The 72,089-nt window shown below is 43.7% G+C and overlaps 2 protein-coding genes across 3 annotated transcripts; both read right to left on the reverse strand.

Moving 5' to 3' along the window:
- Positions 1-30,079: 30,079 nt before the first annotated feature.
- Positions 30,080-33,388, reverse strand: RPL22L1 (ribosomal protein L22 like 1). Its single transcript, XM_075547023.1, has 4 exons — positions 33,291-33,388; positions 31,760-31,846; positions 31,486-31,607; positions 30,080-30,322 (listed from the first exon to the last, which is right to left on the reverse strand). The coding sequence occupies exons 1-4, from the start codon at positions 33,297-33,299 to the stop codon at positions 30,178-30,180; spliced, it is 363 nt and encodes a 120-aa protein (XP_075403138.1). The 5' UTR covers positions 33,300-33,388; the 3' UTR covers positions 30,080-30,177.
- Positions 33,389-40,401: 7,013 nt separating this feature from the next.
- On the reverse strand, positions 40,402-53,531 carry EIF5A2 (eukaryotic translation initiation factor 5A2). 2 transcript variants are annotated; one of them, XM_075547024.1, is made up of 5 exons: positions 53,396-53,531; positions 52,530-52,730; positions 51,799-51,903; positions 41,399-41,530; positions 40,402-40,729 (listed from the first exon to the last, which is right to left on the reverse strand). In XM_075547024.1, the coding sequence occupies exons 2-5, from the start codon at positions 52,692-52,694 to the stop codon at positions 40,670-40,672; spliced, it is 462 nt and encodes a 153-aa protein (XP_075403139.1). In that variant the 5' UTR covers positions 52,695-52,730; positions 53,396-53,531; the 3' UTR covers positions 40,402-40,669. The 2 variants fall into 2 exon arrangements, with proteins under 2 accessions (XP_075403139.1, XP_075403140.1); XM_075547025.1 differs by having other exon boundaries at positions 52,530-52,700; positions 53,396-53,517.
- Between the last annotated feature and the right edge of the window lie 18,558 nt (positions 53,532-72,089).

Here is a 72,089-nt window from a genome sequence, read left to right on the forward strand (position 1 = left end):
GAATAAGCACACTAGCCTGTGTGGTCATCAGGTTTTGATGGGATCAAGTATCAGGCATCAAAGAACAAAAACTCATATGACTGTGAATGAGGGGGAGTACGAGGTGGGGACTCAAAGACAATCTGTAGGCAACTGGACACCCCCTTACTGAAGGGTCACAGGGAGGAGACAAGCCAGTCAGGGTGCAGTGTAGCAATGATGAAACATACAACTTTCCTATAGTTCTTTAATGTTTCCTCCTCCCCACTCTCATGATCCCAATTCTACCTTACAAATTTGGCTAGACTAGTACAGATAGGAACTAGAAACACAGGAAATCCAGGGCAGATGATCCCTTCAGGACCAGTGCTGAGAATGGCAATACCAGGAGGGGGAAGGGAGGATGGAATGGAAAGGGGGAACTGATTACAGGGATCTACATATAACCTCCTCTCTAGGGGACGGACAACAGAAAAGTGGGTGAAGGGAGACATCAGACAGTGTAAGATATGACAAAATAATAATAATTTACAAATTAGCAAGGGGTAGGGAGGGAGGCTGATAGATGGAGAGGAGAAAATGAGGAGCTGATACTAAGGGCTCAAGTAGAAAGAAAATGCTTTTAGAATGATGATGGCAACAAATATACAAATGTGCTTGACACAGTTGATGTATTTATGGATTGTGAAAAGAGTTGTATGAGCCCCTAATAAAATGATTGAAATAAATAAATAATAAAAAAGTAAAATAAAGTGCTCACCTTTACAAAATTGATAGAACTTATGACGCTTTTCATTACTTATTGTAACTCCTGTGGCAGCGTCTTGGTTGTTAATATTTGCCGATGAATCATACAGTGAGTTCCGATGTCTTCCGGTGACTCATTCAGTACCAAACTTTGAGATCCAGATCGACATCCTAGCATAGCTGGAGCACCATCTGTGCAAACACCACAAACCTTTTCCCCAGAGATCTTATGCTCTTTCAGAAATGAACCAACAGCGTCAAATACATCACGCGCAGTAGTTGTCATTTCAAGACGTCTGCAAAAAGAAACTCTTCTTTAAAGTTACATCATTAATATACCTCACGTAAACCAGTAACTGTGAACAGTTTGCAACGTCTGTAGACTCAAGCTGGTTGCTAAATATTGGAAGTGAAGCAGATTTAATTTCCTGGATTACCTGATCAAGAATATCAGCAGACTTTGCTATCTATTCTTCTGCAGACAGTGTCATTAGATAAGGAAATTGCACTCAATTTGAAAACAAATTCTTCTCTGATCATAACTTGAACAATGTCTTTGTCCGCTGGCAACAGCAAATCCTCAGCAATAGTGTGAGGTTTCATAGCTCTGGCGATTCTGAGTGCCACCAAATATGAAGCTTCAACGGCTGCTATGTTTTGTTTGTGGGACTTGTCACCAGTGTCAAGTCTGGCTTTCTTGAGTCCATCAGCTTTGCTTCTAAAATAGTTGGTTGGTATCCTTGGTGGCAAAGCTCAGATGCTTGCTATCAAAATGGCATTTTAGTTTGTTCAGCTTCATAGATTCGGCTGATAGAACTTCACAACAAATAACACATTGCAGTTTCTCAATTCCTGCTGTCATTATTGAGGCAAAATCATATTGTAAAAAATCCTCACTATATTTTCTTTTCTTAATGTTCTTTTGACACGATCCATTGTCATGGGATGGTTTGCTAATGAAAATGATACGTAACAATAGCTTTAATAATACAAAAGATGATGCATGGCATAGTTCAGTCAATACAGTTCATTAAAGTTTCCTATGATTTACCATTCTCTATTGTTGTTGTTATTTTTTTTACATACCCGTTACTATCACAACGGGGCCAGTATTCACATCAACCACAGCTGAATATAAAGAGACCGATCAGCATCCAGATTAAGTTCCCATGATATATATATATAGAGAGAGAGAGAGTAGCTGCTTTTAACAGAGTAGCTATTTCCTCTCTACACATGTGTGACTGATCCGCATAAGTACATTATGGTGCCAACCCTGTCACATACACCTGCAATTGTATGGGGTGTAAGTGATGGGGTTGGCGTGGTGATGTCATCACGCGAGGTACTTGTAGGTGGGCGTATCTGCAGGTAGGCGGACCTGCCTGGAGACAGAGGAGCGGTGTCTAGGTTCCTAAGACCATTGGCCATGTGTGTTTTCCGATGGTCTTAGGTGACCCCTGTGAAAGGGGTCGCGACCCATAGGTTGAGAACCACTGCTCTAAGGGAAGGTTTCTGCCTCTAACAGGTGTGAGAAAAGGTCCTTGTCTCCTCTCAACATGCGTGAGCCTTTTTTTCTGTGGAGATTGCCAGGTGTCTTGGTCTCAGTCTTGCCTTGGATATAGGAGGTTCTCAACACAGGAACCCCAGGCCCAGGGGTGGGATCTGAATAATTTAACAACCAGTTCGCTACCCTAATAACCATTTGAAGTATAAAAAAGATATCTCAAAAGGCAGTTTATTACTTCATGTAGTTAATCAATACATAAATAAGAACATTAGAAGAAGCACACAAAACTAGAATATATCATAAGAAAAAGTTTTTGACGGGAGGGAAAAGGAGGAGCTGATACCAAGGACTCCATAGAAAGTAAATGTCTAGAAAAGAATGATGGCAACATATGTACAATTATGCCTGATATAATTGATGCACGGATTGTTATAAAAGTCGTAAGAGTCCCCAGATAAAATGATCTTTGAATTAAAAGAAAGAAAGAAGACGTTTTATAACCTTAATGAAAAGTATTCAAAAACGTCTGACCAAAAAAGCTGTAAAACTATTATGTCAGGGGTCCAGGCCTGAGGGTGAGGAGTGCTTGGATGCAGGAAGTGAACTGGCTGCACTGGGTGCAGAACGGATACGTTTTTCAAGGTGTCTGGTAACCTGCTTTAAGGGGGAAGGGCTGTGTCCCTGGATGCGGAGGGACCCAGACCCTGGAGTTGCAGACGGAGGAAGAAATGGTAACTCCAGGGCAAAGGATCACAGGATATAAGGAATAAGGAAGCAGAAGAGCTCTGTAAACTGAGAAGAGTTGGAAGCCATTATTTGACGGTCATAGTCCAGCTGCTTGGTCATCTTGGGAGAGCTTGCTTTGAGCTAAAGAGGTGCAAGAAGTCTCGGGGAGGAGGCACCGCTGGGCGCGCCGACTACACACTGCTCAGGCCGTGACGCTTCTCTAGCACCATGCCCCGTACACAGCAAGTAGGATCCGCGTTATAACCCTCAATTCTGGCTAGGACCAGCTGTTGGGTTTTCATTGGATCATATTGACTGCTTCCCCTTCTAACTCACTTCTTTAGATTTTTCATGTGTTTTCCCCCTTTATTCTATTGATGTGGTATGTGCTTGTGGCAGTTACATAATCTTCTGTCAACTTGCGAAAGGGTGAAGTCTAGCCTGTCAATCAGGTTGCAACTTGATGACCTCATTTGGAGGCGTAAAGAAGATAAGTAGCTCACTGGAGGCCAGACACACACTTGCTGCTTCATATTCCTGTTGACAAGCCACAAGGAGTCATGCTGATGGCAGCCAGAGTCTTGGAGCTGGAGGAGCCATGTGGAGCCCCACACCAGCGCTAATGCTTCCACCACCACTTGATCCATAAGACTTTCTACCCACTGGCCTGTGATCTTCCTGCACTCAGTGTCCTTGCATGTGTTGCATGAGTCTGAGGAGAAATTTATAGACTGGTATTGGACAGATGAGCTCATATTGGATTTATAGACTTGATCTGAACTGGGCTAGGGAGTTTTCTCAACATACAATTGCTCTTTGGTATAAAGTTCTCTATTACACACATATGAGTCTCCCTGGACTTGTTTCTCTAGTCTACCCAGACGAACAATTTTCTTGTGGCATGTTTTTCTGTTTTGAGTATCAGGGTTATGTTTGCTTCATAGAAGGATTCCTCCCTTTTCTTTTGAAAAAGTTTGAGTAGTATTGGTGTCAATTCTTCTTTAAATTTTGAACAGAATTCCCCAGTAAACCCATCTGGCCCAGGGGGGAAAAAAAACTATTATGTAAAATATTTCCATATTGCTCCTTGGGCAATTGGCTCACTTGCAAATATTCTTCGCGTTAATCCGAGTGTCACCAGCTGTGGAACTTGTCCTTGGCATATTTTCACTGAAGGAGGAGGAGACCAATCAGACAATGGCCATTGCGTCTGATACATCAGAAACAGCTTCTCTTCTCTGAGCAGAGGGTGTTCATCTCTGAAAACCCTCGGCTCCGCCTGAACTTTCAGCGATTGCTCTGACAATATTTTTAGCTCTTTGAACACTTTCAGGAATTGCATAATTCACTTATATTTCATGGGAATTGTGGGAGAGTAACACAAAGCCGAGATGAATGACAGCGCTTCTCCTTCTGGTTTGGGGCACCTTTTCTCTTTGTATTACACATTTGTTTACTGTAGTAACAAACACAAGGGAATAAACATGTAGTAGTTCGTCAGAAGTAGAATGAGTTTTATGAAATGAATATGCAAGTATTACAAGCATCGTTCCCCCTAATTCTGTATACCTATGAAAAGACAGAACATTACTGTGGGTGTTTAGAATACGCTGTTGTGCAGATGAATGCTGAAAAAGTATAAGGAATGTTAGTGATTTCTACGTTGGGCATCTGCCCAGCCACCACCTTAGAAAGAACTCTGATCGCAAGTGCCATTTTAACAACTGGCCCACTAAACTCAACCAAAACTTCCATGTCAGTTTTGCTGAACCAGTGTGAACTGGCTGAATCCCACCCCTGCCCAGGGCTAAAGGATTCACTGTGCTTCTGGCTTTTCTTTCATCGCCTGCATCTCCCTCTTTTTATCTCTTCTTTTTAAAACAGTTTTATTGACGGGTAATGTGGCACATACACACAATGGAATAGTAGGCAGCGCTAAGAAACCATGATGAAACCACAAAGCACCTCAAGTTATGGACAGAGCGGGACACCACTATGCTGAGCAGTCAGTCAAGCACACAGAAGACAAATAGGGTATGAGACCACCGCTGCAAGGACAGATGCCAAGACAAAGACAGGCAGAGGCAGACATTCAATCTGGCCTCCTAGACGACAGAAGGGTAAGAGTGTCTAATGCCGTAACCCGTGGATCACTCCCTTGTTTGCACATCATAAGGACCACTTCCCTAGGGAAGACATCACCTCAGCAGGGGGAAATTTCTCATGTTGTTGTTGTGTGCGTGCGTGTGTGGAGGGGGGGGTGCTCATTGGGTGGACACTTCTACATTGTTGTTCAATACACTCTGGTGGAGCTGCATGGCCAAAGGGGGGCGGGGGGAATGTCTGTGTCCAAATAGATGACCTCACCTCTGCTGGTGAGTACAGGTAGGGAGAGAGCCGCTTGCCCTTGGGGGAAATCCTTGACATTGCTTCGATTGAGCCCCAAGGGGAATGTCTCCCCTGCATTCTATGGCTAACCATGAATGGGTAACCCAGTTGCTTTTCAGCCCCTGATGACCCAGGTCCCATATGATTAGCTACCTGGACTTTATCAATCTTTTCTTCTCAAGGTGTATAGCATACTACATGGGCCACATCAGAAAGCTCTGAGTTGGAAAACCCACTAAGTGAACCAGCCTTTACCTTAAACACACCTGCAGCTCATGAAAGGACCCGATAGCCTCCTTTGGATGGAAAGCTTCATGAGAGAAGAGGACTGCTGCTCCCAAATCATGGACTTGGAAGTCCTTGGACTTTGGGTCAAATCTCTTGCTGTGGAGGTTGCTCAGAAACAGGCCATGCAAGACTACCAGATGTTTGCCACTTTCAAGTTTTCTTAGCTTGTGAAGGCATGCTGCAGTCCTGCAGGTGCAGTTCTGTGATGGTGAGTGAGTGTCATTGAACTTTGTGCCCTGTGCCTAACTCTCTTTGTTTTCTTACACAGGATACAGTCTCCTTCAGTTCTTAAATATGTATAAGTGAATATCCCATTGATTTTCATCTCAAGAGCTTTCCTATCTATAAATATTTCTCTTATCTCAATAATATTTTAAATTCTGTATCACTGGTGAATTGAAGGATACTATTATTCGAATTACCAAAACCCCCAGGGAGGTTACTTATATTGTCTCTCAAAAAGCGGATAATGCTGACATTAGAGTAGAATGGGGGTATAAAAAACGAAGTTAGATGTATGAATGGATGTTGAGCTCACTCTTAACCATAAGCCTTAACCTAAGAACAATCCGTTCTTATGATCCAGCCCTGCTCCGTTCTTACCCTCAAGAAGAGATCACTGAAGATCTAGGTGCTATAGCAAAGTGTGATGAAGAAATCAGATGGTTCGACCCTATGAGAAAGAGTGGAGTGTGGGGTCCTTTTATCTCTTGTAAGATGTAGACCACATCTCAGGGAAACTTCCCTTACATTCGACCAGGCATGGGACCTGAGTAAGGAGTTACATCCTACCCTAATTACCATACAGTCAATTGGCTGATGACATCAGGTAGGGTTATTACATAATAATTACATTTCATGGCTGCGAAACTACTGAGGCTCATGGCTCGGCAAAGGTGACATCTAGATTGGGGGCACCCAGATCAGGACATCGTGCTTGGTAAAGTGGACGGCAGTGAACAGGAGGAAGGTCCTTCATGAGCTGGAAGGACACCATGGTTGGGACAATGGGCTCAGGCTCAGGAACGGGACCAGACCGTGCCTTGTCCCCTTGCCCATGGGGTTACTGGGAGTCTGAACGGACTCAGTGGCCCCCAACAACCACAGCCGAGGCGCCTCAGAAGAAAGGCCCGGGGGTCTCATCCCAATGGCAGCCACTGAGCCTGATGGGACACCGCGGCACTCTGAGACGCGTGGAGCTGCCTTGACTGGCACAGACTCCGTGGGAACTGCCCTCGGTCCCTTTCAGTCGCGCGCGAGATGACTTTCAAACGTGAGCTCTCTTTGAAGATGTGATCCGATCGCCCTCAATTACGCAAAAGGAGCGCATAGGCTGGAGCTCTGGGACAAGAACAAAAAGTGCCACAATCCCCATAGTCCGTTTCGAGAGTGAATAAGACACGGGCCACCTTTGGCAGCGGTCCTTGCAGTGCTTTGAAACCCGGTCTCATTGTTCCCTCCTCCGACCACAGCGCTTTTTCCATCAAAAAGCCTAAAGCATTTACCCACATCATTGGCCATCCTTGTCACCGAATGACATCTCTGCTTGCGGCTGGCCGGCCGCGCTCACAGAGGACAGCGCAGTGGGCTCTTTCAGCGCCGACTGCAGTTTCTCAGGACTCCAGGAGGGATTCTCATAACCTATGTGGGAATACCAACATGGTTGGAATATGGGCATTTTCCTAAGAAGGCTGCTGAGAAATTTCGACATCTTGTTTAAAAACGCAGTCAGTCATGTTGCCTTATGTAGCCTGGCACTGAAGCGGGTGGGCAGACTTTGCCTCATTGGACTTGCATTTACACACACACGCGTGTAGAATTTATTTCAAGGCGTGTGAGTGCAGAACTCCTTAAAGTACAGTAAACATGCCTTTCCCCTTTCGTTGCATAATGGCCCGGGGCCTGAGCACACAAAAATAAACAGCACTAATTTTTCAGTTGTCTGTTAAAGCCTTAAATCCACCACATAAATATTCCAAAGCCAGCTCAGGGCGGTGCCTGGGAGGAAGCTCAAGCAGAGGGATTGTGCACAGGCTCGGTGGGCTCTGGAAATGCGTGTCCTGACCTTCTGTGCTGGAAGCTTGCTTTTCATCTGGTTTCAATTCTCTTGTTTGTGCACCTTGCCATATTTATTATTGAATTCCTGGTTTCTTCTTGTTGTCTCATGTTCCAGTGATTTATGAGAAATCGCTGATCTGAATGTTATCTTTGGCATCCAGTGACGGCAAGGGCGTCCCTGGAGAACGCGGGGAGAACAGATGTGCGGGGGCTGCACCGTGCCCAGGCTGACCAGATGCCCATCCCTCGTGGAACATGCCAGCCAGAGGTGCCTGACTAAGACTCATTTCTCCTCTTAAAAACAGCGGTAGGAAGGAGTGCTCACAAAATACATATTCTTCTCTCCTTGACAGATGATTTTGTTAGAAATGGTAAGACTCCCTCCTGGTTAAAAATAGGTGTGTGTGGGGGGGGCGGGGGGGCGCACGCACGCAGGCACATGCATGGCCGCTTTGTGTCCATCATGGAGACTCAGCATGTTAGCTCATTTCTAGACATCTCCCTGAAGGTGACTTTGCTTCCAAGCAAGTGTGGGCAATAAAAGCCTTGGTAACTTTTTAATATTGATGGGCTACATTTCCTTAACATGTAAAAAGCGAACGGCCAGCTCACGTGTGCTTAGAAAAGAAACTCATCTAATTGGAAAAATGTTCGCAGGTTAATCAAATGTTGGGAGGACTTTTCCTTGGATTTGCAGTCACAAGAGGGTGAGCACATCCTCAGGACACCTTTCTGCATCATATCCGCCTAGGCAAGTTCCTCTGTAAGAAAATGTACCAAAATACCAGAGGCAGCACCCAGGCATAGACACATAGGCACGATTTCTTGTGGGCTCTGTGTTCCGTGACCTCTGCTCACATTCATTAGTCCTGAGAGCTGCAGTTCTGAACCTATGGGTCGCGACCCCTTTGGGGGTTGAATAACCCTTTCACCGGGGTCGCCCGATTCATAACAGTAGCAAAATTACAGTTACAAAGAAGAAACAAAAATAATTTTATGGTTGGGGTCACTGGAAGATGAGGAACTGTATGAAAGGGTGAGGGGATTGGGAGGTTGAGAACTGCCTTTGAGTAAATCAGGGAAACAAGACACAGGATGGAGAGGACGTGGAAAAGAGGTTAAGGAGTGCGATAGTAAGCCTTGGAAACCACATGGGGCAGTTTCCACTCTGTCCTATAGTGTCGCTCGGACTCGGGAAATGGGTTATAATAAGCCAGGTACTCACAAAAAGAACAGAACCGAAAAGAAAAAGAAAAGAAAACATAAGAAGAAAGGAGAACAGAAGTTCCCTTTAGCTTATGATATTAAAGCAGAGATGGAATATTTTTACTCTTATTTCACATAAATGTGTCAGCTGTCAGAACACCTGCAGCCATAAGTACATTTCTACTTTGCTAGTTAAACAAATTAAACAAGGAAGTTATTAGAGGTTGTGATAAGAAGTCATGTGTTCATTTCTGCAGTTCCAGATACCTAAATCCCAGGGTACTTAAGGAATCATTGAAAAACTGAAGAGTCCTCCTGTGAATTTCAAGAAATAAGAAATCTCTCGATCTTAGCTAGAGCAATTGCTTATTACCGGATTGTCTTTATCAAACTCACCAATATCAGGTCAAAGCTTCAAGGTAAAAAAGAGAACCACCTGGCTAGTCACATAGTGGGCCTTGCAGCCCCACGTTAGAATAATCCCCGTGGGTGATCAAAAGGACAAAGTTCAGAGGTTAGGCAGGAAGGAGGACTGAGAACAGGGAACAGGGGAAGGAGGAAAAGCAATGATAGATTGAGGGCACTGCAATGGATGAGGGGAATACAATGTCTGAGCTGAACATAAAATTAACGATGTGCTCTGTAAACCTTCCCCTAGTAAACCATAAAAGTGGTTTTTTTAAATCAATGTTAAAGCTTCTAGGCTACAAAAATGACATTTAATTAAGGAGCCCTGGTGGCAAAGCCTTATGGTTATGCATTGGGCTACAATCCACATGGTTGGCAGTTCGAAACCACCATCAGCTCCTCCGGAGAAAGACTGGGCTTTCTCCTCGTATGAGCAGTGCAGTCTCAGAAACCCACAGGGGGTGCTATGAGTCAGCATTGACTCTGTGGCATCGAATTTTGGTGGCATCATTGATTAGCCATTCATTGGGCTCCTAACTGCATGGTCAATAGTTCAAACTCAACAGTCATTCCTTAGGAGAAAGATGAGGCTACCTACCTGCTCCCATAAAAATGTGCAGCCTCAGAACACCTACACGGGCCCCAACGAGTCAGTATCAACTCAGTGGTATTGAGCTTAGAGCTTGGGGGTTGGGTTTGGGGTGGGTTTTCTGGGGGTCAAATACAATATAGTGCACCTAGTATATGTGAGCCTGTACCAGTAACATCAATACAGATTCACATATACTAAGTGCACGATATTGTAGTTAAAATGCTGAAAACCCATGGCTGTGAAATCACCAGAGGCAGCAGAAACAATACTATAGGTGTGTAGACACAGACTACCATGACAACACATGTGAGGGTAGCACAAGATCAGGACGTGTTTTGTTCCATTGCAAACAGTGTGGCTGTGAGTCAGGGCAGACTCGTGACATCAAACAACAAAGAACAGTGCATGGAAATGCCACCACACAATTCAAAGCATCATTGGCATTGAGTCATAAGGACAGGCTGACCTGACCAAAGCACATTTACAGGCTTCAAAAACTAAATCAGCATTGACATTGATACAAGTAAGTTGGCGTATGAGAAAATGTCTTTGTCGTTATAACTAACTTACAGGGCCATTGGTATGAAAAATAATTTCCCGCTGAAACACTGCACAGAAATGTTACGGACACCAGCACCCCACCCCTCAAATCCATAAGGTCTGCCTGGGGCTCTTTGTCCCTGTGGAGTCACCTGTGCTGTAAGTATATCCATGACTGCGGTAGCGCACACCGGAGGCAACGTTATGAAAACATAAGTGCTACCAAACACCTTGTGTTAGGTCAGGTGGACCAGAGAAACAAATCCAGGGACACTCGCATGTGTATGAGAAAGAGCTTTAGATCCAAGAGCAATTGTATATTGAGAAAACATCCCAGCCCAGTCCAGATCAAGTCCATACGTCTGATACTAGTCCGTAAATTCCTTTTCAGACTCACACAGCACATTCAATGATACCAAATGCATGAAGATCCCAGGTCAGTGGGTGGAAAATCTTGTGGATCCAATGCCAGTAGAAGCATCTCAGCATGGGCTCCTCCAGCTCTCTGAGTGTGTCTCCTCAACAGGAAGGTGAGGCAAAAGAAAGTGTGGCTGCCTCCAGGGAAAAAGAAAGGAAGCTCCCAGCATCCTCACGCAAAGGCCATGTCCACAAGGAGGCATTATCAGGCTGTGGCCCAATTGACAGGCTGGACTCCACCCCTTCACTCTTAATATTCTCGAGTTGACACAGATTATGTAATTACTACACACCTTGAGGGAATTAGTCACTTGTCCTGGGGACATAAGGCCATCATCTCAGGGGACACTGAGGTCAACTGGCCTAAGAGCCCACAAAGACAATATTCTTCATCCTACATTGGTGAGTGGGGACTGGTGGTATAAAAGCTTTGAGTGGACATCTGAGGTACAGCTACTGGTTTCCATCAATTGGAGGAGAGAAAGGCAATGGAAATCAAGGATGCATGGGACAATTATTCCACTGAACACGAGTCTCCATGACCTTGAGCCCAGAAGAACTTGATGGTGCCCAGCTACCACGACCAACTGCTCTGAAAGAGACCATAGTTGAAGATCCTGGCTATAGAGGGGCAGAAAAATGTGGACCAAACTCAAAATCATAAAAGAGAGCAGGATTATAGGTCAGCTAGAGACTGAGACTGTTAGGTAACTAGCTTAGGGACAGGGGGTTGTCCCTCTCATGCCTGCAAAGACCCCCATAGAGGAGGTTGGAAAGAAATCGGCAACTAGTAGATACCTATAAAGACCCCAAACTGAGCATGCTCATACTAAAGCCCCGAGTCAAGTGGGAAGTATACCTGGGTGGGCCAAACTAGGCCCAGGCTCATGACATAACCCAGATGGACCTAACTCAGCCAATGGGGTCAACCAATACCAACAACTACGCCTTCTCCCAGCCAGGAGTGGGGTAGGGGGCTAGAATAAAGGCAGGGAGCACACTCTGGGACGCTCTCTTACCCTGCTCCTGGTCAGAGGCAGGTAGAGGGGGATCTCCCTTCCCCTCATGAGTGCACATGCACCCACTCCGGGCCTACTCTGGGCCCACAGCCTCTGGGCCCACAGGCTCTCAGCCTCTAGGGTTCTTGGGCTTCTGGCCTCCCAGGATTCCCCCCACCAAGATCCACACGTGTGGGTACGCTTTACCACCACGTGGTTGTTCAGGCCCAGTTGTGAACCCCTTGGAAACTGTAAACTCTGAAACTTGTCCTGTCCTTCATAAAAACCCACTTGGATTACAACACAGCGTGAATTCTTTCTCGTGCAAAGTCAAGAACTGAGGTACTACCCACTCCTGCAACCTAACAAGGTGATGACCCACAGCCACCCTGAAAATGGGTAAATTCTCCCCAAATATCTACAGCAGATATATAAGGGAAGCCATAACACTAGTAAGGTACTACTCAGACCTTGGAATAATCAAACCACCGAGACTGAGTGCATCATTGCCAAAGAGAAAAGTTCAGAGTGGTTTGCAGAGAAGATGGAATGAAAACAGGAAACCGAGGGGGAAGAGGGAAACTGCTGTCACGTTGAGGGGACGGCAGTGAATGAGAGAAACAAACTGTGTGTGTGTGGGGGGGGTTGTTGAATTAAAACTGGTGACCTGTCCTGTAAGCCTTCACCCAATTCAAAATAGTCTTTTACTAAAGTTAATAAACTTTTTCCATTAACTTTTACAAATCCCCTCACATAGGGATTAGAATCCCAGTACATATTTTGGCCGGAAGAGGATATGATTAAATTAATAACCCCCCGCCTAGGCTGGGAGTACACACGTATCCCCCAACTAGACAAAAAAACTCCACCTGGTCAAAGCTGACTCTTTCCTCCCTCTGCCCCCCTTTTGTCTGCCTGATTGTTGAAACTGCTCGCATGAGTTTGGTCTTGAGAACCGAAGGTGGGCTCACGAACCACAAAACAGCAAGCAAACAGCAGGTTGTTTTGGGAAACAGAAAAGCAGCTGAAGCAGCAGGTGGGGCATCGAGTGAGTTGCCGCCAAGTGAACTGAGTCTAGGGGATTTTATCAGGTGTCAGTTATTCGGCCTGTCTGCATCTCCGGGTTATGTACCGACCAATCCCGGGCCTGGTCCTGTTTCTCAGGTCCAATCATAAACCCCATCAGGCTCTCCCCTCAGCTGGGTCTTGCCTGAGATGGACAAGGAAGCACACATGCAAAGGTCCTTGGGTTGGGTGACCTTGAAGATTAGAATCAGCCTAGAGGTCTGATGCCTGTGGGCTTAAGGTAAATTGTCCCCAGGTGTGGAGACCGCCCTTCCAGAGAGCCTGGTCTCCACATGCACAGCCTGGAACTCTGGGCTCCAGGGAGCCTCGTGTGCTTGCTCAGCCTGCAGGCACTCGAGTTCCTCTCTCTCAGAATTATGAATTTTCTAAAATAACAACACCTTCAGAGTGGGGAGCTTGAGCGCTTGGCACTAGGAAACCAGCTTGGATGATGTCATTCCCCTGGGAAGCCAAAGGAGTGAGCTGACAGAACTTTGTAAAGATCACATCACCACCAAATGAGTAGTCTTCGTGCCATGCTTGCCAGCCACACTGAGTTCAAAGGGCACATTTTCGGGGCATAAAGTACTATAGGTTGCTCCTGAAGGATGGTCAGACAGGGATCCAAATTTTTTTTTTTTGTAGACCATCATTTTAGTGTCACCCCCTCTTACATTGTCACCTGGTGTGGTCTGAGTTAGTTGACATTCCTCCTCTGTGTTTACCGATCTTATTAGATTCTTTTACATCATTTAATTTTAGTCTGTGTATTACTTCCATAATTACAAGAAAAGATATTTTAAGAACCCACATGGGCTGTCAAACACAGACCCAGACACCTGGCTAGCACAATGAGGAAGCACAAGGCTTTGGAGATAGATTTTCATAAGGCTGATCCTGAGTGGATCACTGTGGGGTCTCCAGAGAAGCAGGACCAATAGGAAGAGCTGTATACCACGGTGCTTCAACAAGTTCATGGGAAAATTTCATTATCTTTTATTTCCATTTTTCCATGAACTTTTTTGAAACAACCTCTAATGTGTGAACACATGTATCAGTCACAAAGTATTGTCATAAAATTATGGAAACCTGGATTAAACAAAAAAAACCAAAATGTGGGCCACTAGTTCTCACCATTCCATCCCTCTAGGTGGGTATGCTTCTTAAAGCAGTGATTCCCTTTCTCTCACCCCACTCTGGCGAATTCCGTGCTCTTCCATGGCACCATGTCAGACATCTTCCTCTTCAATGCGCTTCGAGTTGGGGGAACAAAAAGAAGTCAAACGCCAAGGTTGGAGTTGACTAGGGGAAGGTTGCCCAAGGAAATGCTCACAGGGGCCACCCTCGAGAAGTCTCCGTCATCTTTCAAGTTTGCTCCTATGGAATCCAAGAGTCACCGTAATCTGCTGAGCTGATATTTCTGCCTTGTCTGGAACAGACCCAGTCAATCTCCTTGGAAACCACTTTTTGGATCTTTTTTTTTATATCTATACTTAGGTGGTATAGAGTACAGGCTAAATCTAAAGACGGGGTTCTTTCTTGTAAGAGAAAAGAAAGCTGTTTTTAGTCTTTAGGTCTTCAACTGGTCGTGTAAAGCCGACCCACATTATGTAGAGGAATTGCCTTTAAATTCAACCAACTGTAGAAATTAACCGCATCTACAAAACACTTCACCGTAACACCTGGATTCCTATTTGATTACATTTCAAAACTACTCTCTGTCCAGTCAATTACAACTCATGCCATGTTTTCAGTGGTTGATTTGTCAGAAGTTTCTCCAGGCCTTCCTTCAGAGGCACCTCGCAGTGACTCACACCTCCAACCTTTCGGTTAGGAGGCAGTGCATTTAACGGTGCGCACCACCAAGGGAACCGTGTGGATTCCATAACTGAATACAACAACTGAGCCATGGGGGCGGAGGTAAGCACTCAGCGGCTACACACAAGGTCAGTGGTTCGAACCCCCCAGCCACATGTGGCAGTGGGCTTCCATAAAGAACCCCATGGCACAGTTCTACACTCCGAGAGGGTCACTGTGAGTCAGAATTTCCTGGATGGCAATGTGGTTTTTGGTGCTAGCTGAGCCAAGTTTATGCCTGAAGACTAACCATCACACAGATGGTTTATTGTCTAATCTACATTCTGAGCCTCAAAATTTTACCCAAAGTGTCGTCTTGCGTACATCTAGGGTTAGGTCCCTAAGTGCTTCTTCCTAAGAACGTTATAAAAAGGTTGAATTGAGAACGACCCATCCCACAATATGAAATCATTGACGATAGAGTCAATACACAGTTAAAACAGAAACAACAGAAAAACAGCTGTTACAGATAAATAATACTCAGGTAAAATGGTACGAACCCCAAACTTGAGTTCTCCCTGGATACAGGAGAAGCCAGGATCTTGGGGCTCACCGGGGAAATCCCAAGAGATGTCTTTGTTCTGCCTTTACTAGTCTAGTCTCTCACAGTGAAGTTCATTATCCTCTCCCGCTGTGACTTCTCAGTGCCGCCCGGGACCATGTCACATGCCAGCCTGTCCGTCCTCTCAAGAGCGTTGTATTTCTTTAGGTTGGGCCTGAATCTTTGGTCTTTCTGTCACCAATTGTTCAAATCTCAGGCTTTAAGAAACAAAACCTCCTTTAACGAAGCTGCAAACCACCAGCTACGCCGGTCTCTGTGGCTGTATCACAACGTTGCGCAGATAGACACTATTCAAATGTCATAAATGTCCACTGTTGTTCTCTCTTACAAGACACCTTCTCCCCCAGCCAACGGGGTTGGGGGGGCGGGGGCTCTGGACGCCCTTGACTTGCCAGGCAGTGCATCCACGTTTTCATTCACAGTGAATGTCTAGGCTGGTCTGCCTTGTGGGCTGACGGTGTTTACCCAGCATCAGTAAGGGCCGACCCCTGTGCTGTTTCGCACAGCAAACACCTCGTTCTCGGCATTTTCAGATTTTAAAGGATAGACTTTACTAAAACTTTCAATGGACCAGAGATGGTTTGGGCTTGAGTGCAGACTGAAAGGAGAACAGGAAGCCCCTGCCAGAGGTGCTGGAGGACAGAGGCTGGGGAGTTGCTTCTGCAGCGATGACAGCCAAGAACAGCCGGCGGAGCGATTTTGCTGGGTCACACACCGGGCCGCCATGAGCTGGAATCAACTAGAAGGCAATTAACCACAGGTGATAGGCTTCAAAGGAGAACCCGAGACTGGAACTGGGGCCCACTCTCCTCCCCAGGCCCCTGGTGGTGCTGTCAGCTGGGGTTCTCTTGGTTACCCTTCGTGTCCCCCAGAGCTTGCATCCTGACTGCCTCTGTTTCCTTCTCCCCATCACTCCCTCCTTACCGACAGGCTTTGCAGCGCCTAGTGGTCAGCTGATTCAATGCCTCCTTGACAAAATAAAGCAAGATTATAATCACGATTTTCTTTTCCTTTAAAAAAATTGTTTAGACATTTTATTAGAGACTCATACAACTCTTATCACAATCCATACATACATCAATTGTGTAAAGCACATCTGTACATTTTTGCCCTCATCATTCTCAAAGCATTTGCTCTCCACTTACACCCTGTGCCTCAGGTCCTCTTTCCCAGCCCCCCCTTCCTCCCAGCTTTCCCCTCCCTCTTCTTTTCCTTTATTTCTGTGACAGTCACAACAACCCTTGTGAGGAGCGCCATCCCTTTGTGGCACATTCCCTGCCTCCCGGTTTGCTACTGCTGGGAGGAGGTGCCCGGGGACACAGCTCAGAGCAACTGTGACATCCGCCTCGGTGTCAGGCCGTCTCATCGAAGGCCTTCCTCCTTTTCGCGGCCCCTCCACTTTATTCCCAATTCATACCGGGGAAAGGCTGGGGTCCAAACCAGGCTCTCTTCTTCTGGAGTTTCATTCTGGACGTTTACATCCCAAACACAAACCAAACCATTACCTCCGCCACTCTGTGGAGCACAGAGAAGGGTCCCCAATAGACTGCCGCATTTTCCCCCAGAGCGGCTGGTAGGCCTGAACCCCCGGGCTTTCTGTTAGCAGCTGAGCGCTTCACCGCTGCATCTTAAGATCTCTTCTAGTTATTAGATTCATATCACGTATATTCTTATGTCAACCCTCACACAAATGGGTGTGCTGTGTCCAGCTACCAAAATCCAGGCAGCTACAAAGAGAAGGATGGTTTTTCTTTATAAGGCAAGGCTAGAAGAGACTATACAATTGTGATTTTTGTTTATCTATTTTAGATGATGAAAAAGAACAACAGTGGTCAAGGCCAATTTTAGAAGTTATCTCCCTTTAAAAAAAAACAACCCCCCCCCACACACACACAGAGGAAAAACACTAAGGACTTGCAACAGAACAGCAAGGGGAGCAGAGCAAGGAAGTCCCCAGGGAATACCAAAAATAGACTTTGGGGCCAGGGTGTGGCACCCCATCAGACACTACTGGAAAACACTCCTAAAGGTCAACAAGCAGACCTTGAATTATTTACAGACTTTCTTTTGGGGGGGCATTGGTTTTTGTTGTTGTGTTGTTGTCTTGTTTTCTTTTGTTGCTTTGTTTTGCTCTGTCTTGTTTTGTGCATATTATTATCTCTGCAACGTTTAGATAAGATAGGCTGGATGAACAATCTGGAGAAAATAAGAGGACCAATGTTTCCGGGGGGACATGGGAGAGGGGGAGGTGGAGGGAAAGGAAGTGGTGTTAACAAACTCAGGGACAAGGGAATAACAAGTGATCCAAATCGGTGGTGAGGAGGGTATAAGAGGCCTGGTAAGGATTGATCAAGGGAAATGTAATCGAGAGGAATTACTGAAACCCAAAAGAAGGCTAAAAATGATAGTGAGACAAGAGGAAAGTAAAAGGAAATAGAAGAAAGAGGTAGGAGGCAAAGGGCATTTATAGGAGTCTAAGTACAGGCATGTGCACATGTAAATACATGTATATATGATGATGGGGAAATAGATCTATATACATATATTTATAGGGTTAGTATTAAGGTAGCAGATGGACATTGGGCCTCCACTCAAGTACTTTCTCAACGCAAGAACACTTTGTTCTATTAAACTGGCTTTCTATGATGCTCACCTTCCCGACACAACTGCTGAAGACAAAGCGGGTGCAAAATCAAATGTGGTGAAGAAAGCTGATGGTGCCCAGCTATCAAAAGATATAGCATCTGGGGTATTAAAGGCTTGAGATTAACAAGTGACCATCTAGCTCAGAAGCACCAAAACCCACGTGGAATAAGCACATCCACCTGTGATCATGAGGTGTCAATGAGATCAGGCATCCAGCATCAAAGAACAACAACAAATCATATCATTGTGAATGAGGGAGCATGCAGATTGGGGACCCAAAGCCCATCTGTAGGCAACTGGACATCCCCTTTCAGAAGGGTCTTGGGGGGAAGGTGAGTAAGTCAGGGTTCAGTGCAGCAATGATTAAACATACAACTTTCCTCTAGTTTTTTAATGCTTCCTTCCCCCTACTATCATGACCCCAATTCTACCTTACAAATTCAGCTAGACCAGAGGATGTACACTGGTACAGATAGGAACTGGAATCCAGGACAGATGAACCCCTCAGGACCAGTGGTGAGAGTGGCGATACCAGGAGGGTAGAGGGAAGATGGGTAGCAAGGGGGAACCAATTACAAGGATCTACATATAACGCCCTCCCTAGGTGATGGACAACAGAAAATGGGTGAAGGGAGACATCAGACAGTGTAAGATAGGACAAAATAATAATTTATAAATTATCAAGAGTCCACAAGGGAGAGGGGGTGGGGAGGGAGGGGAATAAATGAGGAGCTGATGCCAAAGGCTCAAGGAGAAAGCAAATATTTTGAGAATGATGAGGGCAACAACTGAACACATGTGCTTGACACAATGGATGGATGTATGGATTGTTATAAGAGTTGTATGCATCCTCAATAAAATGAGTAAAAAAGAAAAGCTAGATTTTGAAAGGGATGAAGGCAACATATGTAGAAAGGTGCTTGACACAATGGATATATGGATTGTTCTCAGAGCTGTAAGAGTCCCCAATAAAATGATTAAAAATTAAAAATAAAGCAAGGACCTTCAATGCACATTACCCACCGGGGTCACAGAGAAAGAAGAAAGCATGTTCAGGCATCAAGCACTGCGCGGAGAGGGGCTGATCTTAACCTCCAACAGTTCTCAAAGGAGGCTTGGTGGCACAGTGGTTAAGCACTCAGTTGCTAAGAAGTCAGTGGTTCACACCCCCACCCCACCCCAGCCCCTCCTCAGAAGGAAGATCAGGCAATGCATCCTTCCATGAAGATTCCAGCATTGGAAGCGCCATGGGGCAATTCTACTCCCAGTCCTGTAAGGACCCTTGCCTTCCATGAGATCCACCTAATTCCCACTCTTGGCTAATGCACCTTCCTCTTACACGATTATACTCATCTCGGCCGCGTCCTAGCAGCTAACAACAACAGCAAGTTTTCTAAGGAGATGCGTGCAGCAGCAAATACCGTAGAACTACAAATACAAATGGGAAGGCTCTACACTTCAAACTCTAGGCTTGAGAAGTGTAGAAAGAGACGGAGAAATCTGCATCTTACTACTCGTCTTTATCAGGGGAGGACTGATCTCAGTTTTCTCAGCTCCATAATCAATGCCTACAGAAGCAGCAGGCAAGAAAAGCGAGGACGTATTACATTGGACAACCGTGCTGCACAAGCCCTCTTTAAAGTGGTACAGAGCCAAGTCGCCAGTGTGAGAACTAAGGTGCACCTGCCCCCCACCCTGGTAGGCCCAGTCGCCTCACCTGCATGTGGGACTGGACACCGAGTGAGGGAGACTGAAAAGGAATCGATGCATTTGAGTGATGGAACCGGTGAGGAACACTGAACTGACTGCGGATTGTCAGGCGGGGAAGATCTGTCTTGTAAAAGCACAGCCAGCTCACTCCTTAACAGCCAGGATGACAAGAGTTCGTGTAAAGTACTTTGAACATGTGATCAGTAGAGGTGACTCCCTGGAAAAAGGACATCGTGCTTGGTAAGTAGGTCCACAAACAAGCGGATGCCCCTCAGACAGATGGACGGACACAGTGGCCGCAACAGACAGTGAGTGACACATAGAACTCACTGGATACATCAAGTGAAACTTTCCATGTTAGATAAGCATTCGCATTTCCAGTCAGTGTTTTATGTTTAGATCTTAGTATTGTATTAAATGTACGCTTGACTACATCCACATGTGTTAAAGTTAAAGTTATAAATATTGTCATTTACCAAACGCAGGGCATAATTCTATTTGTAAATGTTACACAGATTGGAAAGTAGCTGGTTTGAATTCATTGCAATGGTCAACGTACTCCCGTTCCTTCACTTCTGTGGAACCTGGCGTTTCGTGGTTGTGTCTCAGGCGTGAGCAAGGGCAGCCCCTTGTTCCTGCATCGTGGTCAAGGGCAGTGCTGGTCCTCCTGGTTCCAGGTCAAAGGAGAAGAGACCAAGGCTTGCCATCGTTGTCCCAAAGGGCATTCTGGCTGTACATCTTCAAGACAGATGTGTTTGTTCTTCTGTCAGTCCGTGGTCTTCCAATAGTCTTCACCAACACCATCATTCAAGTGCGTGGATTCTTCTGCAGTCTTCAGTCTCCCATCTTCAATCCCTTAAGGCCCCAGTGCATAAAGATCCCAATACACACAAAATTGAACATTGTTGTTTTATGATCATAAGGTTTGGGAAATGGCTACCATGTGAAAATTCTGAAATTGAAATAGTTTAAGCTGGCAATCAAAATCTAAAGAGAAAATCAATAGGTATCTAATAAGGTAAAGGCATATTGATATGACCATCTTTTACCAGCGATGAACATTGTGTGCACATCAACTCAATGGCAGTGAGTTTCTTTGGTGGTTTTTTTTTTTTAAGTTTTGAAAGCAGAAACATTTAAAGTAAATTAGAAAGCATTTCCAGGGTAACACCATGCTAGAATTTAAGGAATCCAGGCCTTATTCTTCCGAAGAGCTTTATTTGTTTAAAGCAATGGTAGATAGCCCCTACCTTTCAGAGTCTGAGATTTTGCTTTGAGGTGGAGAGATGCCCACATGCTTTCTTTGTTCTTTCTGTTTGTCCTGTGGGTGTGCTTGCTGACTATTTTGAAGGTAGCAGAAAATCAAGAGACTTTTCTAAAGGCATTTAGATGATGTATGTCCCGTAATAAATACTATCTATAATGCCCCAATGTTGTAATTTATCTTTATTTCTTACAGCACCTCCAGAAATAATTGTTTGCTTACTAAATTAAAAATGTTTACAGGTCCACAGTTCCTTTCCCCAAATCCTTAGGGACAAGTCTTTGGGAAGTTTCAATTTTTTTGATTTAAAAGAGATCTAGTGCAATATCACAGGATACACAACACCCCCAGGTGGTGTGTAGAGGTAACACACTTAGCAAATACATGAACATTCCCGCAGGGATGCACACAAATATTTGCACCGAGACTATAAAAAAACCTCACATAAGTTTAGGCTACAGTTTATCACCAAATAAGTTGCAAGAATCTTTTAGATGGGTTGTCATTTAAAAGAAAGAATACGTCATTAAATTTGAATTCTAGATCCATTTGATAGCAAGTGACATTTATTGTATACACTATAGTTTAAGGACATATTTGTGCTAAAATTTTTATTTTAAAAGGTATTCATTATTTACTTAGTAATTAAATTTAGCAGAGTCCCACGTATTTTAATTGCTAACCCTGACTTTCTGGATTTGGGGAGTATATAAGGAAGGGATGTGGACCTGTATCTAGAAAAATCCTAATAGAAACATGACAGTAGCTACTCTGCAGGAGTTGGGTCTGGCCCTTTTGAAAGAAGTCACAGAAAAGAAACTTTCATTGAATAGTCTTATGAGTGCCTACAATTTAAAGCCAATGCAAAAAGCCCTGATTAAGAACTCAAGAGATTTCAAAAGTTGGAAAGAACCGGACTATTCTCAGAAGGGGGGTGAGGGGTGAGGGAATCTACCTACCTTACCTTTGAACATTTGAATGCACAGTTCTTTCTTGCTCTGCTTTAAAGTTCATCATCTATAAATTTTTTTAATGTTACAAAACATTTTTAATAAATTCGTCAAATTCTGTAGCAAAGATGTAGCTCCATCTAATGGGGAAATTATTCCATTACAGCCCTTTCTGGATCTCGGGATTTAGCTCAATAGTCTGAGCTCGTAAAATTATCCAGTGTTTGTAAATACACGTGCCGCGTTCTTTTTACCCCTCTCCTCTTTTAAAGCCAGACGGGACCCAAAGGAACTGTGTCATGGTTCTGGCTAGATCTGCACTTTCCCTTGGCTTTGAAGGAGGAAATGTAAAAATACTTTTCACCCCTGGTAACTGGTACAAATGCTTGGCTGGGTCCAGATCGAACTGAAGAAGGGCTCATGAACCACAAAAGCAGACAGCAGGGTGTTTTTGGAAACAGAAAGCAAAGCAGCTGATGCAGCAGGTGGGGCATCGAGTGAGTTGCCGCAAAGTGAACTGAGTCTAGGGGGTTTTATCAGGTGTCAGGGACTTGGCCTGTCTGCATCTCTGGGTTATGTACTGACCAATCCCGGGACTGGTCCTGTTTCTCAGGTCCAATCACAAACCCCGTCAGGCTCTTTCCTCAGCTGGGTCTTGACTGAGGTGGACAAGGATGCGCACGTGCAAAGGTACTTGGGTGACCTTGAAGATTAGAATCAGCCTAGAGGTCAGATGCCTGCAGGCTTAAGAGGAGATTGTCCCTGGCTGTGGAGACCACCCTTCCAGAGAGCCTACCCCTTCCTTCATTCTGCCTGCCGGCTCTCTACCTGGGATTTCTCATAACCGCCAGTGACCCAGCCTCACGTACACCCACAAACCTGTTTATATATAAAGTATACATTTTAGGTGCTCACTTTTCTGGCCTCCAAAATCGTGGCATTTTCAGAGGTGGAAAAGGCAATGATTAGAACCAGTCTCTATCCTGGATGAGTGGTAGAATCACCTAACAAAGTTAACACAGGACTGTCTGAGTCCATCAGCAATAAATTCTGGTCTGGGTGAGGCTTCCATATGGGAATTTTTAGGACCTCCCCCAGGTAATTTTATCGTTTTATGTTCAGGACCTCCCCCAAGGTGGCCCCAGATCAAGGCAACACACGGGGCTTCATAGAGTTTCCATTGTTTGAGTTTTCCGCAGGCCTTTCTTCCACAGTGCCTCTGAAGAGACTTGAACCTCCAACCTTCGGGGTGAAAGCTGAGTGGGTCACCCAGGGTATCCGTGGGTGAGAGATGAACTGTATTGTTTGCATGTGCTAAGTAAGGAGGGCGGGCACAGTACATTCATGTACGCATACACTGTAGCAGCTCTGGGACAAGCTTAACCCTCCCTGGCAGGAGCGAAGCCATGTTGAGCTGACAGAGCCATCATGAACTATAAATGAACTCGCTATAAACTATAAATGAGCTAGCTGATAGCAGGGAGGCAGGCTGTGCTGAGAAGCACAACGGACTGTCCCGAAGGAACTGTATGTTCAGAAGGCTTGGAAGAACTAAGAGCAGTTATTGTTCAACTAAGAATGGCTAACCACAATATCCTGCTTCTGTCCTCTGCTTGCTTGCGTACCTGCACATTGCAAAAGTATAAAAACCTTTGGAAAATTAGACAGGCCATCGCTCAGTCTCCTCTCAAGAGGGCTGACAGTCCCTGGGCAGGAAATAAAACTTTTCTTTTGAACTTGTCGGCGGTCTGGGTTGTTTTCTTTCTGGGCACGGACGGTGGCTACAATAATACATGCACAAGAGGGCTTCAAAATGTGCACAGAAAATAGAATTAAAAGATAAGGGGATTTTTTCCATGCACATTAAAAAAAAACATTCTATCATTTTACTGGGAGCTCTCAGAGATAGAACATTCCATAGTTCAAGCACATCAAGCAGAATTGTACTATTGCTACCACAGTTTCAAAACATTTTCTTCCTTGAGCTCCTTGGTATTGCCTCTCCTTTATCCCACCCCCAAAGAATCCTTGTTTATTCATCTACGTTTCCGTATCTTACACTATCCACTCTAGCCATTCACATAGGATGTTGTTGTTCACGCCCTTGCAGGGATGTCTATGGTCAGCAATGCCAGCAGCTCCCTCTGCCCCCAGGGCTGTAATTCTGATATTTCGGGTTGGAAGGGGATTCAAGGGCAGGCATTTTGACCATCTTGTTGCCATTGGCTAAGGATGTCCTCAGAAACGGACTTAGCTCAGTATCCACAGCCAAGAAATGACAAGAGCGCTGCTCTGATCTCCGCCTGCCACAGGGCTCCAGCCTGCTCCACATCTCTGTCCATGCACCTTATGAAGCATCCTTGTGCATGTGCTTGACTAACGTTCTTTCAGCCAAAGTTGCTTTTTCTTCATTTGTTGACTCTTAAAAAAAAAATACTCCAAGCCAATTATTTTGCCAAGTCAATGTTAACACCAAGAGCAGGATCCACACAACTACAGGCCTGAATTGTTCATCTTTTTCTTCCTAGAATCCAGGAAGCAAGGGCCATATTGAATAACTGAAATCAACAAGAATAGTTAGTATGAAATTTCAAAGCACTTAACCAATTAACCAAGTATTGTTAGTTAATCCCTCTCAAATGCCCCTGGGAGGTAGGTGTATTTTCCCCTAAACAGCACTGATGTTTATGTGGCTTATTTTCAGCACGTTGAGAACTTCTTCCAAGCACACATCATGATGCAGAAGGATTCTGGAGTCAGCCAGAACTTGGCTGTGAATCTCGCTGAGGCAGTCCGTCTTTCCTCTAGCCCCATGTCTGCCTTGATTCAAGTGTTCCTCCCTTGTCCAGGTCTCTCCTAGCTTGTGTGCTAGCACAGGCACTTCGTTCACTTTTCCAGTTCGGCAAATCTCATCAATCGGTACACCTCATCAGCTTCCACAGACACTTAGCTGGGCTGGGGGATGGGGGACACACCAGTGAGCGGTCAAGCCCTTGCTGCTGGCTTGGTGGTTTCATCTGCTGCTGTGTACATCAGACAGACACGGTCACCGGGGAGCAATGTGGGAGAGCGTTTGCAGCTTAGTTTGTAGTCTTAACTCACTGCCATTGAATGGATGCTGACTCCCAGGGACTCTGTAGGACAGGGAAGATCTGCCCCTGTGGGTTCCCAAGACTGTAACTCTTGATGGGAGGAGAAAGCCCCGTCCTTCTCTGGAGGAGCGGCTGGTGGTTTCCAACTGATGACCTGTGATAACAGCCCAGCGAGTGACCTAGGTGTTGTTGCTGACACAGTAGAGAACATTCTTAGGGGTTCCAGGTAAAAAATCCCTGGCAATGTTGTGTTAAAGAGGTTGTATAGACGATATGGCCCAAAACGCAATGAAGGCTCCTAAAGACTATTGAAATTTCAAGAACATCTACGTAGTGTATATCACACACGTAGTGTATATTACTGTATTAACACCATGATTCTCTGCAAGGACCAGGACTCCGTTTGCCCTTGGCGAATGGGAGGGTTGAATGAGCATTTACACCATTTGTTATCCAAGATCCACCACCTCACCCTTGCAAAAAAAAAAAAAAAAATCACAAATACTTGAAAATAAAAGGGAGGATGAGAAATCCTCCTTGCCCTTCACCCAGTTTCATCCATTGGTAATATACGCATGTCTATAAAACAACATCAAAAATAAGAAATTGACATGGATACAACCCACTAAACTTGCATACATTTCATCGGTTTATGCCCTCTCGTGTATGTGTGTGTAGTTTATGCAATTTCATTGCACGTGTAGATTCATGTAACCTCACCCCCATCAAGATGCAGGACTGTTTCTTCGCCACCTCTCCCTGTGCTCGTCCTGTGAGGCCAATCAACTCCCTCTTCTCCATCCCTGACTCCTGGCAACCATGAATCTGTTCTCCAGCTCCGTCACTATGGTGTTTCAAAAACTATATAAGTGGAATCATACACTTTACAGCCTTAAGGAAAAGCTTTTTTGCTCAGCATAATTTCCGTGAGACATACCTACATGTTCACTCTTTAAAACATTCACCTAAAAAAATAAAATAAACACATTTGCCTATTAAAAGACATCTGGGTTGTTGTGGGATACAAAAGATTTTTCCCCAGCTTTGTCTCCCCAAAGATATCAAACCTAGCTGCTTACTACACATGGCAAATGACTATACACCTGGAAGTCAACAGAAGTAGGTCAGGGGTTATTCTCCCTAAGGGTTCTCAGCCATCCAGAGCAAGCAGACATCACTGGTTATCCCACAATAAGTAGGGCCCACTCGCTTCTGATAAGGATAGTAGTAAATTGTTTCCCTGAAGGAGAGCCCAGGGAGGTCAAGCCCACTCAAGGGTACCCAAGGTTAGACCACCATCATGAATCTAGGGTCCACCCTTCTTGTCACATGTATACCTCTAGTTGCACCCCTTCCTATCATGTGTACACCCCTAGCTCATCCCCTTCCTGTTTCACCTATGCCCATTGTATATCCCCCTCCTATTGCTTGTATTGCCTATGTAGAGCCCCCTCTTGTGACCTGCATGGTTACCTGCAATCACACTCCTTAAGTAGATAAAAGGCTTGGTTAGCAATAAATCATTCCAACTCACCTTGCTCTCCTGCCCTCAGCCCACGCTGTACTCGCACCTGGCTGGTAAGATCATGGCCATCCAGGAGGTGAGCATGCTCCCATGAAATGTGTCTGACTTCTTTATTTGTCCCTCGCTCCCATTTCCTTATGACTTTCTTATAATCTTTATAAATATCTTAACCGTACAAGTATGCCTATTGAACCTTTGATTAGTTTGGGGTGGGGGTGGCCTTTCCCCACAGGTTGTTTTCACCGTTACCTTCTATAAATAAAGTTTCTGTGAACATAGGTTTTCATTGCTCTGCCAAGAATGCCATTGCTGGGTCTAGTTTAAGGTAAGCCAGATCGTAAGATTTTCCACATGGGTTGTGTGCTAGGAGATGATGGGTGGCTGAGCTGCTAAGCACAAGGTCAGTGGTTTGAACCGACCCCATGCTTCTCAGTGAAAGATGAGGCTATACAGGTCCTTCAGTGGGACGGTCTTCACAGCCCAAGGGGGCACTTCTACTCTGCTCTACAGGGTGCCTATGAGTTGGCAGAACCCAACGGCAGTGAGTTTGAGGGGTGTTTTAGTGTATCTGTTTTAAAGGGTATCCTCCCTCCACTGAATTGTTTTTGCATACACTTTTGACAAAAACCCATTGTGTTTTGATCCTAACAGAGGAAGCCTGATCAGAAGAAGGTAAAAAGAGCAACAGAATTGCAAATTCTCATGGAAACCAGACTTGTTGGATCCATTGAGAGCAGGTGAACTCCCAAATCTACTTCCTGGAAGTTATTTTTTAAACCCTGAACTGATACTACCCCATGGCATCACTTTCAATCTAGGTAACAGTTCAGCTCAGTGCATAAAGAAGGTTTGCCGTGGGCATGGTGATCTTTAAAAGAATTACTGGTCTATGAGATCAAATTGGCAAATATAGATGAGAACCGAAAGGGGCAGTCGGTCTGAGTTCCTGGGTACAGACAGTCAGAAGTGCACATGCAGAGTGTTGAATGAGTTGGTTCTGATGACCTCATGATGATGGGAATTCACACATACACACACACACACACAAAGTAAACGTTCTGTGAGGGGTCTGCTATTCCTTCATGTTGGACAAGCAAGTTATTGCTGTCACTACTTTTAGCAGATTATGATATAAACAACTCCTGCTCTGTTTTATTGGCACATATCTACAGATAATTCAATAGTTACATCATATGAGAGTTGTAAAATCAATCTAAGAACCTTTTCTTCTGTCTTATACTCTTTGTTATTGGCTTCCTCCAACTTCCCTTGCCACGCCCCCAAGAAACTGTTAATCCCATACTCTCTGTGGTTTTACCGATTCTGGGTTTCAGCATCCTCTTTTTTGAGTTCATAACACTTCCTATGAACACAAGTGTCAGGAAATAATCCTAACTAAATAGAGCACAAGGGATAGAAAAAATTTGGCCCAAGACACAAGAGTGGGCAAAAAGATCTCAGCGATCCAAATTGATGCACATACAACAGAATGATTACATCGTCAGGTCATAGGCCAGAGCAATGCAGATCAATAGCAGAAGGAACCTTTATGGCTCTGACAGCTTGTGTGTCTCTTGCCAAACAGCACAACCAGATTCAGACCAGTAATCTTTCTGAGCAACAATAGGGAAACTCATGGAATGAGTCAGTATTTTAGGTGAGGTGTCTATGTCCCTTGCCAAAAATGACTTGCGATCTCCTTACTAACAGCACAACCAGATCAGACGAACAGGGAGAACTCCTGGAAAGAGTCCATAGTTTAGGCGTTGTAAACCCTACAAACGCAGCACCCACTCGATAGCACAACTGCTACCATCCAAAAGGTGTGAAATGTGTGCGTAACTGTGTCCTAATACGGCTTGACTTACAAAAGAAAAAAAATCAATTAGGCCATTTGTATGGCTCTACTTCTCGTTCCCCACTGTGTCCCACCGATCTGTGGGTCTACACACACACACAAACCACCACCCCAATTGAGTATTGTAGCTATATAATTAAGCCTAGACACCGAGTAGACCCAGGCTTCCCAGTTCATTCTTCCTTTTCCAAATTGCTTTCACTTTCATAGGCTCTGTTAATGTCATACAGGGTAAAACTAATATGCGCTGTTTCCTTGTAGAAGGCGTGCTCTCCCTGCTTTATTCCACGAGGCTCCGTGGGAGGTAGCTCCAGGGCCAGACCCATCTCCCCTTCTTGAAGACTGGCTTGGGGAAGAGCAGCTGGCCCAGAACCCAACAGATTTTCGAACCACTGATCTTGCGGATAGCAGCCAAAAGCAGCACAAGGCCTACGTTCTAAGTATCCTTTGGCACAGTACCCAGCTCCTGAACAATCCCTATTGTCAATTCTGACTCAGTAACCCGATCTAGGGTTTCTCAAGCTTTGTAAATCTTCACAGGAGCAGGCAGCCTTACCTCTCTCCCAAAGAGCAGCTAGTGGATTGGAACCATCAACCTTATTAGCAGTCAACACTTCCCCAAGAGCTCCTCCCAAAACAAAACTCACTCCTGTGGATTAATGCCAAATCACAGCCACCCTTCAGGTCGGTGTACAACTGCTCTGGAGTTTTGAAGACGGTCACTCACTCTTGACAGGAGCAAGTCTTCCTCCCAGGAAGTAGCTGGTGGTTATGATACACTGAAGTTAACAGCCTCAAGTGTAAGCACTAGGGCACCAAGACTCCCCACAAGTTTAAAATCTTAATGTTACAAACTATGAACATGTGAATGCTAGTCAGGGGCATTTGAAATACTGGGGCAGGAGCAGGGGGCACATTGTTGTTGCCAAAGTACCAGATCCTGTGTATTCTCCACAGGAGGAAATTCATCCACACCACTGCACAAAGCAACCCTGCAGAGCTGCCCCTTTGGATTCCAGAGGCTGTCAATCTCTAGGGACACAGAGCACCTCATGGAGCTGAAACACCTAAAGGTCACCTACTGATTGGATGAAAGTGGCCCAGCAGGTTAAACTTTGGGCTGCCAACAGCAGTCAGCAATCACTTGTACAAAGATGAGGCTTTCTACTCCCGCAGCCCCCAAAACTCATGGCCTGTCCTGACTGGATGGCAGCTGCAGTACATAAAGGATACTGATATGGCTCTATTCTCTGCCTGCCCCCACCCATCACTGTCTACAGCCCTCAAAAGGGCCCACAAGATACTTGGGACTTGTGACAATTCCAGTCTGAATTGGATCCCTAGATGGATAATTGTACATCAGTATCATTTCTACTTTTAGTTAAGAGCAGCAAGTCCCAGGAAAAGTAATATGTGGCTGTTTGGTGCCCTAGAGTCAGTTCCAACTCAGTGACCCTGGTACAACAGAATGCGCCATCCCACAATTGTTTCTGCTGAAACCTGCTCACTTTGGACGGCCCTGCTGGTCCTTGAAATACCAGCGATAGGTTCCAGCATCACCCAAGCCACCACAGTACCACAAACTGACAGGCAAGCACTATAAAGCACGTTTCGCTATAAACTATTCAAATACCATGAAAATAATATCACGGGAAGCCAGCATGTCATGTAAACAGAACTCTACATAAAAGAATGAGACATAAGTACAATGTTTTTAATTCAAGAGTATTTCGCAATTTCTCCCATTCCTACATTTCATTAGTAAGCAAAGCCCTATACAGAGGGCTTCATTTAATCCTCAGTTTCCGATTCATCATCATCTTGACTAATCTGGAAATAACGCAGCTCGTAAGTTTCCTTGTCAGACGCAACCACTCGAAGCCAATCACGAAGGTTGTTCTTCTTAAGGTATTTCTTGGTAAGGTACTTCAAATACCTTCAAAATAAACACAAACTTCATTAAGCAATGCTGTTCCTAAGTAAAGGTTTACATGAAAGCTATCTTCTTCCTAGCCCACTTCAAAGATCATTTCCTTTACGCTAAACATTGTGCTAGGTTATGGATGCTAATTCCTCAAATACAATAAACATCTGTGCAGGCCCAACCAAACCCTTCTATTGCATATCTTAGAACAAGTGAAACACCTCAGCCCTTTCCTCTTCATGCTAACTGCATACATTCCTCATGCATGGTCGCAGTCAAGACCAGGTTATCAGGTGAGAATGAAGCACAACCATATCCTACCATCAACTGGAGAACCACCGCATTAAAAAATGCCAAAGTACAGCATTACCAAATCAAACCCACCAAAATCTGACACATAACCTAAACCATCCCAGGCAACACTACTCCTGCCTTCCATGGCAGGTAATCACTGCCGCTTACCCCTCACTGGGGGAAATTTTACTAATGCCTTGAGATGCAAAATCTCAGCTAACAAGGTAGCTCTAATTGTGTAAGATTATTTTAAAATCAGATGACATACACTTTTATTCTTTGATTATGAAATCTGATGGCAGTGAATTCTGCCATTTGTTACTGCTGTTCTTCTGGTCTGAACCTCCACAGGCAGTCTGAATTTTCAGTGTTGACCTCACAGCTAATGGCTACCCCTTATACATGCCAACACCACCCCTACCCTCACAATAAGTTCCTAAATTTCCAGTTTCCAGTGAGTCCACTACCTACCCATTTCACATGAAATCTAGAGCTTTCCCCATGGCCTTAAAGGTTCACCGTGTCCCACATCCAAGTGTAATCATTTTTCTCAAAAGCACTCCAGGGACTTACAATCTGCCAGACTCTCCCCTCATTCTGCTGTATTCTCCTATTTGTATAACTAAGCCTCACATTTTATTGGAGTGGAAATCTTTCTATGGCCCGGCACAACACTCCTGTCTGCGTGAGATTCAAGCTTCCATTTACTCACTGGCCGAGAATAAACTACACTCCAATGTTAACATAGCATCCAGTTACTGAAATCAGCTCCTACTGAAAGATGAGTTGATTCTATAAGTTCAATGTATTTCTGATAAATTTTAAGACATTCTGACATAAGAGTGGGCTTACTTAGTAAATTGTATAAAACAAGTACCAACCTTTTTGAGAAGCGTTTCTCAGAAACTACTGTAATTTTATTCTTGAATCGTTCAATATGAACAACATTTCCGAGATTCCCAGTTTTTCCATTGACTTTAACCTTCTCCTGTAGAAACTGCTCCTATTTGAAAACAGAAGTACAGAACTAGGGAAGAGAACCCTAGGTATTCGCTAGGGAAGGCACCCTAGGTACAGAGTATAGGTTAAAAATCAAGTATTTGATACTCAGAGGAACTCTACTATAATCACAAAAGCAGAAGAACCAAGACTTACGAAATTTGCAGAATCAAAAATTCCATCTTCTATTGGATGAGTAAGATCCAAATGAAACTTCCAGACTGACTTCTTCGCCTTGTCTTTCTATCAGACATAATTATGAGACATTCAGTTTTCTTACTATGCACCAGTAGTAAAATCAAGTAGAATGTGACGTGTGATTTACAAAAACAGTGCCATCCCATTCAACCATGCCAAGGCCCTAAGACAAACCTGATAACCAAGCTTTAAACATCAGTCGGCGGGAACAACTGCAGTTTAGCAATATGTAGAATTCAAAAGGTTGATGTGTACAGTAAACACTGATTTCCTTCACCAACATGATTTCTAAAACTCTTAATTGAGAAAGATCTAATTTCCAGCCAAGTTTTCAGGGAGGGGAAGGGGAGACCAATTGGACGCTACCTTAACATTTCCCCCATTAAATTCAGAACAGCATCCACACTTTGCCCCCTACCATCCTGTTCATAAATGGAAACCCAAAAGACATTTTCTTTCCGAGTTCACCTTCAAAAAACACATCCCTACCCCCAGTTTATGTTAACCCGAGTATAACTCCATTCTTTCCAGTATAGCCTGAGCAATCGATCAGAAGTGAACAGGTACTCCTCACTAGAGTAAACTGATGTCTGCTAGCTCCACGGCAGGATGCCTCCCAGTCCAACCTGCAAGACTTCACTCAAACTAAGGCGCACTGCAGAGTCCTGGCGGTGCGGGGAGCCCTGCAATCGGCTGACCACAAGCTTCTGGTCCAGGAAAGATTTCCAGTCTCTAAAAGCCACAGGGGCAGTTGTACCCTGTCCTTTAGGGTCACCGTGCAGAATCCACTCGATGGCAACTGAGTTTAATGCCTACGAATGCCAACCACCCTTAAAAAAGGGCATCTGAACGTTAAAAAAACCCCACAGGTTTATCGGTTAGTTCTCATCTCCCAATTAGATTTACCTTTTAAAAAAGCGCCAAATTAAGTCTTCACAAAAGGGAATACTGGGCGCTGGATTCAGGTTTTTAACCACGCTTAACATTTGACTTCTTTATTCACGAAGGAGTATTACACGGTTTTTGTTATTTTCACACGCTTTGCAGCCACCATTTCAATAAGGATCTTTTAGTATTAAGTAAGGCTAGAAGCTTCCTTCCGAGACTAGCTCTCAAGTTCTAGGGACCTTGTAAAAGCGTGACCACGCTCCTTGGCCGCGCCAGGTTGCTCCTTCCGGTCGCGGGCGGGCGCCCGACCACCCGCCGCCCTCACCGTCCAGGCGGCGCTGGCACCACCGGGGCGAGGTGGGAAAGGCTTCCCGGCGTCGGGCCCCTCCCCGCGGGGCCGGCCCGCCATCGCCCAGCACTTCCAGGCCCAGCTCCAACTCGGAGACAGCCCTCTCGGATTCCGGCCCCCAGAAGCTCGCCTCGCTTCCCGGCCCGCTCCCCACCCGCCCCGACCCTCCCTTCACTGGAAACGACCCCACTCGCCGGGACAACGCTCATCCCACTGAGGAGGAGCGCGTTCTCACCGCGACCGGCCACTCACCGGCGCCATCTTGACACCAGGCGCGGAGCTCAGAGGGGCAGGCGGCGGGAGCGGCACGCATTTATAGCGAAACGCGCTACGCACGTCTGCGTCGCCGCTTCCCGGAAGCGGACGTGCGGAGGCACGCCGAGGGGCGTGACCCCGGAAGCCTGCGCGCGGCGGGGAGGGGCGGGCTCTGCTGCCTGCTGTTTCCTCAGAGCGCCAGCGTGGCCCACGCTCATGGACCCTCTGCGGCGCCTTTGAGGTTGCCTGGTGGCTGCTCTCAGACACAGACCTCCAAGGGCACAGGGCTCCTCTCACTCATCAGCGGTCTCAGAAACTGCCAGAGCCATTGTACCTTGACCCGTGTGGGTGGCTGTTTATTTTTAGTTTATTAGGGACTCATACAACTCATCACAATCCATACATACATCAATTGTATAAAGCACATCTGTACATTCAGTGCCATCATTCTCCAAGCATTTGCTCTCTACTTAAGCCCTTTGCATCAAGTCCTCTTTTTCCTCTCCCTCCCTCATGTGCCCTTGATAATTTATATTTTGTCATATCTTGCCCTGTCCCACATCTCCCTTCATTCAATTTTCTGTTGTCTGTCCCCCAGGGAGGTCACATGTAGAGCCTTGTAATCAGTTCCCTTTCCAACCCCCTCTCCCTCTTATCCTCCCAGTATCGCCCCTCAAACCCCTGGTTCTGAAGGTGTCATCCACCCTGGATTCCCTGAGCCTCCAGCTCCTATCTGCACGAGTGTACCTCTGCTCTATCCAGACTTGCCAGGTAGAATTCGGATCATGGTAGTATGGGGGAGGAAGCATTAAGGAACTGGAGGATAGCTGTAGTCATCGGTGCTACATCGCACCCTGACTCATCTCCTCCCCTAAACCCCACTGTAAGAGGATCTCCAGCGGCCAACAAATGGGCTTTGGGTCTCCAATCTGCATTCTCCCTTCACTCACTATGGTTTAAGATTTTTTGATGATGCCTTATACCTGATTCCTTTGACACCTCGTGATCACACAGGCTGGTGTGCTTCCATGTGGGCTTTGTTGCTTCTGAGCTAGATGGCCGCTTGTTTACCTTCAAGCCTTTAAGAACCCAGATGCTCTCTTTTGATAGCCTGGCACCATCAGCTTTCTTCACATTTGCTTGTTCACCCACTTTGGCTTCAGCGTTTGTGTCAGGAGGGTGAGCATCACAGAATGCCAATTTAATAGACGAAAGTATTCATGCATTGAGGGAGTGCTTGAGTAGAAGCCCAAGGTCCTTCCGGGTAGCTGAGTTTATCATGGCAGTTATGTCATCTGAATAAAACCAGTTACTGTGAGATGCTACCCACGCATGGTGGCCCCCATGTGGGGGTCAGAGTGGAACGGCTCCATGGACTTGCATTGATGGATTTATGGAAGTGGATCACCAAGTCTTTCAGTTAGCAGTCACACCATCACCCAGAGACTTCCGAGTCTAGAAAAAGACTGCTATCCAGTTGACTAGATTCTGATTTCCTCAAAGAAATGTATTTTAACAAGATAAGTTTAATTGCGTCTAAGAGCCACAATCATTTAATGTCTTTTCCAAACATGAAATGGAAAAAAAAGAGGCACTTCCTCTCCAAGGGGTTGCCAAGGCTGCAGAACAGAAATGCTCCTGTGCTATTGATATTTTGAAAACAAGTCATTATTGCATTCACTTATCTTTCATGTCAGGACAAGGCCGAATTCTCTTGAGAAATAAAACCAGTGAAGCTTTTGCACACACACGGCTGTTGTGAGGTGGCTTCCAGTCTTTTCCAACCCACAGCGACCGTATGTACAACAGAAAGAAGCACTACCGGGTCCTCCGTCATGGACTCAAGGGAGGAGTGCTGAGAAGATGGGGCTATGATCTTATAAGAATTGGACTTTTATCAGCCTTCATTTCTTAAGACTAGTTTAGTATACTTAGAAAAGGCCATGGTCAAAAACCTTCCCAATCCCAACGTCTTTCCCCAATTGAACAATGGGTAGATATACCCTTCCTTGTCGGTGGGTACTTCTGCACCCGCACACACCCAGAACCTATTCATTGATATTGGGGAGTGTTCCGTGGGGGCGGGGGAGGGCTTTAGGCGCCCAGTAGAGGCCACCCGGGAAAGCAGGCAGTATATTCTCTCAACGGAAGGAAGGGTGGGAGAAATTGTTGGATGTTGAAGGGAACGAAGAAACCTAAAACATGTACCCTTTCCATTTTTTCCTTTCAACACCAGTCTCTAAGAAACCGGCTACTCATATTTGCAGATGGCAAAGAAAAGCGGGCATGCAGGGTAGGGTCGGAGCTACACTGTGGATTGATGGATATCAAGTTGACAACTCCCAAGTCACACATTAAAACGTGAGCGAGAAGTCCTGCACTGGTACAGTGTACGAAAGGAAGGTAGTGGGGCCACCTAGTGAAGACTGGCCAGGTGCTATGTGGGTTGGTGATGCTGTGTACTGCCTTAAAGGTTAAGTGGTTGCTGCAGGAGCTCATCCCTCCTCCGGTGACGCTAGTGGGAGAAGAACATCTTCAACCCCCAAAAGCTAGGATACTCTCTACTGAGCACCTAGAATAAAAACACCCTATAAAAACAAAAGGTAGATTTTTGTTTAATAGCCATCTTATATGTCAAAATAGTGCAAGCCATTAAATTAACTTTATTTATTTAATGTAACTAAAGTTAACAAATATATCTTCAAGTAACAAAAATCATAACTGATGATTTAAAATCTATATTGTGAAGAATTTAAGCAAATATTTTAGTATAGTCAGACTTAACATTTGAATTTTTACCATTTTTTCAATGTAAAATATTCAATTCTAATACCCATATTACCCATGCCTTGCAATTTTAAAGTTTTACCTAAAACATGAAATTTTGCAGGTGAAAGCAAGTTTTCCTACAGTAAGGACAAATAAATGTATTACTAATAAAGTGCCACTGAATTAGACAGTATCACTTCAATTGGCTCCTTGGACGATGCGTTTTATTTCAAAAGCACATAATAGTACAGAACTGGCCATTCTCATTAACTAGCATAAAATATTTGCATTATACTCTGTAACAAGTACAGCAGTGCTTATGGATAGTAGGTGTTAAAAGAATTTCTCCTAAGAAAGATCCTGATGAAGAGTTGTACCAAACTCACTACCATTGAGTTGATGACAACTCGTAGGTGTCCTGTTGCATAATCATCACTAAATACAGTTCAGTGCTCAGAGTATTTAAAAAGTACAATCTTCAACTAGCAAAAATCTAAGGCTGCCAATACTGAGAAATAGCTGTAGGGACTTTATATAAATTAAAAAACCAAACAAACCCTTTCTATTAAAGTAGATGTCTGCCTGTTAAGGAGTTAGGGACGGTCGTGGACAGCAGTTTGGCAATATGTATGCTGCTTGCGGGTGGCAGCCTGATGTGCATTGCTGTGAGATGCAGCTTCATAAGGAAAACGCGATGAGTTGGATACAGCACTTCTCGGGCACTTGGCCTCACTTGGTAGTACAGTTCAGAATTATTCAAATGGAAAACGTTAAATTATAGTGACTTCAAGCCATGTTCCCACAGAACATCTGTGTTCTGTAAACGAAATCCAAATGTTTCCCGGGAAAATCAAATAATGCCATGCACCCAATTCACAGAAAAAATAACAAAGAGATAAACGTTAATGATTGAATTCTCTATTTACAGATTTTCCAGTATAAATTTGGATTGCTAGCTAGAAAACAGACTAGAAAATGATTAAATAGTATGCCTAAATAACATCAGAATTTTGAAACTGGTTCAGTAGCTTGTTCTGTTCATGAAAATAAGCTTGACAGTTTTGCTCCTATACTGCTTTACAATCACATTTTCTCATAGTAAAGGTGTTCCTAGTTCATATCATATAGACTTCAATATGTAAACATTTTAATATACCCAAAACAGCTCTATGAATTTTCTGTTTATTGTCCGCAAGCATTTGAGAACCACTACATTCCTGTCTGGCTCAAGAACGCTGTATCACTAGGGGTAAGGTTCTAAGAAAAGATGCCCAAATTCTACTCTCAAGTGAAAAAATATGGCAAGATTCCAGTAGAGATGTTACTGTTGTTTCCATTTCCCACCCTAGAATACTTAGTGCAAATTTAACTATACTGACATTAAGGATTTTAAATTTGTAAGTATTATGATTTGGGAAATTTTTGAAATATACTTTCAGGCAGATAGCATTAAAATAAGGAAATTTCAGTTCTTAGCACAAACAGCCCTGAGAACGATGCATTCAAATTACAGCTCAACTAGAAATACCTAGCTGAGAAACATTAAAGTACAAAACAAATTCTGGAAAAGTTGTAAAAAAAATAACAGCTAACAAAGGTCACCAACATTTTGAGGCACCGCCAGACTACAGTACTTTACGAGTGCGCGGACTCTGCCAAGCGAACACGTACGAAGCTGTGTGTGCACGTGCACACACTCACACTGTGCTGCCATGAAAACCTGCGTCCCCAAATCGTATCCACTCAACATTTTATTGCAGCAGTTCCTATTAAAAACAGCATGCTCTGGCTGCAGGAAAAGTTATGGTAATAGAAAGCACTGGTATAGGCGCTTGTACCTAAGTGGAAACCGAGTCAAGAGCTTCGTTAGCAAGTTTCAGTGACTGAGAGCCCTTGGAGGGGAGCATGACAGAAACATCCTAGTGATGTTTAGGATGCAAATGCTATGTCGAAGTGGGGATGATCTGATCTATTTCAGAGGATAGACAACTTTGTAGCAAATAAGAGACAACATAGTCTGACACAGTAGCAATAAAATGTTGTTCCAGGAAGAAACACATTTGCCCTGTTAATACTGTACATAAACTGTTGAAATGCCTGAAGACAAAATGTGCATCACCATGATAGTCCACATTCTATACATGGTAACGAGATATTTAGCATTTGCTACAAAAAATTACAATACCACAGTTCTATTGTTATTATTTGTCATCAAAGAATGAAGTCACTTCTGTTTTATGTTAAAAAAGGTTTCCTGCTTCCTTTTAATGCAACCTGTAAAGCTTCCCTAAACGCAAACATCTGTGATTTATGTGAAAATAAACAGTCCTGTATCTTTAAAATCTATACTTAGTAAGTCAGAAGAATATTTACATTTCATTTCATAGTACACAGAATGAACTATTTACACATAATTGCCGTTTGCCATTCAAGGTAAGAGGACTTACACTGTCGAACGCATTTTATGTGAAGTCTGACATGTTCGGAATAAGGGCATGCTAATCCAGAGGAAATATCTAAGCCAGAACATTAGTATGGAGCCATATGACTGGTCAGTAAGGAGCACAGAGGGCTAACTTTCTAGAATTCCTGGGGTAAGGATTCCAACCAGTAGCAAGTAAGATAGGCATTAGCGCACCCCAACCTAGAGCAGCATAGAAGACATTGAAAGAGAATACAGGGAAGAATTCAGCTGAACTCCTACTTGTGCTATAGATGGGGCAAAAGCTACACACAATGTTTCACTAAAAGCAATGAACTACCACTTCAATATTGCTTGTGCTTTACGAGTCTCTCCTCTTCATACTTCCCTTGATTGAAAGTATCTTGCAACTTCTCCAAATGGGTTTTTAAAGCATGCACAAACTACATAACCAGAACTGTGGGGTCTCCTGCTCCTATGCACGTTGTTCCAGGTGCTGATCAGATCAGGTGGGCAGCTTCCTGTCCATCTCTTCTTTTAGAAGACAGAAACTTTCAAAGGCAAGGCATGCTGGGCAAGGTCTCACAGCCAAACTGAGGAGAATCCAGACATTACCACATGGACAATGACTTCTACACTTGACTCCCATCTAATGGTTGTCATCCACTCAGAAGTCCTCATAAACACTGTAACAATGTCTAGAATTTAAAAATCAGGTTATTTCTGAGCCAAAGGCTAAACAAATGCAGTGGTATTACCTAGAACACTTTAAAAAATAATTCCATTTATAGAATTCCTTTCTAGTTATGTTTCACACCAGTTAACTGATAATCAGAAAAATATGTATATTTGTTTTAAAATAAATAATTCCAACTTAAAATAACATTTCTTCCATGATCTTTCATTTTAGAAAAAAAGTACATAAATAAATTTTCCATATAAATTTAAGCTAAAAACTTCCAGTTTTGTCTGACAAATATTTTAATGCCAAAATATCTACTTAAAAATAGCTAGAAAGCGGCAAATCTCTTAAATATCTGTAAACCATTGAATTGTATGTTACACAAATTATTTGCCAATAAAACATAAAACAAAAGAAATGGAAAAGTTAAAACCACGTTCAAAAGGCAACTTTCTATTTTCCACGCTGTTTAACAAAGGCCTCTCATGAAGAGGCACGGCTTTCACCAATGCCCTTGGCCATGTGTCTTCCTTACAGTGTACCTTGCTAACAGTCCCCAAAGTGCAGTGCCCCGCCAGTACCTGTGAACCACCAGCAGGCAGTAAAACTGCCCAACAAGACCATGACATTCATTCTGCCAGCAAGCTGACAGTCTAACAGATGGAAGCAGGTAGCTGCACCTGACCACAAAGGTCACTGACAAGTTTTAGAAAACATGATTTGTATCTCAAGAATTTGTGCTTGCCACACAGAGTGAAGATGTGATCATTTCAATTCATAAACCTAGCCTGTGAAAATGTCTCAAGTTAATCGAGAACACAATCTGTATGTATGTATGTATGTACATATGTGGTACATCAATACTACTAAGTCAGTGGTTCTCAACCTTCCTAATGCTGTGACCCTTTCATACAGTTCCTCATGTTGTGGTGACCCCCCCAACCATAAACTATTTTCATTGCTACTTCATAACTGTAATTTTGCTACTGTTATGAATCATAATGTATTTTCATTATTACAAATTGAACATAAAGCATAGTGATTAATCACAAAACAGTATGTAATTATATATCGTGAAATACTTATGTTTTCTGATGGTCTTAGGCGACCCCTGTGGAAGGGTCTTTCGACCCCCAAAAGGGTCGCGACCCCCAGATGCTACATTGTTGGATTTGAACCTCTGGTTTATTTATCATTTAACAAAACCCAGGAATGATTCACTCAGAGGAAGCACATCTGGTAAAGCGACCTTATTTTTTCTTGGACCCACACTGAAAAGCACAGGAATGCTAACGAAATTAAAATCAAAAACAAAAATATGATACATCTTGATTCTTTTGTTAAATTGCCAATTCCCTTGCAAAACTAACCCAGCACAATCTCAAAACAATGAAAAGGAAACGAGGTTGCTGATGAAGGCCGTAGCTTTGGTGACCACTCAGAACCAACTTCAGATCTGTAGTGGGTCCAGACCGAACAGTCTGCTCAGGCTGAAGACTCCACTTATTTGCCGGGCTTTATGGCTACCGCATACTCTTCACTCATGGCACACACGACAGACACCTGGAAGTTCAGGAGAGAGACGTTTAGCACATCACATGCATGTGCTTCATCATGTACTATATAATCATCATGTACAAACTGGCATTGGAAAAGGGTTCTCCAGGGCCAAATAACCTTATATTAGTTTTCTAAAGAAGAATTTTTCAGTGAGAATAAAAGCTATAGGAAGAGAATGCTTTGAAAATGATGATGGCTGCATATATGCAAATGTGCTCGACACACTGGATGAATGTGTGGATTGTGATAAGAGATGTAAAAGCCTCCAATAAAAGTATTTAATAAAGAATAAATAAAATGATTGGGGAAAAAAGGAGCACAATTTTTTTTAAAAAGCTATGTTTGGACACTGATGCGTTTTCACACTTTTGAAAGCAGCAAAGAGTGAATCTTCCTTACTCTGCAGAAGCTCCGTATCACCACTTATGTCATGCTCAACAGTAGCTGAGGGGCAGAGGTTTAAAGCACACTTGAGGCTGATGGGGCACCTCTGTTACAATAAATGAGCTTCAATACCTTTGTAGTAATGGGTCCTGGCCCAGCTCAGAAAGGTGACTTTTCAATTATTTTATCAACACCAGAACAATACATTGCCTATATAGCTTAGGCGAAGTAGTTTAAGCAAACGTTTTAATAAAAGTTTTTAAAAACAGTCTTCCCATAGGTCTTTACCTGTACATCTTCACCTGCATTGTATTTCCCTTCTATTTCTTTGCCTAGTTCACCTTCTGGCAACTTAAGATCCTCACGAACTTCACCAGTTTCTGTCAGCAGGGAAAGGTAGCCATCCTGAATGCATATCAGCTATGGGAAGAAATTAGATTTTACTTACTTCTCTGTAACACCTACACAGCTAAATTTCTCTATGTACATAGGAATAGTTCAATATATTACTGCTGTTTAAAGTTGAAAGTATAAACATGTACAGAAAGTGTTAGGCTGAAAATAACCCCCTCACCCCCTGACCCAATCTCTTCTGAGTAAGCAGATTAGGCATCTTCAGTGTATCCTGAAACATTCACACAGTACATACACAATGAAAAAAACCATCCTCATAACATCTTATCCTAATTCCCCAAACCAAACTCCCTGCCATCGAGTCCACTGGGACTCGCGGTGACCCTTCAGGCGAGGGCACAGTGCCACTGCGGGCTTCCGACACTGTAAGGCTTGAAGGGCGTAGCAAGGCCTGCTGCTCCTGCGGAGCCGCTGGTGGGTTCGCGCTGGCCTTGCGGTCCACAGTCCAGTGCATGACCACTAGGCCAGGTGTCTCTTCTGCAAGCTGCTTTACTCAGGTAACAACATGCCGTAGAAGTCTTTCCAAATCAGAAAATATGTACTGTTATTGAGTTGATTCTAACTCAAAGACCCTATTAGCCAGGGTAGAACTTCCCCTGGCGGTTCTCAAGACTAATTCTTTAGAGGAGTAGAAAGTCTTGTGTTGCACACACACACGCGCGCGCGCACAAAAACAACACCCTGGAAATGCACTGGGAAGAGAACTTTCATAATACTCAATTTTTTACACTAGCCGAGCATCGAGCAACTTGTTCTGAGTTAGTGCACTCACTGGTGTCAACTGGGAAGGTTCTCTCTGGTCACAATAATTTTTTTTCACAAAAGCGGTTTTGCTCGAACCTCGTTTTTTGTGGTGGCCGATTTAAGAGAACAGCATACAGCTGTGAAATTCTGTTTCCTGCTTGGGAAAAGTGCCGCAGAAACTGTTGTGCTGAACACAGCTTACAAGAACAGCACTATGGGAAAAACTCAAGTGTACAAGTGGTTTTCTTATTCCAAAAAAGGTGAAGTATCACCTGATGACAAACCTGGTTCTGGCCGTCCGTCAGCTTCCCAATGGGATGAAAATGTCAACTGGTAGTGCATTTGGGGTTCATTCCACCAGGTCAGACTGTTAATCAAGTTTTCTATTTGGAGGTTCTGAAAAGATTATGCTAAAAGTGTGTAACAAAAAAGGCCTGATTTGTGGCAGACGGGGGAGACGGGGGACTGGTTTTGCCATCACAAGAGTGCACCTCTCAGGCAGCCATCTCATATTGCCAGTTTTTGGCAAAAAACAAAAAAACAACCATAAAAAACCACAGCATGCCTCTTTTGCCCCACACACCTGACCTCACTGTGTGACTTCTTTTTGCTTCCGTGAACACAGAGGGACATGAAAGGACAGCAATTTGATGACATAGAATCTGCCAGCCATTCAGAGATGAGTTGAAAACTTTCCAAGAATGGAATCACAGATTTGACAGATGCACTAACTGCAATGGAGAGGACTTTGAAGGTGATAGGGTGGTTTTATAAAAAAAATTTAAATACATAGCTTTGAAAAAAATTCTGTTTTAGGGAGCGGGCGTAGCCCCTCGCACCCACGCGCACACACACAACCAGTTCATGGAAAATGGAAAAACAAAAAAAGATATCAACTGTATTTCTCAACATAAGTTCTATCAGGTTCAAGCATTTTTGTTAAATGACGATGATACAAGCCATTTAGCACATCCCTAAAGAACTGAGGGTCCTGGGTATTTAACCACCTGGTGGTCACTGCTTTGATTTTACTGTGTTTTTAGGAGTGTACTGGTAAAGCCATGTTTCATCTCCTGTTAGTTCTTCGGAGAAATGCTTTAAGATCTTGATCCAATTGCTTAAAATTTCCACAGAATGTTCTGCTCATCTGTAGCTATTTTGGCACAACAGTTTTGGTACTCAATGAGCAGAAGAGTTTGCTCAACTGTAATTTTTTCAGTCAGAACTGTACGCTGAAGCAAATGCGAAGTCGCCGGTGTGGCTATGATTATTTCTTCAATTAGGGAAGGGACAGGATTGCTTTCCTGCAAATGGATGTGGATGGTCTGCTGCTGTGGGTTTCATCTTCACATAATCTTGTCACTTCTTAAGATGAGCTATCCATTTGTAAACTGCTGTTTTTTATGGGGCATGTACCCATACACTTTTTGTAAAGTAGCAGTGAACTGGCCATTCTCCCACCAAAGCACTACCACAAATTGTTTGTTCTTGCTTCACTTTTAGCAGAATTTATGTTGTTCTGACAGGGATTCTTTTCAAACTGGTATCTTATCATTATTAATGCCTCAAACTAAATACTGTTCAGACATGTTTTAACAGTTTATTTTGGTGGAAAATACTCTTAAAATACTTTCCTATCTTACACCGTCCTCTGTCACCCTTCACACACTCATGGAAAATGGCTTTGAAAGATAATAGAATTTTTCCATGAACCTTTGAAGCTCCTTTGTGTGTATATATGTACACCCACACACAAACCAAACTCACTTCCATTGAGTTGAAACCATCTCCTAGAGACATGGTAGAACAGGTTTCTGAGACTATAACTCTTTCTGGTCCCTAAGAGCATCAGGTGGTTTCGAACCGCTGACCTTCTGGTTAGCAGCCCAATGTCTAACTAGTACACTACCAGGACTCTCTTGGATGTGCATAAAATATCTGCTGACAAAATGACACACCATCCAAGATTCACTTCAAATTAATCAAGAGGCAGAAGGGGAAAGAAAGTGGTGATTCAGATGTCCACAGACTGGGAACGGTTGACTCGAGATGAGGAGGACATGGGATTCTTTGTATGTTGAAAACTTCTACTGTAATCATAATAGAAAAATAGCAATGGTGTCTCTGAATTCCGGAAAAAGCTCTGCAGGTACCAGGAGAGGGGAGGAGGCTTGTGGCACGCCTACCAAGGAGAAAGAAGAAACTGCAAAACTAGAAAAAGAAACTGCAGAGGAACTCTCTGGCCATGTCTACATTACTGGAACGTAACAGAAGGCTGGAGAAGGCATATCACCACAGGTGCCTTATTTTATTAACCCTAATCCTTAAATTTAATTTTGTTTCTCCAATCCACTTCAAAACAATCATACTTATTTAGGTCAGGCCTAGTCCTGTTTTGTTTCCTTAAGCTTTTTATTTTAAAATCACCACGGATTCACAGTAAGGTACAAAAATAATAGGTCCAGTTTCCCTCCATGGTAACCTTTTACATAACTGTAGTGTGATATCAGACACTGGGGCGATCAGACTCACACTGATGCTGTGGGGCAGAGGGGAACACACCATAGCGTTTCTGAGGCTGTGAATCTAAAAACCTATGATTGTGAAGGCGATGAAGGTTTGCAGAGCAGATAGCTTTACATTCAACAATCCATACACATTCTGGTTCAACCTAGCCACTGCAAAATCCCCTCAGTGTATCACTGCTTATCCCACTTCCTCCCTAACAGAAAGTTTGGGCATAATACAGCCTAAGCAAAGGCCACCAGCACCAACTGGGTGTTATCTCAACAGCCAGGCAACAGAGTTGGGCAGCAGCGTGGCACTCTTCCACAGGCGAAGGAGCATGAGGTCACTTGGAGTGTTTTCCAAGCCCAGGCAGGCTGTCTGAGGAAACATGCTGACTCAGAACTACCCCCACATCCTGCCACATTGACATCATTTGCTTTTTAAGAAAAAAGAATGTTCGAATCATTTGAAACCAAGTAAAAGACATCATACTATGCACACGATTCTGCGTCTCAATTTAACATACTTCAACCATGAGAACAATTGCGAGGGTGGGGCAGGTCCTGGGAGTGTCTCGTTCTGTTGCACATAGATATGGTCGCCATGCATCAGAACTGACTCACTGGCACCTAACCACAACATATTTAAATTACTTATCAATCCATACCAAGGCCTTCACGGGGAGTTCCCTGGGTCCTGAGGAAGGATTCCAAGTGGTTTCTATATAGTTAAGCATAGCGTCTTGGCACATCTCTTAAGGGGCCTTCAAAGACAGGCAGACAGAACATCAAGCACTGGGCCGGGACGAGGACAGAGCTTTGGATTTACTATGATCATGAAGAACGGCTAAGAGTTTGGCCAGAAGATCCAGAATACTAGGACCGAAGCGAGGAGATTGTTGACAGTGGGCTTTGGGGAAGTGGACAGATTCTACAAGTCAGTTAGCACATGGCCATGTTCATCCTAATGTGCATCAAAGGGCATCTCCTTCCGAGAAGGCACGGAATCACTAGCTAGACTAGATGAACCTCCTGTCCTTTGATCCTTCTGGCAGCCTCCCCAGCCCTTGCTGAATGGGCTCATGAGCCGCGGCATCGCTGACCGCAGTAGACCAATGCAGTCCCTCAGAGGACACCAATCCCTGGAGGGCAGCACTTGGCTCCTTCCGGTACGGACAAGTCAGAATTTTGCGTTCACTCCAACACATTCTTCCTCTACACGTGGATCTGCCTTTCTTGCTCATAGTACTTCTCTGAAAAACCTCATTTTACAAATTTACAGAATGTCTCACTCCAATCATGTCTCTCACAAAGCATTTCTGACACCCCTTTCCCACCAAATAAACCCAACTTATTGTACAGGAAGAGAATGCATAGGTCTGTGCAACCCAGAACCCCAAGTAGTTTGCCTCTGCTGAATGGGCCTGTAGATTCAACTTTGTCACCTGTTAGATGCTATTCTCGGAAAATCACAGGGGCAGTTCTACCCTATCCTATAGGGTGGCTAGTAGCCGGCATTGACTCGATGGCAGAGTTTGAAGTTACTGCTATGGAAGTCACAGTATATTCCAATATATGGTGATGTGCCTCCTCTAACGTAGAACACACAGGTATGAGAACCAAGGGGAGGGGCTCTCCCCCTCACCATGACCCCCAATAATCCTGGAGCAGTTTGCTTCTTTTCTGCAAGAGGGGGTCCTGCTGGTTTAAAGGTTTTCTATTTCCAAAGACAAACTTTCTATCTGGAACATAAGGGTTCCCAGAATAGATAAAAATTACTAAAAGAGTTTAAGTTTAAGAAATCCACAGCGTTGCTAATTTTTTTCTTGGTTTATGCTAAAGTCAACACATTTTTTTCTTGGTTTATGCTAAAGTCAAACATCCAAAAGCATAGTATTTATTTGAAGCATCTACTAAGATTTAATATTCATAATTGCGACAATTCAGCCATAACTAAGATGTATGGTAAGTACCCCTGTGTACTCCACAGTAATTAAGTGTTCTGTCTAGAAAGCGGGCTTCAATTGGCAGACAACACTTGCGTGAATGTAACAAAGGCTTTTCCGTGTGGTGTGGTGCACAGGCACACAGCCTTTCCTTCTAAAGACACACGATTCAAGAGAATCCTGTAAGCCTGAACAAACGCTTCTGTCGTTAAGAATCTAGGACTCCCAAAGGGCCTGGATGAATGTCATTGCCATCCTCAGCCAAGGGCTCTCTTGCTGAGGTCACTGAGCAGGTGGGTGCCAGAGTGGCCATCTCTGACACCACGGAGCCCTGGCGTCCAGCCCTATTGTGTGGACCAGTAATGGGAACTCACCAGCCTGCCCCAAGCTTCATCTGGAAAGAGGAAAGAAATGTTTTTGCCGTGTAGAATTTAAGAATCATAAAAACTGAAACTATAAACAATGGTTTTCTTTCCCTAAAAGAGTTTGCTTTAATTATTATAATGAACAGATAAACATTTCGCTTGACGCAACTGTGAAAGTGGCACTAAGACTATGGAATTCAGCAAATACAAAAGACCCCACGAAGAAGGAAGAAAAGCAAAGACCACTATAGCTCATTAAATATAGCTGGAAAAGCTCAGAGAATTAAAAAAAACAAACCACAAGAATAGGGATGAGCACTCTAGGCTGACTTGATAGCAAGGGATGCCAAGTACTTACTCTGCATGACACTATTCTAGAAATCCAAAACCAACCCCCTGCCCCGGGTCAATCCCGATGCAGTGACGCACTCTGTAGGACAGGGTAGACCTGCTCCTGTGGGGTTCCAAAACTGTCGATTTCTCCTGCAGCAGAAAGCCTCATTTTCTCCTGTGGACTAGTCAGTGTTTCGAACTGCTGACCTTGCAGTCAGCAGCCCAACACATAACCCCTACGCCACTGGGGCTCCTCTTATGAAGTGTATTATCTTCACCACCAGTGTGAACGTAAAGAAGTGAGGCAGGAGAGAGGGTGCGACTTGCTGAGGTCACTGAGCTAGTGAGTGCCAGAGCAGCAATCTTGAGAGCTCGTCTTCCTGGCTCCTGTCCTCCCGAGCCACAGTACAGTAAGAACCACACACCACATGCCACGACTAGAGTGAGGTAGGTGGGGCTTACTGTGGGTACAAGATAACTGTGATCGAGATGAATATTTTACTGCAATACTAAATAAAAATAAACAGAAAAACTCTTTGGTGAGCAAAATTAATAAAGACAGTGATCGTGGGGGAGGGGAGACTCTGAATAGAGCAAGATATGACAAAATAACGATGTATAAATTACCAAGGGCACATGAGGGAGGGGGGAGAGGGGAGGGAGAGGAAAAAAAAAAGAGGACCTGATGCAAAGGGCTTAAGTGGAGAGCAAATGCTTGGAGAATGATTGGGGCAGGGAATGTATGGATGTGCTTTATACAATTGATGTATGTATATGTATTGATTGTGATAAGAGTTCTATGAGTCCCTAATAAAATGTAAAAAAAGAAAAGAGGAGAAAAAAATGATTAGGGAAAAGAATGTACAGATGTGCTTTGTACAACTGATGTATGTATATGTATGGACTGTGATAAGAGTTGTATGAGCCCCTAATAAATTGTTTTAAAAAAAAGACAGTGATCAGAATTATTTCCTTTTGCCTTAAGCTTCAAAATGGCTTAGTATTAAGTCATGTCTTTTTGTAAAATTTTATGCCTGAGTTTTTACCTCATCTGCCTTACCATAGCCCAAGCCCTGTTCTACTCCATTAACAAATCCCAAACCAAATTGTCCCTGTGTGTTCAATTCTGAGCTCCAACTAGTGATTAGTTATGTGAGCTACTGTTAGGCATCTTTCTGAAATACCCAGTAGGCAAAAGCATTCTAACACTGAATATTCAAAGCATGTACACTCACTCGCATTTTAGGGATGAAAATAGAGAAACTCAAATTTAGTATAAGAAAATTTTATGTTCAGCCTCAGTATGCTGCAAGATAGACACACTAGCCACAAAGAATAATGTACAAATGCTTATGAAATACCCACCGTGTTAGTACTGCTACAAGGAGCAAAATGTGAAGAAACTGTTGTTTCTAAGTGGTACCCACCGCTGAAGGCAGTGTGTACAACTCTCTCACCCTCCTCACAAGAAGCTCTGGTGGCGCTGCTGGGTGAGCATTGGGCTGCTCACAGCGGCGATTTGTTCCTAGAGGGAATGTTGAGGCTGGCTGTTCCTGTAAAGTGGTGGTTCTCGACTTCCTGATGCTGTGACCCTTTAATGCAGTCCTTCGTGTTATGGTGACCCCCCCCTTATTTTCGCTACTTCCATAACTGTAATTCTGCTGTTATGAATCCGGCAACCCATGAAAGGGTCGTTCAACTCCGAAAGGGGTCACGACCCACAGGTTGAGAACCGCTGCTGTAGACCCACATCCTTGGAAACTAGGTAGGGCAGTTACAAGACAGAATGAACCCTCTGGCAGTGCATTGTTAATGCCTCTGTCTTAATGTACACCTCACTCTAATTCTGGCATCCTCAAAGGATTCAAATTGGGTTCCTTTGAAATGTTCTTTGAGTTTGGGGAACAACAGAAAAGTCTAAAGTGGTTGTACAGTGGATAAATTTTAAAATTTCCCAGTGAAATTCTTGTAGATAGCCTTCGCAAACCTTGAAGGATGAAAAAAATAATCTTCCTTCTTTGCAAATTCCCTGGTCTTTTGCTCACCAATGCCGTTTTTAATTTAAAAAAAAACTTCCTAATAAGCCTCCTATATCCTTTGTGAAAATTCCCCAGGATTTTCCCTTTGGAATCCTAAAACATAGTCGCCGTAACCTTTTGAGTTGCTCTCTGTGCTGTTTGGCCCAGCAATCCCCTTGAAAACCATTTTCTGAATAGACCTTGCTCTCTGGATCCCATTGGCAAATCCAAGACTGGTCGGAGGTTGTGACCTGTTACATAAAGTCCCTTTCACTCGATTTCCTTTGCTTGCAAGAGCCAGAGGACCAGCTCTTGGGGCCCGTTGATCTTTCAGCATCGCTTTTGGCACCACTGAGGTCAAGTTATCCTTAAAATTGGAAATGTCAAACATGGGAGACCTTGACTTCACTAGCTGTCTGATTGATGGGAACTTTACGGTCTTGTCCATCAGTTTCTAGAATTCAACCACATTTTATTGTGATGATGATTCATCTTGCTGAGTCTCCACAGCCTGCCTTAAAACACCTTTGATCCCTCTAAACACATTGTTTTATGTGGGGCAGTATATGAATTTGCTGCAAGGCTCCAGTGATTTGGAAAGATGTCACTTGGGTTTTGATAAATGATAAAAATGATAGTGATAAAAATAGCATTAGCCCGGACCTCCAAATTGTTTATTTTCCCTGGCACACGCAAAAAAAGTATCTTTTTTTTTTAAAGGCACCGTAACGTGACTAGACAAGCACATTACTAAGAGAACTGTGTCTTGGTACATATATCTACTTAGGAAGTACTTATGTGGTACGTTTCTGTCATGTACTTCTAGCATGACTCTCCTTTTGTCGATAGGAAGACAGGCTCAGAAAGGTTGGGAAGGTCGCCCTAGGCTATCTAGTGATAGTCAGTGGCAGCATCAGATCTCCACCCAGATCTGCTTAACTGCAAAGTTCACCTGCTGCTGCTATACCAAGACAAAGACATTCGTGAGGAGAAAATACGGAACCATTAATATGATTAGAACAGTACAAAAATACACCTGCACATTGACAAAGAGTAAAGGGAAAGCAGCTGGGTGGCTGCAGTTGAGGATACAATTCTTTAAAAGTATATACAATTAAAAAAAAAAGAAGAAAGTATGCACAATATATAAGGAATAGAAAGAAAGCCATTCAAATTGAATAAAACAAATCCAACTTCACAATTTGTACTTTCATTAGGGAATAGGTACAAAATAGCATCTATATATATGGTATGTTTGCTACAGAGAAGACTTTCAAGAAAAGCATTAGCAAGATTAATTTGGCTCTTAGACAACAAAAAAAGTCAAACTCACTATCACTGAGTTGACTGCAACTCACGGTCAATCTCCATAGCAGAGAAAACCGCTCCCGTGAGTTTCTGAGACTGACAACCTTCTCAGGGGCTAAGCAGCCTCTCACTTTTCTCCCCTGCGTTCCTACTCGGAACCCACTAGGCCACCAGAGTCCTCTTACACCTCAAGAGGCCAATTAATTGGTTATTGTCAGTATCCCAAGCAACAAAGACTATGCGTAAACATGACCTATCCAAATGTACATGGAGCCTTGGTGGTGTGTGGGCTGTGAGCCCCACGGTTGGCAGTTGGAAACACACCAGCTGCTCTGCAGGACGAAGACTGAGCTTTCCACTCAGGTGCAGCCTAGGCAACCCACAGGGGGGTCGCTATGACTCAGCATCCACTAGATGGCAGTAGAGTAGAATTTTATCCAACTGAATGCCTACAACTAAAATTTGAAGTTTATACCGTTCAGTAATTAAAGGTCACAGCGTGGTCACCGAATAAATACACCAAAAAATATTTTGTATTTTTTTCACCATATAGAGTGACCACGTCCTTTACTCCTTGAATTTATGCCATTTAGCGCATTTTCTCCCTCAAGATTACCAAATTCTGACTCCTAACCTGTCATATGCACACTCTGTTGGTGGGAATATCAATTCCAATGGTTTCTTCATAGTCGTAAGTCTGAACAATGAGAACAAAACATCCAGGAGGGTCTTCTTTACATGTGAATTGTTTTGCACCAGGCGAAATAGCAGTGATTTTACTTAACACTGGATTTAGTTGGCCACAATATGCAGTCACTTGCTCTGAGGAACACCAAATGGTTCAACTTTTAAAAAAGAATTAAAAGTCCCTAAAATAGCAATAGTCTTCAAGTAGTGTGAATTATCACAACTGTCTCCGATGTCTGGAGCCTGATGACTGGTTGGAAAAGCCATAGAATGTGATGTTGGCTTGGTCAAATTATAACTGCTAGCGCAAAGCATCTGAGATCTTTCAGAAGAAACAAGCATCACGGTGAAAGAAAGAGCACTTACTTGATAATCATTTCTTTTAATATTTGGAACGTCCATGTTGTGAGTAGAAGGGCAAATATCTTCATACTTTTTGCCCGTGAAAATATCAATTCCAACAAGGTGAACCTAACAGCAAAGAAAACAGGAAACCTGTTCAGTCTGTGCCAAGCACATCCTTCAATACACACTACACAGAGCACAATACCCACGCTGATTGTGACTGATTCTCCTCCTTTCAAGGTCATCTAATTTTACTTTCCTTAAGAAAGTCCAGCCATTGAAACATAACAGTCGGTAAGAAAAAGTACCAATAGATGCCTTAGAATTATTATGAAAGGCCTTCTAATCTGTGAACAATAGCTTTTTTAAGACATTTTATTGTGTTTTCAGTCAAGAGTTACAGTTTGGCCCCTCGTTCAACAATTTCTACACTAGCTGTTCAGTAACACTGGTTAGTTCCGTTCTGCACATTGCATGAACATTCTCAGTATTTCTGGACTGCTCCTTGCCCATACCCCATAGATCTTCTATCTCACTAGAACTCAGCTCAGTTTCAGTTCCCAGTCACTAAAACATCGCTAACGGTGCAAGACGGAAATGCTACCTTGCAGAACTGATTTTCCAGTATTTCTGTGGTGAAAGAGTATGATTACTAAATCATTAGCACAGAGCACTCATCCTTTGTCATGTACTACGGATTATCAAAACCCCCAAGTGTGACGTCCAAACGCCAGACCTGGATGGGCACCTACCTTGGCATGACCATGCTTTCCAGTTTTGGAAGTTGACATCTCCACTATTTTGCACGGTCGTCCTTTGAGCACCACGAAGCCGTTTTTGCGCAGGGCGGAGCACTGCATAGGGTAAGTGCTGGACGCCCCGGCATCTCCAGTCGTGAAATCAATTTCATCCGCCATGGTGGGCTGGGGAGAGTGCCGCTTTTTCAGAGGGAGCTAGGCACAAAAGTTTGCATTTGCATTTCAACGACGGGCGGGAAACGGATCACTGGAGACCGGCTCCGTGCCAAGCATCGCAGGTCTACTAGTTGTGCACTGACAGAGCGCCCACCGAGACTACAGAGCACTTACGAACGCCAGCCTCCACAAACTTTCCCATCCATTGGTGGGGACGTGGGGGAGCAAGTCGCAGAGCAGCTCCCTGGGGGCTGGGGGGCTACCTCCCTCGGGGGTGGTGGTGCTGACCGGCGCTGGGGCGGCAGTGCCGGCACCCCGCACTCACCGCAGCAGCCGCCGGCGACCTTCCCGCGCCGCGGCCCAGCCCGGCTCCGACGCCCCGGCCGCTCTGCGGGGGCCCAGTCCAGGCCGCGCGCCCGCGAGCGGGCTGCGGGACGGAAGGACCCGGCCGGGAGCACCTGGCCCTCGGGGAGCGTGCGCGCACCCCGCCCTTCGCCCCGCCGCGTCGCCGCCCCGCGGCTCCCGTCCTCCCGGTTCCCGGGCCCCGAGGCGGCCGCGCACGGGCCTCAGCCCCGGAGCGTCCCGCGCTCGCCTCCGCTCCCCTCCATCCTTCCTGCTTGCCTCGGCCGGGGCTCGGCTCCGGCCGCCTCCCCGACCCGAGCTCGCTGCGGCCCCAGCCCGCCGGCCTCGGTCCGCGTCCTCACCTTCCAGCGGGGAGACCGCGCCTTCCGCCTGCGCACCCGCGCCGGTCCCCCACAGCTGCGGCGGCGGCGGCGGCGGCCGCGGCAATTCCGAGAGACGGGGCGGGGCCGCCACACTTTCCACACCCCGGCCTCCCCGCCCTTGCCCGCCCCCGCCTCGGCCCCACTTCCGGGATAGGCCCCAGGCGCGTCACAGGCACCGCCCTCCCGGGCTACCATTGGCTGCCTGCTTCGCGAGGCCCGCCCAGTCACGTGAAACGCGCCCTGGCAACCCCACGTGCTGCGGATTAGTACACTTCCGGCGTGCGGAGCACGTTCGGGAGTCAGGTTGCTGGGGGTCAACGCGCCCGCGAGGAAACTCGCTCGGACAGAGCCCCAGGTTCATTGTGTTCGGGTTCCAGTCGACGTTGACGGAAGCCTACTGGGTGCGAACCCCGCGCTCGGTGGCCACGGCCTTCAGGTGCGTGGCGGGTATCACGTGACCGTTGTCAGAACTCGCGAGGCGCGCGGATTCCGCGGGGGGGCGCTGCGTGGCAGAGGAGGGAATTTGAGGTTCGAACGCTAAGCCCAGATGCACAGCCCTTTGGGTTCCTCAAAGAACAGCCCTCCGGTGTTAGTATTCTCCTCTCCCCCCCCCTCCCCCCCGCACTGGTATTATTTTATTACCTGGCTCCAACTCCATAGATTCTGCCAGTCACGGTCACTGGTGGCAGGCCAGCGTCAGCCATGCTGTTCGGGGTAGCAACTCTGGAGGCAATCTTGATATAAAAGCGATCAATGACATGATCAAAGCCCCTTCTCACAAAGGGCTGTTATGGAGCGCCTTGTCCTGTTTCAAAAGTTATCCCGCCAAAAATGAGCTGATACCAAGGGCTCAAGTCGAAAGCAGATGTTTTGAGAATGGTGATGGCAACAAATGTACAAATGCGCTTGACACAATGGATGGATGTATTGATTGTGATATGAATATGAATTGTACGATCCCCCAATAAAATAAAAAGTTATTGCACCAACTCACCCCTTCCATGGCTTTTGTGTTCCTTTCATGTGGGTCTTGCTCAATGCCTGGATTGTCTAGTTTCTAGATGGTCTTCTGAATTGACCTAGAGTAGATAGAGACGCGGATAGTATTAAGGACCAGGAGGTGCACGCCCTTTTTTCTCAGTTCCATTTCATATCCCCTGTTTTCTTTGCCTAATTTGTGGTCCTTTCATTTTGTCTTATTGTCGTATGAGTAATCCCTTCTCACACAATTTTCTGTGGATCTATAGTTTATATAGACGGTTCACTTCCATTGTCTAATTTAAACACAAGTTTAACTCAAATTGAGCTCAGCTTCCAACTGATCCTTGAGAGAACCAGATTAGAACTACAGTTTGAATCCACTCTCTTTTCCCAAACATCGCACAACTTTTCTCTATTATACTTGAATGGATTGCTAATTTTTAAAGAGTAATTATTTGGGGAGGAGCTTTGTTGGTGTAGTACTTTCGAGTTGGACTGCGATCTTCATGGTTGGCAGTTCAAAATCACCAGTTGCTCCATGGGAGAAAGACTGGGCTTTGTACTCCTGTAAACAATTAGTCTCGGAAACCCCCAGCAAGTCGCTCAGAGTCAGCATTGCCTCCGTGGCGGTGACTTTGGCTTGGGGTTTAATTATTTGGGTGCGTATTGTGTTAAGTGTTTTATGTGCCTCATTCATCGGAGGTCGATGCTACTCTTCCCCTACCCCCAACCTCAGGATTTAAGACATAGTTTAAAGTAAAATTCACTGCTTTCAGTTCTATGAACTTGAGAAACATGTAGTTCTGAACTGACCACTGTGATCTATAGATTGTTTCTGTCGCTCCAAAGGTTTCCTCGTGCCTCTTTGTTTTCAGAGTACTCTCCACCCCAGCCCTTGGCAACCCTTCACAGCCACCCGTATTTCCATCTTTTGTTAAGAAAACAATCAGAGAAAAAATAAGTAACTTGTGCCCAGAATTGTACAGCCAGCAAGTTAGAGAACTAAGATTGAAATCTATGCAGTTAGACTTCTACTCTAACCACCCAAAAAATAATTCATTTGCACATGATTTAAATTTGGAGTCAAAACATAAAGCATTATTCATTCAATAAATATTTATCTGTGCACATTTGGCTCTGGAATTACCATATTTACAGGACAGTCTCTGATCTATCAGGAGCCTGTAGTCTATCACAGGAGACAAACTAGAAATTTAACAAAGCTACTATACCATTAACTACTAAAACCAACTGCCATCGAGTCAATTCCAACTCATAGGGAACTTACATAAATCTTTATCAAGGCTGACAGCCTCATTCTTCTTCAAAAGAGTATCTGCTGAGTTTGAAACACGGAACCTTGAGGTTAGCAGTCCAGTGTTTACTAGACAGTGTCACCAGAGCCCCTTTGTAGGGGACCGTCCTCCACAACTGAATGGATCCCTAGGGGGTGGTTTTGTAATTAAGGGGTAAGCTAAAAAAACAGCACACAAGGCATGCAAGGGCTCACCTCTTCCATGGAGGCCCGAAGCAGAGAGGGGGTGAATGTATTCTCTTAACAGGCTTATATAATCTCGGGCATGCAAACCATGGCATCCACATAGGTAACAGAAAGGGGACGAGCTAAGGGTATGCAGCAACAGGAAAGGGACGTGCTAAGGACATACCCGTGACAGGAAGGTACACATGTAAGAAGATGGGTGGGTTCTAGAGTTAAGAAGCTGGCCTAACCTTGGCTGCCTCTGAACCCTTCTCCAGGAGAATAATCTATGAGCTCTATCAGGCTGTACTTAGGGTGGGACAGACAATAGGGTCTGATTGTTTTTGATGGCAGACAACCTTCAGGCAGCGAGCCTTCAAGCAGTTAACCTGCAAGCTTCTAGTAGCAACCAAGGAGTTCCAAGTAGCACCTTGAAACTGGAATTATTACAAGGGGGGACATTGTGGGGAATAACTTTTACTTAGGAGAATGGGATGTGTCTTTTACTGGGATGGATCTCTAACTCAAGAGTGTGCGGGCCTCCTCCACCAGAATCTGCTGCCCAGATTCCTTAAATATGAGTGCAGGGAATTTCTCGGCATACATTTTCTGCCCAGTTCTAAGTTTCCCACACCCTTGAAGGTAGTGGTTCTCAACCTTCTTAATGCCGTGACCCTTTAATACAGTTCCTCATGTTGTGGTGACCCCCCCTAATCATAAAATTATTTTCATTGCTACTTCATAACTGTCATGTTGCTACTGTTATGAATCAGGTGACCCCTGTGAAAGGGTCGTTCGACCCCAAAGGGGTCTCGACTCACAGGTTGAGAATCTCTGCCTTAAGGAAATAACTACAACCTTGGGTGAAGGATGAAGCGTTTTTGCTTAGGGGCATTGAGTTCATTTTAATGGTGGTGGAACAATGTGGAAAGGGATAGTGATAATGGTTGGACAACAAGAAGATTTTAATCATTGGCACTGAATTAAACAGGTAGATGTTATTGAATTGGGGAGGGGATAACTACAGAGCACTGAAAGGGAGCTCCTATTTAGTCTAGGCACTCAAATCGAATATGAGCCACATGTACCATATATACACGAATAGAAGCCAACACGAGTATAAACTGAGGTACCTAATTATTACCTGGGAAACCAGAAAAACTGATTGACTTGAGTATAAGCCTAGGGTGGAAAATGCAGAAGCTCTTGGTGAGTTTCAATAATCAAAACAAATGAAAATAAAATTACTAAAAATTGAGGCATCAGTCAGATAATGTATTTAAATATTTATTTTAAATAAAAAACATAAATAAAAGGACAACAGTAAATAACATTAGTAAACCAGCACAGTAAGTGGAAAATAGGTTCAACAAAAACAATAAGGTATCAACAATGATACCTTAGGAGTACTATTCCCTGAGCTCAATCAGCAACCAAGCTAAAATGTAGAGTTAAAATCCTTCAAAACTGGATTCCTCATCATCATCTGTATTCCAATGCAGAGCTTCAGCTGGTGTGAGGTCATCATAGACACTGTCCTCGCTGAGATCTCCATCATCACCATCACTGCTGTCATTTTCATACAAAGCACAGTCTTCACTGCCATCCATAGCATTACTAATACTACATTTCTGGAAGGCACGTCGCACCATGTCTTCTGGAATGTCTTCCCATGCATCTCGAACCCACTTTGCTATTAACTCTATGTCAGGCTTCATGAGATTTCCTCCTTTTGTTAGTCGGGCTTGACCAGATGACATCCATTCATGCCACATCCTTCACACATAATCTTTAAAAGTTTTATTCAAATACACATCCAGAGGCTGCAGTACAGATGTAAACCCACATGGAATAACAGCTAAAGTAACTTTACTAGATTTGCCAATTTTTTTATGTCATCCGATAGGTGGGCTCTGAACATATCCCAAACAAGTAACAATGGCTTTTTCTTTAAGGCTGCTCCTGGTCATTGGTTCCAAATTTCTTCCAGTCATTTTTTTGTTCCATCTTCATCCATCCAGCCTTTAACATGTGCACGCACAGTAATTCTTGGTGGGAAATTGATCTTTTTAGGCAAGGTCTTTCTTTTAAAAATAATGACAGGACATGCTTCATTCCATTAGCTAAACATGATAGAACAACTGTAAAGTGTGGTGTTTTTTTTTTCATTTCCTGTGGTTTTGAGAAAAATGGTTTTTCTCCTAAACTTGCCACAATTCTGTTGCTTGGAAGATCAAAAGTCATGGCAGTTTCATCCATGTTCCCAATATCTGCCAGGTCATAATTATAAATCCTTCTTTGTTTTATAATAAATGACTGGAATGACAATTTTTTCTTTCAGGTCTTGTGACAATTTCTGGGAAATCTTTGTTCTTTGTCTCAAACATACTAGGCCAAACCTATTCATGAAGCATGTACACCATCCTGCTGACGCAGCAAATCTTTCAATGACTGGTGCTTTATATTTGTCATCCTTAGCCATTTGTAGAGCACGTATGTGAATTCCCATGCATGTTACACAGTAACCATTTTGGCGACACTCTATAACCCATTTGTGCAATTCACTTTCTATAGCCCATAAAAAGACATTAAACCACGACGATCTTTTTTAGCTTTCATTTTCCGCCACTCCCTCACTTGCTTTTCGTCAACACAGAATTCCCTACTTGTAATACTGTTATTGCTCTCTTCCGCTCTTGACAGAACCTTCATTTTGAAACCAGCCTCATATGACCGGCGTTTTTGTTTTGGTTCAAGATTATCCATTCTAATAGGATAAAAAAAAACAAGACTTAGAAAAAGAACTTTCATGGTAATGCCCCCTAGCCCCTGCGATGTGTTAGCCCAGAGGAGGTGGGGAAGTCCATGGGGGCCTGGGGATGCAGGATGTGAATTAACACAGAGACCAGAGGGGAGAGACAGAGCGTAGCCACAGACACATCCTTACCAGTTCAGCTGCAGGTGTAAGTGAATCACCACAGGTGCTTCTGCGAATTAGAGCTGTCCACGTCATAGGACAGTTCTGATTGGTTAGATGTGAGTAAACAAACATTCAAAGCCCTGCAGTGTCAGCAGGTTTTTGAATGAACAGCAGAGAAACGGCAATTACCTGAAAGATAACGGGTGCTTGTCCCGTTACCTCAGTGAGCCCCAGCGAGATGTTACACCCGGGGTAACACTGACCTGTGTATAAGCCGAACCCCAGTTTTGTGCTGCAAAACTCGGCTTATACACAAGTATATACGGTAACTTAATTTTTTGGTAACCACATCAAAATATAAAAAGAAACAGATTAAATTAATTTCAATAATATACTTGACAACTCACTAGATTAAAAGTAGTTCATGCGTGACTGGTATTAAAATTATTGATAAGATATTTCATACCCTTGTTTTCATACTAAGCCTTCCAAATCTGGTATGTATTTTACAACAAATCCCAATTCAGACAAGCTACATTTCAAGAACTCAATGGCTGGTGGCCATCATACTGGGCAATACGGGTATAGGAAGGTTAGAGACTGATTATCTTAGGGAGTGATAGCTAATTTGAGATCTGAATTATGATTGCTAGTTAGCAATGGGGGACGGGTAGGAGGAGGCATTTTAACCAGAGGGAATGAGGTTACACAGGACTATTGGTGACAGATGTGGCAAGTATTCTGGACTGCAAATGGCTTGGTATGACTGACTGACACAGAAATGGGCACCTCTAGACTTTTTCACAAGGCCTGTGTTAGTCTGGGTAGACTAGAGAAATCCATAGAAATGCATATGTGTATAAGAGAGAGTTGTTTTTTTAAAAATCATTTTATTGGGGCCTCACATAACTCTAATCATGATTCCATACATAAATCAATTATATAAAGCACATTTGTACTTTCATTACTCTCATCATTCTCAAAACATTTGCTCTCCACGTAAACCCCTGGCATCAGCTTCTCATTATCCCCCTCTCGCCTCACTCCCACCTCCCTCATGAACCCTTGATAATTTATAAATTATTATTTTGTCATATCTTACACTGTCCGACGTCTCCCTTCACCCACTTTTCTGTTGTCGGTTCCCCAGGGAGGAGATGTAGATATGTAGATATGTAAATCCCTATAATCAGTTCCCCCTCTCTACTCCACCCTCCCTCCGCCCTCCTGGTATTGCCACTCTCACCATTGGTCCTGAAGTGATCATCCATCCTGGATTCCCTGTGTTTCCAGTTCCTACCTGTACCAGTGTACATGAGAGAGTTTTATATAAAGGGTATTTATTAAGAAATGTATAAAGGGTAACATATTAAGAAAGCCTCCCAACCCTGTTCAGTCCAAGCCCCTAAGTCAGATAATAGCCCATATATCTGATACCAATCTCTAAAGTCATCTTCAGACTCATGAAATACATGCAATTATACTGAATGCAGGAAGATCATAGGCCAGTGGGTGCAAAGTCAGTGGCAGGTAGAAGTATCAGTGCTGACAGGGGTCTCCATGTGGTTCCTTCAGCTCCTAGGGCTACATCAGGGTAAGTCCATGTGGCTTCTCCTCAGGGATGTCTTGTAGGAAGTGAGCAGAGAAAATGTCTCTCCTGCCTCCAAGGAGGAAATCCAGGAGTTCCCAGAATTTTCAGGAGAAGGCCATGCCCACACAGAGGCCTCATTGGTTATATCTTGATTGACAGGCCAGACTCTACCCCTTCATTCATAATCCTTCCAAATTGACACCATATTATGTAACCACCACAATGGCAATGGAGAAACATTGGAGCAGAATTTATGAACAAATCACAGAAATATTTTTTAAAAATTTAGATAGGCCCTTCTGGTTGCAATCTGGAGAATTTTTCAGGGGAGGAAATATTGGAAGCAGGAAAGCAGGTAAGATTAATGATGTCATGACTATGAGTTGTGTCTAGTAAGTACAATGACAAGGGAGTTTGAAGAGAAAACAGGAAAAAATTATAATTAACTGCTTGCTCGTAAAAATGGGAAGACTTAAAAAATCATTTTATTGGGGGCTCGTACAATTCTTATCACAATCCATACATATATTAAATGGGAAGGCTTATGGTATGAAAAGATGAGATCAAATTAAGACTTGCTTGCTGGCTTGTGAAATAAACATTTGTTAGAATGGTGGAAATTTCCAAGAAAAGTTGAGTTTACCTTTGGGCAGATGAAAACTGGTTCCTATGAGAGCGGTATCTGTCTGAAATAAAGATATTTTTTATCCACCATTAATATGTTTGTCAATCATTGGTATATAAGGGACCATAAAAAACTTTGTGGAAAATGGAATGAGAACGTAAAGGAACTTTTCTGTTGCCTTTTTGAAGTCCCCGTATAGATAATAATGAACGTCATTGAAATGCATGCGATCTCTTAGAGTAAGTGGCATCAGGGAAAAGAGGAGCATCGAGGACATTTTAGGAATGCCCAGGTAGAATGAGAAAGAGCATCTTATTTCTTATGATTCTTTGATTGCAAGAAGCAGAAACCAATTACCACCAATGTAAGCAAAGAGCAAGTTTATAGGAATGGTACAGAGGAGCTCCAGCTTTGAAAGGGAGCCTGAAGGGAGATGAACCATACAACTTTAGCATTTCAGGTTGATGTAGTCAATTAATATGACCCTGCTACCCATGATTCCTTATGTGATGTGTTATCTTTGTAGACTCTATGCCTGTGGCTATAATTCCATTTTGGAGGGATTTCTCTGTTATGGTAATGGGAAGGATTAAGGCCTGGATTTCGTAGTGTGTATGACAAGTCACACCTTTGTTTTCATGACAGCATGGTCTGCTGAAAGACAAAATCTATACCTCCATGAAGGCATTAAAGCCATGCTTCAGTGTGCAAGAGTCATCTAGGACCAGCAAGAAATCCCAGCACCATCACAAGATCATTTTCCAGATCTTTCTGACATGGTGGAGGCCCAGACCAGAAGCACCAGAGACTGTGGCACAGAGACCAAGACACAGAGCAAAGAAACCAGGTTAAGATCAGCGGTCAAAGCAAGACAATCACGAGACAGAACAAAGAAACAGTGTTGAGGTGGAGCAACAGGTAGGCTTCCTGGTCCATGGTTGCAAAGGCCAAAGGACCACATGGTTGAGGGGCTGAGGATTGGAGAGACCCTGGGCTGCTGCCTAACGATTGGTGTTACTATGAACCAATAACTGTTTAATGATCCCGACTTGTAGTAACCTATTAACTTCCCTAATAAACTTCATTAACTGTGAGTATTTTCTTTGAGTTCTGTGTGGCCATTGCAATGAATTGTTGAACCCAGCATAGACGCAGAGCAATGTGAGAGGAACGTTTGGTGTCAGAATAGGTAAAGAAGGATGGAGCGTGGAGGCATGTCTGGCTGCTGCCATCATGGCAATAGAGAAGCCAGAGGAGATCAGACATGCCACCTCCATGCCATTTGAAGCCCTGATCTAGTCTCATGTGATACCAAAAGAATGAATGACCTCTAACTGTCAGTAGAAAGTAAAAGTTCTAGAAGGTGGAATTCTATTTGCTCTAACTGTTGCTTCCTACCCACTCCGTGACATGTGATCTTTTTCCAATAGTTATATTTCTACTCTATATTGTACCAGCTAATTTCTAGCATGTCTGTTTCCTTTAAAATGGAACAACATTGGATTAAAAATAGCATTAACCAAAACAACACATTATATCACCTAGATACATAAACAATATATTGGCATATACCCATATTGGAAAATTCAGTCTGAATTAATTTTTAAATCTGCTATCTCTAGTGAAGGAGCCCTGGTGGGTAGTGGTTGCTTGTTGGGCTGTGATCCTAAGGTCGGTAGTCTGAAACTACCAGTCCTTCCTCAGAAGAAAGACAGGCCTTTCTCCTCTCATAGAAAGTTAAATTCTCAGAAACCCACAGGACAGTTCTACCCTATTCTATAGGATCATATGAATAGGCAACAAGTCAGTGGTGGTCAGAGAGTTGTGAGTGAGCCATCTATGGTTGAGAATCATCCATCTGTACAAATAATTTCAATATTTTCATTATAGAGGTCAATAAACTCCCATAATCCTTTCTGTGGCTAAAGCTTCACATCATGCAGTTGAATGTTGCATCCAACTCCCAGCCTGAAATTAGGGATTAAATTCTGGCCCACATTATCAATGAAGGTTGGGGCATTGTTGCTTTTGATAGGTGCACTCAAGTCCATTCCAATCCATAACGACCTTATTCTCAACAGTATGAAACACTGTCTGGTCCTGCCCCATCCTCACAATTGTTTCTGTGCTTGAGCCCATTCTTGCAGCCACTTTGTCAATCTGTCTTGTCCAGGGCCTTCTTCTTTTTCGCTACCCCTCTATTTTACCCAGCATTCTATCTTTCTCCAGGGACTGGTCTCTCCTTATGATTTAGCCAAAGCATGTGTGTTAGTCCAGAAAGATTAGAGGAACAAATTCAGGGAGACTCATGTGTATAAGAAAGAGCTTTAAGAAGGGAGGGTGACAGAGGGAGGAAAAAAAATGAGAAGCTGATACCAAGGGCTCAAGTAGAAAATGCAAATCTATTTATATATGAGCATGGGGAAATAGATCTATGGGCATATATTTATAGGCTTAATATTAACATAGTAGAAGGACATTGGGCCTCCACTCAAGTACTCCCTCAATGCAAGAATACTTGCTTCTATTAAATTGGTACTCTATGATGCTCACCTTCCCAACACAACCACTGAAGACAAAGTGGCTGAATCAGCAAATGTGCTGAAGAAAGCTGATGGTGACCAGCTATCAAAAGATATAGCATCTGGAGTCTTAAATGCTTGAAGGTAAACAAGCAGCCATCTGGCTCAGAAGCAACAAAGCCCACATGGAAGAAGCACACCAGCCTGTGTGATCACAAGGTGTCGAAGGGATCCATTTTCAGGCATCAAAGAACAAAAAATCATATTATTGTGTGCTCACCTCCATGATACGTTCCCTGAAGACAAATGGGCCCATAAGCAAATGTGGTGAAGAAAGCTAATGGTGCCCAGCTATCAAAAGAGATAGTGTCTGGGTTTTTAAAGGCTTGAAGGTAAACGAGCAGCCATCTAGCTCAGAAGCAACAAAGCCCACATGGAAGAAGCACACCAGTCTGTGTGATCAGAAGGTGTTGAAGAGATTGGGTATCAGGCATCATCAGAACAAAATAATCTTACCATAGTGAATGATGGGGGGAATGTGGAGTGGAGACCCAAAGCCCATTTGTAGGCCACTGGAGATCTCCTTGCAGAGGGGTCTAGGGGAGGAGAAGAGCCAGACAGGGTGCGATGTAGCAATGATGAAAAATACAATTTTTCTCTAGTTCCTAAATGCTTCCTCCCCCACCTCACCCCATCATGATCCCAATTCTACTACCTTGCAAGTCTGGCTAGATGAGAGGATGTACACTGGTACAGATAGGAACCAGAAACACAGGGAATCCAGGGAGGATGATCCCTTCAGGACCAGTGGTGTGAGTGGTGATACAAGAGAGGGTAGAGGGAGGATGGGTTGGAAAGGGGGAACTGATTACAAGGATCTACATGTGACCTCCTCCCTGGGGGACAGACAACAGAAAATTGGATGAAGGGAGACATTTGACAGGGAAAGATATGACAAAATAATAAGTTATAAATTGTCAAGGGTTCATGAAGGAGGGGGCAGTAGGGAGGGAGAGGAAAAAATAAGGAGCTGATGCCAGGGGCTTAAGTGGAGAGCAAATGTTTTGAGAATGATGAGGGCAATGAATGTACAAATATGCTTCACACAATTGATTTATGTATTTATTGTGATAAGAGTTGTATGAGACCCTAATAAAATGATAAAAAAAGAAAAGAAAAATACCACAGCTTGGGTCAGGTACAATTTAGTCCTCAAAGTAACATCCTTACTTTTTAATACTTTAAAAAGATCTTGTACAGCACATTTACCCAATGCAATGTGTAGTCTAATCTCCGGACTGCTGCTTCCATCAGCATTGATTATGGATCCAAGCAAGACAAAATCCTAGACAACTTCAATCTTTTCTCCATTTATCAGGATGTTATCTATTAGTCCACGAGTGAAGATTTGGGTTTTCTTTACAGTGAGCTGTAATCCAGATGGAAGCCTGCAATCCTTGATCTTCATCAGCAAGCGCTTCAAGTCCTCCTCACCTTCAGCAAGTAAGGTTGTGCCATCTGCATATCGCAGGTTGTTAATAAGCCTTCCTCCAATCCTGATCCTGAAAACTTCATGTATTCCAGGTTTTCTGATTATTTGTTCAGCATGAAGATTGAATACGTATGATGAGAGGATACAACCCTGACACACACCTTTCCCGATTTTAAACCATACAGAATTCCCTTGTTCTGTTTACACAACTGCCTCTTGATCCATGTACAAGTTCTGAATGAGCTCAATGAAGTTTTGGGGATTCCCATTCTTTTTAAGACTATCCATGGTTTGTTATACAGTCAAATGCCTAGACATAGTAAAAGAAACAAACACTAGTAAACATCTTTCTTGTCTTCTCTGCTTTCAGCCAAGCTCTAGATGCTATCAGCAGTGATATCCCTTGTTCCAAGTCCTCTTCTCAATCTAGTCTGAACCTCTGGCAGCTCTTTGCTGATGTATGGCTGCTGTTGGATGGTCTTCAAAAATTTTACTTGCATGTGATATTAATGAGATTGTTGTATCATTTGAGCATTTTGTGTGGTGACCTTGCTGGATGGGTTCAATTATGGATCTTTTCCAGTCGGTTGGCCAAGTAGCTGTCTTCCAAGTTTCCTGGCATAGATGAGTGAGTGCTTCCAGTGCTTCCTCAGAAACATTTCAGTGGCTAATCCATCGGTTTCTAGAGCCTTGTTTTGGGCTAGTGCCTTCAGTGCATCTTGGACTTCTTCCTTCACTACTGATGGTTCCCGCTTTTATGTGGTGTGAATGCCTTCCAAACAGGGGCTCCTCTTCTAACCCTCCATCAGACAAGGTGCTGTTTTTACTAATAGGTTTTCATAGTCAATTTATTTAGAAAGAGTTCATCAGGTTTTTCTTCCTACTCTGTAAGCTCTGCTGAAGTCCGTCCATCATGGATGACATGACTGTGATGTGAAATATGAGTCGTATAGCTCCCAGCATTGCAGCAACATGCGAGCCACCACAGTAAGACAAACATACAGACAGATGGTGGTCTCACAGTTGAGAATTGTACAATCAGTACCAAAATTGATTTTAGATAATTTTCTTCTTCCTTGTACTCATTGTCATTTCCCCAGTTCCCCCAACCACCCCTGTCATGCCCGTAGAAGGCTGTTAATCCAATGACTGTCTCTATAGACTTACCTATCCTGGATTTCATATACAGAAAATACATACACAATAAAAACAAAACAAAATCCTCAACAATAACAAAAGAAAAACCTCAATAGCAAAGAAAGCAGAAGATATTGAAAACTGGAACAAACTTAAAATGAGCCAAAAGGGAGATCAACTGAGATGGTGTTACATTTCAACCTACTACATCTCCGCTTTACAATATACTAGCAAGTCTATTCACACCCCTGGACTATGGTCAGAAGGGGGTTCACCCGAGGTTTAATCCATGCTGGACTGGGGGCTTTCACTGTCATCCCTACCTTTCTGCAAACCAGGCGTTCAGAAGTTAAGCCTTAATACCAATCCTTCCTGCAGACTTGAATTTTATTCTTTTTAAGCCTTTGATCACACACGCTGATGTGGTTCTTCCACGTGAACTTAGCTGGTGTCTCACTTAGATGGCTGATTGTTTTAATGCAAACCTTTAACACCTCAGATGCTACATTTTTCTAATAGGTGGACACCAAATAGTTTTGATATGCCATAGTGAGGGTTCTTCTTTAAGTCTAAACATTTATTTATATGTTTCATGAAAAACTCTTATTTACAAATAGCAATTAAATGGAGATAGGAAACAATCCATCTAAGTCGCCACAAACCCCACTGCCATTGGGCCCATTCCCACCCCCTGTGGCCCTGGAGAAGTTCCTGAGGCTGTAAATCTTTATGGGAGCAGACAGTCTCATCTGTCTCCCAAGGGGCAGCTACTCAGTTAAAACTCATGACCTGGGTGGCTAACAGTCCAATACTTGCCCAACAGTACCCCCGGGGCTGATAATTCACCATGGTAACAGAAAAATGGAGCTGTATGGTTAAGATGTCACATTATCTCTATAGATGCAGAACTATAAAGGAACCCTGTCAACCTGATAAAGGGCATCTATGACAAAGACCCAGGAACTAATCATACGGAAGGATAAAGCTGAATACTTTCCCTCTGTGTATATTTCTAAAGAAGGCCGTAACAAATGATCACATATTTAGTGATTAAAAAATCTTCATGTGTTGTATTATGGTTTTTGACATTAGAAGTCCAGGCATAGAATGGCTCAGCTGGTTTTCTGCTGTAGAATTCTCCAGACAAGATTCAGGGTGCTGACAGGGCTGTATTTGTTTCTGAAGTCTTTGAAGACGAATGTGCGTCCACGCTCATTCCGGTTGTCAGTAGAAAACAGTTCCATGCAACTGTGGGACTGGTGTCCTTGCTTGCTTGCTGCCTGTCAGCCTGAGTTATCAAAGCTTAGAGGCCAGCCGAAGCCATTAGCTCTAGGTCCACTTCTGTCTCTGAAGCTAGAAAGCCGTGGCCTTCTTACACTTTGAATCCTCTGCCTTCTGTTTCTGAGACATCTTTCCTCTGCTACCTCTTCCACAGTGTCTCTCTGACGGACTCTTCTGTCTTTTCTACTTTTAAGGACTCTGTTTTAGTCTGGGTTCTCTAGAGAAGCAATATCATCGGAGTATAGATACTAATTTACATCTGTAAATTAATATTAGGAAAATTACACAATTGTAGAAGTGGGCAAATCTCAGTCATAGCAGATTCCATGTCTGGAGTCAGATGTTAGGCAGGCAGTTTCTCTTGACATGTGCAGGTGCAGCTGATAAAACCAAGACTGGCAGGAGGGAAACAGGCTCATGCTGCATAGACCAGTGAATCTAATGTTAGCAGGTCAGATGGCAGGTCACTAAGGACTCCCAGAATTGGCAGGCAGTTTGGCCAGCTCTTGGTTCATGTCTAAAGAACCAGAGGTTAATAATTCAGATTGTCCAGGCCCAGGAACAAGCAAAACAAGCTTCTCCAGAGCTTCTAAATACACTGGTCATACATTCTCAAAGACACTTAATTTCAGTTGCATCAGCACTGTGACCCGAATAAGGGTACATCCCACCCTCATTTTCTTACAACTGATTGGCTACTCATACCATATCCTATTATGGAATTGACTGCATTGTGTTAGGTCACATCTAACTGCCAAACCACTGAGAGTCCTGGCCCAGCCAAATTGACACAAAACCTATCACAAGGCTGGTGTAATTACATTTGGCCCCCTTAGATAATCCCAGGCAATATCCTTTATTAAAAGTTAGCCACAAAATAAAGCATTATTGGATCATAATCTAAAGTATAAAATAAATAGCCATGTGTCCATACTGATACATAATGGAATAAAGAAATAATTGGGGGAGAAGTGAATCTCTCATGCAGAATTCCAAATAATGTATGTAGATAATTTGACCTCAAGGAAGGGGAGCATACATCCCCAGTGAACATATTATCTTCCTTTCAAAGAGCACAGTATAAAAAGAAAATTGGGAATGAGAATAATTTTTATTAGAAACACTTTAAAACAGTACCTAAACCAGTAATGATCAAGGTCAATATCAATATGATGTGAAGCAAATGACATCTCATGATCTTCCTCTATAAAATCTGATTCTCCAGTTTACCCATGAGAAAAAGATCAGAAAATTCTAATAGAGGAATGTCCTGCAAGTTATTTGGACAGTATGCTCGCATGATCAAGAGCCTTAAAATAGGGGACGTCTGAGAAACTGTCACAGCAGAGAGTAACCTAGGGAGGTAGGAGAAGTACATGTCATGTGGTTTCCAGGATGGATCTAGGATTCTAGGAACAGGATTAAGTATTAGATTTTAAAAAGCAAAGCAAAAATCAATACCACAACAATAAAAAATTAAGCAGATCTGAATTAGTTGCTAAATCTATAATATTTGTTGACTATGTTAATAATAATATAATAAAATGGTTCATTCATGTAATTACGAATACCACAAACATTCAAGATGTTAATAAGTAGCAGAAAGTGAGTTAGAGAGTGTCCTAGTAATCTAGTCTTGCTTTAACAGGAATTGATGCATGAAATAAATAAACAGATGAATAGATAGATAGATAGATAGATAGATAAATGAAGTACCATGAGTAGGTGACTTTAACAAGTCAACTTGTTCTTTCACAGTTCAGGAGCCTAGAAATCTGAATTTAGAAAATCAGCTTTAAGGAAAGCCTATCCACCTGTTAGCTCTGGGGGCAAATCCTTATCTCCGTTCTCAGTGTTCCTTGGAGATACCTAATCATCTTGGCATTAATCTTCCCTGGATCTAGGAGGTTCTCAGTACAGAGATCCTGGGTCCAAATGACACACTCAGCTCCTGGTTCTATTTTCTTGATGGTATTGAGGTACCTATTTGTCTGTTCATTTCTCTTTCCTTTTATCTCTAATAAGATTCAAAGAGACATAAGTCATATACCCAAGAAATTCCTCTTGCACAGGACAGGATTGTAACCTGAGCGAGGGCACTGTGCCCTGACCCTCTTACAACTGATGACTGGTGGATCACATTAGATCACAGAAGGCGAACACATTACATCATTGCATAAATGCTATCTCATTATAAAACTGCCAAACCACCAAGAATCACGACCCAGTCAAATTGATACATATTTGGGGGTTACAATCCAATCCATGACAGAGGACATTTAAAACTTACCTGCATGTCTCAAATCTTGTGGATATTTACAACTGTTGTTTAAGAAAACAAAATCCATTAAAAACATATGTGGCCAAGAACATATATTCATATTCATTAACTAAATTTTGGACAACTGACTAGACTAGATGCTTCACAAAGGAAATATATGAACACCCAGTAAGAGCAAGTAGTACTCAATATCACTAGTCATCAGAGAAATACAAAGTAAAACTGCAACTGAATGGCCCTGTATCAGTTTCTTAGGGCTATCAAAACGAAGCACCACAAACGAAGTGGCTTAAAATGACACGCAGTGCAGTGGATTTTTAGTATGGCCCACCTAGCCATAGTGTATGTGTTCCCACTAAGTGGCTGGGTAGGTGTCTGCTGATGTGAGTAGCTCGTGACTCACCAATGGGACTGCATGCAAATTAAGTACATGCAAACCACACGGGGTTGGTGAGTTCTGCCATCCAAGAGGTGGAAATAGGCTCTAACTGCCATGGAGAAAGAAGAGCCAGGAGTGAAGCAGGTTCTTTCGGATCTGAGATTCCTGTTGCTAAACTTGCTCAATCCAGGAGAATGGCAATTTCCCCATAGATGGCGAGAGAGACAGAGATAAGCAGTGGAACCAAGAGAATGGCACACACCAGGAGTGACGGGCTGAGTGCCTTTGGGCAGGGAGCACACTGGAGGAGCGGTGTGCCTTTGGGTACTTATTGAATGGGGCTAGGCTTGCTAATCCACAGAGAGAGAGCTGAACACCTTTGCATAGTGACTGCCCTTTCTGCACAACCACAGTTTCTGGCGCGCCAGACTCCCAGAATGTAAACAAGTGTGCACCATAAATCACAGTGTTTGCACAAAATTCCTTAACTAACCCACAGCATCGTTTCAGGTTCCAAATATGCAAAACACTCTTATTAAATATCCCAAAGGTTTACTTCCCAGAGGCAAACCAGTGGCTAATTATGAAAGCAAGTCCTTCTGGGAACACACAAGCTTTGAGCAACTCAGGCCTGCTGCTTTAATTCTTTCTTGGACCCACATATCTGTATTTCTGTGTATATGTTAAACATTGAGTTTATACTTATATCTCAGACTCATCCAGGAACACATGGTTTATTTTGTCTTCCCTGATTGTTTATCAATTCTTTCACTTGAAGTGAGAAAAAAATCACCCCATTAGTTATAGCTTGTTGACTTATTTATTCAACTCTTGTTAAGTAGCTGTGGAATTGCTAACCTATATGCTTGTGAGAAAGACATTTACCGACAGTCCTAGTTGCCGATGCTTGGTTAACTGTGCTGCTATAACAGACAGACAGACTCCCAAGTGGGTAGCTCTAACAGAAATGTGTTCTCTCACAATCCAGGAGGCTAGATCTCCAAATTCAGAACAACAATGGCCGGAGAAGGCTTTCTCTCCATGTTGGCTCTCTGTGGAAAAATCCACGTCTCCTTCCACCATCTGTGGGCTCAGCGGGCCTTGGATATCTCTGTGTATCTTGGTATCAATCTTCTTCTGATTTGAGGAGGTGTGCAGCACAGGGACTCAGGCTCCAAATGATGCACCCTGCTCCTAGTTTCTTTTGGTACAGCAGGTCTCTCTAACCCCTGTTCTTTTGTTTAATCCCTTTTATATCTCAAAAGAGACTGACTGAAGGTACAATCTAATCCTGGTAGTAAATCCTCCCTCATAGTAGAGTGGCCATTGATAGTGTCTCATTAATATTATAGATATATAATTGGGTTTACTGCACAGAATAATTACAACAGATCTCAGAATGAAGGATAATTGCATCATTCTGAGAATCACGGCCTAGCCAAGGTGATGCATAAGTTTGGCAGCCACAATTCAATCCCTAACACTAAGTAGAGCATAATTTCCATCACATTTTTTAGCTTTATATATCTAATAAAAACATTATTTCTAAGTCAGTTCCTTAGTTTTCACCCTCTTCAGGGTAGTTATGCCAAATTTTGTCATTTTGTTAGATTCGTTTGTCACAGACTGTGTTCCATCCTGGGGTTCTCCAACACGGGTTGATTTTTAAAATTGGAATAGAATAAAGTTCCTTCTTCCTGATATATAGTTGTACAGGTTTTGACACATCTAGAAGGCTGCTAAGGCATCACGCTGATGGCAGTGAGTGTGGTTTTGAGTTTATAGTCAGGTATCTGCCATCAAACTATATTTCAGAACAGTCTTGTCAACTAAAAAATTCCCATCTGGCCCCTCTGCAGTCAGCTAGATTATTACTCATCCTGGTAACCATTGATCTATTTTTTAGGCCTATAGTTTTTCCCATCAGGATGCTATTTACGTACATTGATCTAAGGAGGCTTGAAAAAGTTCATGGAAGATATTC

Source organism: Tenrec ecaudatus, chromosome 4 (assembly GCF_050624435.1).
Source record: "Tenrec ecaudatus isolate mTenEca1 chromosome 4, mTenEca1.hap1, whole genome shotgun sequence".
Classification (NCBI taxonomy): domain Eukaryota; kingdom Metazoa; phylum Chordata; class Mammalia; order Afrosoricida; family Tenrecidae; genus Tenrec; species Tenrec ecaudatus.

Coding starts and splice junctions, on each gene's coding strand:
- RPL22L1 (XM_075547023.1), bottom strand. Junction 31,608..31,759: donor TTTTTGATTCTGCAAATTTC/GTAAGTCTTGGT, acceptor GTTTTCAAATAG/GAGCAGTTTCTACAGGAGAA. Junction 30,323..31,485: donor GAGAAACGCTTCTCAAAAAG/GTTGGTACTTGT, acceptor TTTATTTTGAAG/GTATTTGAAGTACCTTACCA.
- EIF5A2 (XM_075547024.1), bottom strand. CDS start 52,694: ATGGCGGATGAAATTGATTTCACGACTGGAGATGCCGGGGCGTCCAGC. Junction 51,904..52,529: donor GAAAGCATGGTCATGCCAAG/GTAGGTGCCCAT, acceptor CTTTGCTGTTAG/GTTCACCTTGTTGGAATTGA. Junction 41,531..51,798: donor TTAAAAGAAATGATTATCAA/GTAAGTGCTCTT, acceptor TTCTTCCCATAG/CTGATATGCATTCAGGATGG.